This window comes from Ictidomys tridecemlineatus, chromosome 10 (genome assembly GCF_052094955.1).
Source record: "Ictidomys tridecemlineatus isolate mIctTri1 chromosome 10, mIctTri1.hap1, whole genome shotgun sequence".
NCBI lineage: Eukaryota > Metazoa > Chordata > Mammalia > Rodentia > Sciuridae > Ictidomys > Ictidomys tridecemlineatus.
Genome location: NC_135486.1, coordinates 119,189,874 through 119,261,646, shown reverse-complemented (window position 1 = coordinate 119,261,646; position 71,773 = coordinate 119,189,874). Strand labels below are relative to the sequence as shown.

At 50.3% G+C, this 71,773-nt stretch overlaps 1 long non-coding RNA gene across 1 annotated transcript; it reads left to right on the top strand.

The window, feature by feature from the left end:
- Nucleotides 1–43,776: 43,776 nt before the first annotated feature.
- LOC144367478 (uncharacterized) lies at nt 43,777–46,497 on the top strand. Its single transcript, XR_013426895.1, has 3 exons — nt 43,777–44,920; nt 45,671–45,868; nt 46,335–46,497. It is a non-coding gene; the product is annotated as an uncharacterized LOC144367478 (long non-coding RNA).
- The last annotated feature ends 25,276 nt before the right edge of the window (nt 46,498–71,773 follow it).

The following is a 71,773-nucleotide window of genomic DNA, read 5'->3' as shown; positions in this document are numbered from 1 at the left end:
GCAATAAAAGAAAGATTGAATTAATTTTAATAATCTGGTTTAAGTACAAGGTATCTCCCAAAAGTTCATGAGACAATTCAGGAAGATCCAGGAGTGAAATGACTAGATTATGAGACCCTTAACGTAATCGGTTGATTGGCACACTAATCTGGATTAATTGGATGGTAACTGCAGGTGGCTCAGGTGTGACTGGAGGAGGTGGATCACTAGGGGTGTGCCCTTTGGGTTTATATTTTGCCCCTGGTGAGCAGCGCTCTTTCTGCCTGTGCTTCCTGACTGTCATCAACAAAGCATCTTTCCCCCACCACACCCTTCCACCACGATGCTCTGCTTCACCCCCAGCCTAGAGCTATGGAGTTTGTTAACTTAAATGAACCTCTGAAACCATGAACCCAATAAACTTTCCTTCCTTTAAATTCCTTTTTTGGGAGTCTTTTGGTCACAGTAAAGAAAAGCTAGTCAAAACACCCAGTACATCTAAATCACTATAATTTCAACACATAACCAATATAAAACCTGTCAGCCATGTTTAGTGTACTTAGCTCATCCCAGAGCTTCAAAATCCGTGGCATTTTGCATCAATATCACATCTTAGTTTGGACTGGCCCCATTTCTAGTGCTCAACAGTCACAGGTAGGTCACAGCCGCCATATTAAGCAGGGCAAGTCTGGAGGAATGGAAGGAAGGTCACTTCGCATTCCATGGTAGGCAGAGTAACATGACCCCCTCCACCGTGTCCACCACCTCATCTTTGGAAGCTGTGAATATGTTAACATTACATGGCAAAGGAGAATTCAGGTAGCAGATGGAGCTGTTTGCTAATCACTGATCTTGAGAGAGGGGTGTTAAGCTGCCTGGTTCAACATAACAAAGAGAGCCCTTAAATGTGGAGGAGAGTCCTTAAATGTGGAGAAAAGTCAGCATCAGAATGATGTGATATGAGATCTCAAGACTCGACCAGCCATGGCTGACTTGTACAAAGCGGTTGTGGACCAAGGACTACAGGCATCCTCATCCTAAAAACAAATGGACTCCCCCCCCCCCAGCCTTCAGAGAGAACACCGCCCTGCTGACACCTGTATTTGGCCCATTAGGACCCATGTCAGGCTTCTCATCTCCAGATCTTCACCAAGACTTTGTCAATTTGCTAGTGCAGCAGGAGGAAAGCAGCACATAGGGAGCGCTCAGCCCTGGAGGGAGCCTTCTCCTCCCAGGAGCCCCAGGACTTCTGTCCTGCTCCCAGTGTTTAGTTCTCTGCCTGCGATAGAATCAGGGGGCCTGGGGTTCTCCACCGAGGAGAAGAGAGCTAAGAGAAAGTGAATCCCAGTTATGTGGCTTCTACTGGCTCCACCTCTGCTCTGGCCATTCTTCCCGGACACAGCTGGCCTCTGTTGAACCTCCAACAGCGTCCATTCCACCAAAGTCCGAAAGTTATATCTCGAAGACACAGACTGAAAATCATCTTTTTACATATAAAAACATGGGGAAAAATTTATTTACCAGATGTCTCTTAGGAAGATCCTATTTTTTTTTTGTTTAAATGGAAGGGATGCCTGAATGAGCCCACTCGGGGTAAAAGTTGGAGTCCCCAAAAGGACAGGGATGAAACATGGTCCCTAAACTTCATGCTGCACATGACAGCAGGAGAAATTTCTCTTTCCTGTGGCTTCACAGAGCTAAGAAGCAGTTAAAAGTCTGGATAGTAAACGATGAATCCTTTTATACCCAGTCCTCGATGTCCGTGGGTACTGCTTCCGGCCTCCCCATTCCACGGATGCCAGGATCCATGTGCTCAACCTCCTTGTGTGGAGTAGCGTCGTGTTGCATATAACCTGTGAGCATCCTCCTGTAGACTTTACAGCATCTCTAGATGACTCAGAATATGAAACACTGTGTAAATGCTACGTAAATAGTTATCATGCTGTGTTGTCTAGTGGGTCATAAGAAGAAATAAAGACTGTGTGTGTTCAGACATCATTTTCTATCTGCATGTTTTCTGTCCATGGCCAGTTGAATCTGGATGCTGAGTCTGCAGATGAAGAGGGGGCTAACTCCATTCAGAAACCCCCAGAAGGCGTGGAGGGTGTGGGTTTAGGACAGTAAAAGGAGACAGGGTCCAAGGAGACAGGTGAGACAGACTGACACGGTTCAGAACAGACCATCAGGAAGATGTTTCCCGGGAGTGACAGGGAGAAAGCGATTCAGAACTCTTCATCTGTGTGTGTACAAGCCGCGGGGGGGGGGGGGGGGGGAGGGTGGCGAGGGGGGGGGTGAGGGGGTGGTCGTGGGGTGGCCTCATAGATTATCTTAGGATGGTCCATCACGTCCCTGGGAAACTGACCTGCACCAGGACACAAACTTGTCCTTCCATTTCTTCTGCAGTCAGAGCCCCCTCCGTGCCCACTCTAGGTCCTGTCTCCCATCTCCCCGCTCTGCCCTCATCTTCTCCTCCCAGGATGGTTTTTCTTCGCTGTCTTTGTCTCTCAGTCCCTTGCAAACCCAAACTGCCTCCAGAAAGCCACCCGTCAGGACGCTGTTCAACGCACACAACGCCTTTTAGGTTCTTGGAGGAGATCACATGCAGGTAAGTACAGTATTAGGCCTACTCTTAGAAAAATAAAATATGCTCCCTGCAGAGCTGTGTGGGGCTGGCTGCAGAAGGATCCTTTGGAGAGTTTGCTAAATAAAATACACCAGGGCCCCACCCAGCGTATTCTGCCTGGAACCCAGGAATCCAGATTTTTAACAGGCTCTCCGCCATTTCTGGGACTCTGCCAGCTTTGGAAGTTCCTTTCCTCTCTCATGGGTTCATGGGTTCTAACGGAGAGACTAGCTTCTCCATGGAGAGGCCCCACCTCCTGGGTTTTTTTTTTTTTTTTTTTTTTTTTTATAAAGAGAGAGTGAGAGAGGAGAGAGAGAGTGAGAGAGAATTTTAATATTTATTTTTTAGTTCTCGGCGGACACAACATCTTTGTTGGTATGTGGTGCTGAGGATCGAACCCGGGCCGCACGCACGCCAGGCGAGCGCGCTACCGCTTGAGCCACATCCCCAGCCCCCACCTCCTGGGTTTGCTCTGGTCGTACCCTGTTAAATAAACCAAGTACCTTACAAACACCCAAGAGATTCTGGGGGTCTTCGGTCATGCCCCATCAGCAGGCTGTGACTTCATCCTCCCCTTCCTCCCTGATGGAGCCCCCTTTTGATTGGCACAGGAGCCGGTAGGTTCAAAGGTCAGGCTCCTCCGAGGACCAGAGCACCTCTAAACCAGGCAGGGATCTCTTTCATCACCACCTCTTTGGGAACAATTTTGTCAGCTGCCCTGCTCTCTGCCACAGTGTAGGTCCCCCATGGAAAGGTGTTTATTGACTTCTGGCTTCTAAAGCTGGGAGGGAGTGGGCCACGGAGCAGCCTTCTGGGAGGGTGGATCCCACTTCTGAGCTGGCTAATGAGCCTGGAGGAGACCAGATCTCTCAGCCGGGATCTTGCAGAACCTGCGAAGTAATTCACTCTCTTTAGGGGATCTCTCTGGCTTCAGAGGAAAGTGGGGTGTGACCCCCACACATCCACACTCCCACCTTTGGGCTATACCTCAATACTTGGTCTGGCGAGACTGAAAAATTACACATGGGTGAGACCAGCATCTTCCCCTTGTGCAGACCCCTGCCTTGGAATAGCCCACCGTCCCGCACAGACGGAGCAGGATATGGGGGTGCTGCTACACGGACCAGGCTTCACACCCCCAGAAAATGATGTTTGGATGAAGAAATGATCCAGAAATCAAGCAAGTGGAGACGCTCCAAGGTCCTAGATTTTGTCCATTTTTTAAACAGTTTGAAATGGTTGGCAGACCTGGGGCGGGAAGGCCGAGCGGCAGGCAAGCAGAGGGTCCAGTGTCTTGGGGCTGCTGGAGCCAAGCCCCACACGCTGCATGGCCCAGAGCAACAGAAAGTGTCCTCTTACCACCCTGGAGGCCAGAGATCTGAACGAGGCGGGGTCAGGGCCACGTCCTGCCAGAGCCCCGGGGAGACTCCTGCCGTCCTCCTCCAGCTCCCCCACCCTGATGATCTCTGCTGATGGCTGGCCACTCCAGTGGGGGGCCTGTCCTCACCTGGCATTCCTCCTGTGTGGCCTTCATCACAGCTTTCACTTCTCCAGGGTCACAATGGACCCGGGGGCTTGTCCTACTCCCGTGTGTCCTCATGTTAATGATTACATCTGCAGCCACACTGTTCCAAAGAGGCCACATTTTGAAGAGTGGGGTGGGGTGGGGGTCAGGTTTCAGTGTCTTTGCAGGGAACATGATTCAGGCCGTGGGGACTTATTTAGCTATATGAAGGGATTCACCATGAAAAGACCATTTTGACTTAGTCTGCTTAACTCCAGAGTAAGAACTGGGGCCCGTGGTGAGCAGGAGGACACCCTGTCTCCAGGAGTAGGCGTCGCCCCATGGGCTTGAGCTACACTCACCTGTTCCCTGGTAATCCTACCCCTTCTGCCCTTGGGGATAGAATGCTCCATGGAACCTCCCATGTGTGTGTTCCTTATATAAGAACAAAGAATCCCAGCGGCTGGCTCTCTTCCCCGGACACTTAAGGTCCCAGAGCCGTCTCTGGAGTATTGAAAAGGTACTTCTGTGGGGTTGTGTGCTTTCTTGTTCGTTTCCTTGAGTTATAGTCAGATTTTGTGAACCCACCATTAGGTCGCCCTAGGACAGATGGTGACACATGATCTCGTCACCTTTCAAGGTCCCATGCCCCAGTGCCATCACAGGGACAGTTAAATTGCAACACGAGTTCTGGAGGGGACATTCCAGCCGTAGCAAACATGGGAAGAGCTCCTAGATCAGGCTTCTCTGACCTGAGGAGGTGGCTGTGGGCAGAAACCAGCAGCGACCTGCACCCCGGGCCCCTCTGCAGGAGCTGAGCTCCCATGGGGACTGGACCAACTATGGAGACACAGAAAAAGGTCAGAATGGAGGGCGGGAGAGAGGGAGCCAAAATAAGGAAAGTGGCACAGGATGCCGCCTCCTTTCTAAATCTGATGAAATGAACCCGAGGAATGAAAAATAGAGGGGAAGGATCCTTTGACGGGAGGGTTAATAGGCAGCTGCAACCTCCTCTGGCCTCATTTTGCAAATCCCGTCCGCCAAATCTGAAACCTGGACCCCATCAGGAAGGCACAGAAATCACCCAGACAGGCTGTGTCTTCCACCCGCTAGCCTGGGGCTTGGAGGGTCTCTTCCACCATGGTCATAGACAGGAGTTGGGGGCCAGAGGAGCGGAGGGGCAGGGGAGGAAGAAGGCAATCAGCTGGGTCACTGCAGATCAGGGACTCAGAGAAGAGAACTCAGTGAAACCCTCAAAGGAAGCCCACAGGCTTCCAGTTCCCCCAGAGCCTGCTGGGCTCCTGTCACCCCTGGCCCCCCCCACCCTGACAGGATCCCTGGGAAGGCCGCAAAGCCCTGCCCAAGCTTGTGCTGCAGACAGTGCACCTGGAGAGGTGGCCGCGGCCCCAGCTCTCTGCGCAGAACCCTCCCAGCTCTCTGCGCAGAACCCTCCGCGTTTCCCCACTCCAAGAAGCGGAATGCACTTGGCGGGGCCCTGGACGTGCAGAAACACACGAATAAGAAGAAAGGTCCCATGAGCAATGGCAGGGGAGAGTTATTTCAGGGAAGAAGATGTTGCAGGCCCAGGCTCTGGACTTGGGTAGGAAGGATGAGAGCATGCATCTTCTGAGAAGGGAGGTTAAGTGCTGTTGGGCCTCTGCACCCACAGATTCCCCCTCCCTGGGGAAGAGGCAGGTGGCCAGCGGTGGGGTCTCCATTCATACTGAACAGGTGCAGCCTTTCAGGTGTAGATTTTTTTTTTCTTGTTATTATTCCCTGAGCAACACAGCCAACAACCTCAGGGCTTTTTTTGCTGTGGGGGTATTGCACACCACCTGGAGCTGATGCAGGAGCTGTCTCTTTTACATAAGAGACTTGAGCATCTTCCAATGTCAATGTCCTGGGGGTCCAGGAACTAATTCCCCAGAGACACCAAGGGACAACCGTTTTCTCACACTGAGCTGCAGGGCTGCTCTGCACGGGTGTCCCTGAGCTGGGTCAGGGAAATCCATAAAGGACATCCTCGGCATGCTGCCTGGCCCAGCCAGCCCCCATCCCTGGCGCTCTGTCACAGAGGTGCTGTCTTCCCAAGTGTGTGGGTGCCGTGGCTCCGACACCTGTCACCTGCACTGGGTTCTGATAGTTCACCTCTTGACGCATGTTATCTCTATGCGCCTCACTGGAACAGCTAGTGGGAGCTAACATCACAATCAGAATCTTCTGGATGAAGGAACTGAATCGGCAGAGAAGCACCTGGACTCAGTTACCAGCCAGCGTTGGTAGGAGGCGACTCCAGGTGTTTGGCTTTCTCTAACTGTAACAAATAATCCCAAACCTCAGTGGCATGGAGCAATGACAATCATCTGTGACTCTCTCTGGCCATTCTTGGATGGACCGGGCTCAGCTAGATGGTCCTCCCTGGGGTCTCTCCCCAGGTTGCAGGCAGATGGCTGCCAAGCTGAAGTCCAAAGTGCAGCTATTGGCCCGGTGGCTCTGAGGAGAAGGGCCCCAGGCTGCTGTCCTGCCTTTGGCTGCGTCCAGCCACCTCAGCCTTTGTTAGTCTGCATCTCCATCACTGGTCCCTGCCCGTGTCCTCACGTTGGCTGCTTCTTCACGTGCCCCTCTGTGTCCTCTTCTGTTCCTACAGGGACATCGGTCACGGGATCTAGGAGCACATGGAGGACCAGTAGGACACGTCCCAGCCATGACATCTGCAAAGAATCTCTGTACAAATAAGCCCAGGTTCTGAGGCTCTAGGCAGGCGAGAACTGGGGGCAGGGGCTCAGCTCTGCGGGATTTAGAAGTTAATATATGGTCACTGGGTTTTCAGATGAAATATTAATGTATGTACGTATGTACAGAAATATGTACACACGACATGTCACAACCTCTTGATCACTTCATTGCTTTGTCCCTGGTTACGCATTGTTTCCAAGTATGTAGGGATCTCCTTGGGCACACTGTGTGGCGCAGGTTTCAAAGACGCATTTAATGTCTGAATTTTTCCCTCCGTCCTTCCTTCTTGTCTTCCCTCCTTCACCCTCCCCTCTCTCCCTTCTCTCTCTCCCAACCTCCTCCTTTTCCCCTCCCTCTCTCCCTCCCTTCCTCCCTCCCTCCGTCTCCCCCTCCCTCCCTCCCCTCCTCTCTTTCTTTCTTCCTCTGTCTTTCTTTTGTCCATGAAGCCCACCTTCCTCAACATCCTATTCACAGATGTGATCCCAAGGCCTGCCTGGGGTTAAGGGAGGGGGACCTGGGCCCCTTCCTGGAGAGGAAGCTGTCCTGAATGGTCCCAGAGGATTTCCTCCCACCTGGTGTTTGACTGGGCAGCCGGGGCCTGCAGGGCCTCAAGGTGAGAGCAGAGAATGGAAGGGATACGGCAGAGGAGGCTTGGCTCAGCAGGAGATGGGGGCAGATGCTGCATCCAAGGGCTGGACTGTCAGGAGGGCCAGCGTCTACAGGCCCTGCTCCTGGACAGCCAGGTCGGGGCTGTGGCTCTGTTTTTATAGTCCAAAGAGACTGAAGGGTGAAGGTTTCAGCCGACACCTCCTTTACAAATCATCGGCGAGATCGATGCCGCTGGCGGCTTCCAAGTTCACGACTGTCTGTGGAACCGAGCTCTAAACACTTGGTTTATTTCTGGCAGTAAAGTGCTCATCAAGCCACCTTTTCTTTGCAATTGAGCTAATAATTTCACTCCTGTCCACTGGGTTGAGTCACACCCGCTGCAACCTGACCACTGCTGTCCCACAAATGCCCACGGACGTATCCATGCTGTGCAGGGAAGCCACCAAGTTTAGTGCAGGAAGATGGGTTCCCGCTCTGTCATCCACGTGCTGGTGTCTCCGAGAAATCCACTCACCCTCTCTGAACCTATCTTTACCTTACATCAAGTGAGGGAAATGCTTTCCTTGCAAGTTGATATGTTAAATGGGTATCACAGTGAAGAGAACCTATCTCAAGGGCTGGCACACAGGAAGTGATGGGTCAATGCAATCTGAATGTCATCTTATTGATTTTGTTCTAAGTCTGATGCAACACCGATGTATGAATGAGGCCATTCATATTTCTCCATTATTCATACACTAATAGAGAAAATTAAAGGGAGACTAAATGTTCAATGATCTTGCAATCTTCCTTGGTCACTCCTCATGTACTTACAGCATGCCTGCTTCTCTTGTGAGACTAAAGGAGTAATTACTCTCATTGTAAAATGTTAGCAAAACGCTAAACAGTGCAGAAAAGCCATTGAAAACCACAGCCACAGAACAACAGCCCCTCTTCAAATAGTTTGGTGTTTCCTTCTGAAGTGTATACGTGTGTGCAGGCACCTGTGAGTGTATGTGTATGCGAGTCTGTTCAGCTGCTATAACAAAACACCTGAGACAGGGGTCACTTATAGAAACAGAAATTCCTTGCTCATGGCTCTGGAGGCTAAGAAATCCCTTACCAAGGTGACAGCATATCTGGTTTCTGGAGGGGGCTCCCTTTATGCTTCCCAGATGGACAGCATCCTCACATGGCAGAGGGGCTAATTACGCGACCGGAGCCCTGGCCTCCTAATCATTTCCCAAAGGTACCACCTCTTAATACCCCTGCATGAGGAGTGGCTTTTCCACATGGGGAGTAGCATTTCCTTCGCTACTACGCGTCTTGCTGTATTTTAATGCAGGCATTTCCCCAGGTCAACGCGGACGCGTGACAGTCCTCTATGTGAGCACGCCTGGTCTTAGCCAGGCCCCCTCCCGTCGAACATTTAGTCTCCCTTTAATTTTCTCTGCTAGTGGATTAATAATGGAGCGATATGAACGGCCTGGCTCGTACATCTCTGTCTACCCCTCTGGTTATTTCCACAAGACAGATTCCCCAGCACTAAATCATGGTGCCAGGACATAAACAATTTAAAAGATCCTCACGCACATGGCCAGGAAGCTTTTCAGAATCGGTATCAATTTATATTCCCCTCCGCTGTTTGGAGAAGTCCAGTCTCACCATCGGAGCCTGGGACTCTCCCCAGCACTTCACCTCCTGGTGCACTCGATAGGAAAAAAGATGCCTCCTCTGTTGCTTTGATTTTTCACCTCTTTGTTCACTCTCATGAGCTTGGGGATTTTTAACAATTTGTTTTTTATTCGTCTACTTATGCCCTTTGAATGTGGCTCTATTGAGATCTTCTGTCTCTGATACATTCAAAAGTGCCTTTTAAATTAAGTGACGATGACAACCCTTCCCCTTAATATTCTTCTTGCCGTCATTCCTGATGTTTTGTATGAATACCAGGTTGGGATATTCATGATACAACCTATAGATTTGGATGATTATAGTTTTTTCCATAAAGCTATCAATTAACCGACGTGACTATATCATGAATCACTTTCTCTTTTGACACTTTAATCCACCTAGGGTTTATGTTGGAGCACAGAAATATGGAAAGGGCTTCGTGACCTTTTATTTCAAAGGAGTTAAAAGGTTTCCGGACCCGGCTGAGTCATGCAACCGGCTCTGGCCAGACAGAATGGACTGTCAGCAGCTTCAGAGCCGGCAGGGGGGTTTGCGGGCCGACCCACAGCAGCTCTGCTGACCAGTGTCTCACACAGAGGCCTGCAGAGGCTGCAGGTGCCTGTGACAGATGACCACGGCAGCAGAAGCAGGAGACCAGGAGCAGGGACAGAACAGGCCCCTCTAGGCCCAGTGCAGCAGGAGTCCCCAGGCTGTGTGAGCTCCGTCCCCAGGCTGTTGACAAGCTCGTACCCATGTAAGGGTGTGGAATGCACGTCCTGTAGAGTCAAACCAACCCCCGGCCTCAATGTGCCCAGCCTGCTTGTGTTTAACAGTAAAAGTTACAATTAGCTATGACAGCATTACCGTTCTTCTACGTGCTCACAGACACATCATGAAAGGATCTAATAGTTGAGATGGCTCGGGCACCTGGAATGTACCAACTAGACACGGCCAGTCACGTGGATTCATGCACTTAAACCCACTGGGGTCTTAGGAAAGGCTCACAGGCCAGATGTGATACCTCTTGGCGTCAATTAACCAGGCCTTGCGTTAGCGTCATTATAATCGCGGGTTGTCCTGGAATGTGGATCTCAGCACCCTGGGCCCTGGGGAGTCCCTCTGGCTAATCTTACCTTCGCCCACTGTGTTTAGGTCAGTGTGTGTGGTCTGTCCACCCTGGAACCCACATTCAAGTTTAGCCTGTATTATGGGATGTTAAGAGGCAGGACTAGCTGGGAGCTCTCGGACACTCTGCCGTCTCCAACAGACCAGCCCATTCATGCAACTAAGGGGTGAGAGGGAGGCTGAGCGATCCCACTGGCAGGTCTGCTGAGAAAGTCCGCTTGGCTAAGTCCCTCACAACCCCCGTCCTTTGCAGTGTGATGCCCTGCCCCACCTCTCGGTGCAGAGAGAAGGCCAGCAGCCCATGTGGCCCTCCAGCCTTGGACCACAACCTTGAGGCAGAGCAAACCTCTTTTCTTGATAACTCACACAGTCTGTGGCATAGTGCTATGAGCAACAGAAAATGCATGAGGATGAGGTCAAAAAATATCAATTCCCAGTAGCACAGCATGTGTTTGGGGTGGGGGCTCAGGGATCTGGGGGGCAAACATCAAGAACAAAGTAGCCTCCATTCCGCAGCCCACTCCCCGCCCCACCTTCACACACAGGTCCAGCCAAGTACCAAAGGCAGGGAGATTCCTGCCCAGGCTCCCCTTCCCTCCCTCCCTCCCTCCGCCCCAGAACCCTGTGGCCTGAGTGGGATGAGCATTGAGCCTCCCCACTGAACATCTGCGCCTGCGCTGGGGCAGGTCTCTCCCTCACTTCTCCTCAAACGCGCTCCCTAAGATTTGATTGGCATTGTTTCTCTGCTGGTATTTTTAAAATGGCCTATAATTATGATTCTGATTTCCTCTTAGGCTCAAAAACTTATTATAGTTTTTGTTTTAATTTCTAAGCAAGTGGGTATTTTAAGCATTTATAATCATTATTATGACTTTGCTTTGTGATCAGAAAATATGAACCCTACAATTTCTGCTTTGGGGAAATTTTATTAAGTTTTCCGCGAAGCCTGGTGCATGGCCAGCCCTTCCAGGGGTGCTCCGCAAGGAGGTGGATTCTGCAAAGGGAGGAAGCTTATGGCAGCGTGGAGATGGGAGAGAGACGGTACTGACGGGTCCAATCTCAGTTGTGCTGGTATTTGATTATTGCATCATTAAAGCACAGACTGTGTCTTCTCTCACGACTGCTTATTTCTCGGGTATTTTTTTTCTGTTCCTAATAGCTGTGATTTCTATACATTTTGTGGCCATGGAATATTATCACCAAAATGAACTATCTGTATTATTTAATGCATTTTTCCTTGAGAGACGCTGTTTCTTCCACCCTGAGCTCTGCTGTCTGAAAGAGTCCTCATTCTGGCTTATCCTGTGTCTTCCTCTGCCCCACTGTGCCCCATCTATCTTTGCTCCTCCTTTAAAAAATGGGGCCACAGGAAGCGCGGTGATAAAAACCCATCTTGTCGTCCCCTGTGAGATGGAAAACCCCGTTCTGGTGCGTCCCTTGTCTCCTAGCAGGCCTGCTCCCAGCCGCAGGGGTGACTGACATGTTCTTCGATATTTTATGGGAAGCAAGAATCGAGGGTCACACCGTCCCTTGAGACCTCACCCGACGTGGCCCAGAAGGCCTTTGGTTCTCATGCCAGCCGTGGGGACGGTTCTTCTGCTCCTGGTTAGGAAACACCATCTGGGCAGCCAGAAGGGAAGAGGCCTTGCCAGGTACCAGTGGACGAAGATGGGCTGTCTGATCCCGGTCCATCTTCAGTGGAGGTTTGAGGCCACTCCGAGCCCCAAATCTGCACTGACACGGAAGGAGAAACCCAGGCCTGGACTTGGCGTCGTCTTACCACCACATAATCAAGACCAAACAAGTGGCTGGGCACGGTGGCGCACGCCTGTAATCCCAGCAGCTCTGGAGGCTGGGGAAGGAGGATGGAGGGTTCAAAGCCAGCCTCAGCCATTTAGTGAGGCCTTAAGTAACTCAGCAAGACCCTGTCTCTAAATAAAACATTTTTTAAAAAGTAGCTAGGATGGAGGGATGTGGCTCAGGGGTTAAAACAGCCCTGGGTTCAATCACTGGTACCAAGGAGGAAAAAAGACAAAACAAATAGTAGAGTGGCTGTAATTTACACACAGGAAGAGGAACAATTTAGAACTCCTAGAAATGTAGCTATGGCAACAAATTAAGAAAGTTAGCTACAATTTGTCATTCCTTAAAGTCATGCATATTACATTATCCTAATAATTTACTCAGTAATTACTTAACAAGCCCAAATGAGAAGAGTAAGTAGCTGTGCGAGCCCAGGGCTGGATTGCGTGTGCTCCAAGACAGGACGGCCTCCTCCCTCACACTCAGCTCCGATACCCCAAGGCGTTACATGTGCCACACAATGACCTCTGCACTCACCAAGGTCAGCACTATGAAGGCAAAAACCATCTCTGCACAGGCGGAAGCTCAGCCTCGTGCTCTGCTGTCGCACGCACCTGGAGGGACGACCAGAGAGCGTCGGGGTTGAAAGTCACATCTCATGGCATCTCTGGTTCTGTTCTTTAATGGAATTATGTTCACCCCTCGGTACCTGCAGGTTCCAGGTCCAAAGATTCAACCAGACATAATCGAAAATCTTTAGAAAAAAATACCGCATCCGCACCAAACCCACGCCAGACAAGCCCTGCGCCAGGCTGAGCTCCAGCCCCAGACTCTCTCCTTTCTCCTTATTGTCAAGCAATTTGGCAAAACTCGATTTTCTGATGTTCCTCCCGAGGCGGGCACGTGATCTGGTCCGTGAGAAAGAGATATCGCTCCTGGCCATTGCAGGCCTGCGGGCACAGGTGACCACAAAGCAAAAGCCAAACACTCCTGGGGCCTAGTCCACTCCCAGAAGGGGTGGAGGAAACTCCCTTCTCCGCATCCGCCTCCCCCCCCCCATCCTCACCTCCAACTTCCTTCCCGCTTCCCTTCCTCCGTGTTTGAGCACGTGCCTCGGGGCACCATGAGCATGGAAATCCCAGAGGCCTGGGTCATCCCAGCTTGCACCCCGCTGGAGTTGACAGCCTCTGGAGAGGGCAATTGTGCCCCAGAGGGCCACTTGCAGTACTGTCTGCTTCACAAGACTTATTCTTATATGAATGTGCCTATTGAAGTCACTACCGTCCTGCCAGGTGCCACTGTCCCAGTGCTGTAGGGACCCTCTCTTTCGTCCTCAGGAAAAGAACTGCATCCTTGAGCCCAATCCCAATGTTGGTTCCAGCTCCTGCTTATCATTCTGTACCTGGAACAGTCAATCAAACTGAGGCCATCATCCTCCAGATCAGGATGGGTGGAGTGGTAGCAAACCCACCAGGTGAGTCTTCACTGCCCAGAACGAGGGCGCCAAGATCTTGGATCTGGTCACCAAGCAGGGCCAAGCCTCCTGCAGCCCAGGGGTTTGTTACTGCAGCACTGACTAGCTTGGGCTGACTAATGCTGTGCCGGGCAGTGGAAGGTGACAGCCCAGCACTACGTGCCCTTTCCTCCTTCTACCTGGCTGCCTCAGTCTCTCGGTCATTTACCCCTTCTGTCCTTCCCCAGCCACCGGCTCACCTCCTTTCCTAACGGCAGCTTTCATTTCTCCTTCTCCCCACAGACCTCACCACACCACATAGACTCGGGTCTAGGACCCCCACTTTTTTACTTCCCCTATGTTTTTGTTTGTTTGCTGCAATTATATTTCATAAAATATCTTGCAGAGGGCAGAAAAGTCTTTCTACAGACTCGCGTTTGCCGTCAGCACCTTGGCAAAATAAACAGCTGTAAGCATTTTTAGAGGGGGATAAATTAAATCTCGTTTTTAAAGACACCTAAGGGAATTTGTCATTTGAAATGATGACATGTTAACTCTTTTGCAAAATAAATAACTTCCTCTTTTTCCTTCTCGTTGCAACTGTGAGCCTGGGGTATCTGTTTGTGCGTTCCTGCACGCGCACACACACACACACCTGTGTGAGCTGGTGTGTCCCTGATTTAGCTGAACTCGGAGACATCTGTAAAGTGCTTAACAGAGCTCCGTGTGTGATTAGCTTCCATTTAAAGGGCTTTTTCTCTTCTACTGACGATGGCGAGAGGGCAAGGAAGATGATTAACAGGTTAGCAGCACACTGCGAGGAAAGACTAAAGGAATTATGGATATTTGCCTGGAGCCAGCGGGCTGATGTGCAGTTAATTACCGTCTTCAAGTTAATGAAGCCATATTTTATGGGTGATAGTGAGCAACGGTATTTTTTACTCTAAGAACAAGAGGACCTTATGTTACAACAAGACGGACAAGGTCTGAGGCGGGCGCTGTGGAGGTAGAAGTCTGCGGGGGAGCCAACCCGCGGGGAGAAGGTCACCGAGCTGCCCTCTGGGTCTTTGATACTGTGGAGCATCCCTCGTCCAAAATGCTTGGGACCAGAGATGCTCTGGGTTTGGGAGATTTTAAACGTCAGTTCAGACTGCTGGAAGTTCAAGACCAGTCGGGAGAGAAGCGGAGGGCTCCGAGGGATCTGCCTGCCTCTCTCCTGGCAGGGTGCATGTCTCCACTCTGCCTGGTCCCTGCTAATCATGGCCTCCGGTTCCTGGGGGCTCTGGGTCCTGCCATCATCATGGCACTTGTTTAGCCCAGTGCCTGGGATACAGGAAGGTCTCAGTGAATACTATCTATTAGTAAGTTATTAAAATCAGCAAGTTTGGAGCATTTAGCAGAAGTGTTCTGACAGGAGAGTGACCAACAGATGGGTGACCAAGGGAGCCGTGATAATGCACCGTCCTTCTTACCTGTGGTTTTGCCCTCTGGGGTTTCAGTTGTCCATGATCAGTGATCACCCAAAAATATTAAATGGAGAATTCCAGGAATAAATAACTCTTCGGTTTTGAACTGCACATGGTTCTGAGCAACAGGATGAGATCCTGCGGCACTCCACCCGCTCCTGTCCTGCAGATGAGTGATCCCTGTGTCCACTGCGTGCACACTGCAAAGCTGCTGACCAGTAGTCACATGAGCAGTGGCCATCTCAGTCACCAGCTGGGCCATCGGGGCACAGCAGTGCTGGGGTCCAAGGAGCCCTTCCTTGATAGTGGCCCAGAGCACCACGAGCGAGACGCTGGTGATCTGATCATAGCATATTGCCGCCGTCACTCCATTTTGTTAGTAATTCTTGCTGTCCGTCTCTTCCCATGCTTATGCATAGGAAAAGTGGGTTCTCCAGGGGAGGGACTACTTTATGCTAAGTGTTGCTGGTGGAACCTAGCCCATAGGTTCAGGGACAGTCGCTGGACGACCCCCACCCCCACTCAGCCTTGTGACTGTTTTACAGTGAAAATACTGCAGGGAGATCCACAGATACGTATTTCCCCTGCCTCCTCCAGACATTCAGGAGACTAAAATGCAGAACTTTTCTCAGCAACATTCCCAGCCTAGAATTAAAGAACCCCGGTGCGGCCCCATAACTTCTGCCGGACGGCAGGAGGCTTCCTGCACCGAGGACTTGACAGCTGAGAAGCGAAGGCAGGTGCTGAGGACAGCAGGGACCAGCGCGCAGAGTCTGCGACTGGGAACGTCATGAGTCTCAGCCCAAAGTGCCAACCTCCCTTCTCTGGTCCGTTCTTCTCCAGGGGAAAAACAGGGGCTCAATATTACTGCAACAGGTCTCGGGCATTGTAAGTGGCAATGACTGGAATTTAATTTGGAATATAAGACCAATTGCATGCACGGTGGCAAGAGCAGAAATTCTAGAGAAATAGAAGAAATTCTGGGTAAATCGAGGTTCCTACCAATGCAGCTCCAAGAGGCTGGCTTATCTCAGAGCCCCAGAGACAACCACCCTTGGCTGCCTGAAGATTCTGGTGCCCATGAAAACTGGCAAGATTCCCCAAAAGAACAGGTATAGCACCCACAGATCCATGACGTTCAAAGTGACACTGGGTGACATCTCATCCGTTCTCCTTTTGCAGGGAAGGAAAGGGAAGTTGGAGAAATCACTAGGGCAGGTGGAAGGGGTAAGGACTTGGGTTCCAAATTCACATCCGCGTGACCTGTTGGTGAAATGCCAACAGGTATGGGAGGGGCGCCTCGCCCTGTCCCCGTCTGAGGGCCATCGACCCCTCACACAGCATCTGTAAATGAACAGGATGTGATCCAGCTAGAACCCCACACTGGTGACACAGACCCAATTCAAGCCAGCTCCCCCAGGCCTGCACCCCCAGCCAGATGCCAGCCCCAAGTGCCTGGGGCTTGGCGACTCTCCATGGCCATGTCCTCCTGCGTGTCCCCCCACTCCAGCTCCAGCAGATGCCCCCGTCCGCCTGACCCGGGTCCACGGCTTCCTCATCCTCCCAGTCCCCATTCTTCCTGAGCAGCTTGTCTTTGAGATGCTGCCATCAATCTTGCCGACCCTACAATTGAGACCTTGTCATAGCCCCACTTAGATGGCTGTGGCTCACCACATCCCATTCCTCCAACTCGTGGGACAAAGGGTGACACAGAAGCTTCTGAGTCCTTAGGCCATCCCTGGTGTACCCAGGCAGCTCAGGGTATCCGTCGTTTCTTCTAGAAACACTTCTCTCACGTAGGCGGTCAGGGATCTCCCAGCTACGTCCTGCCCACCAAATCCCCATTATGGAAACTCCAGCCCTTCTTCCAACCCACAGCAAATTCAGCTCCGTCCTGGCAGGGATCGTCAGTGCGCAGAGCACCCCTTACCTTTGACCTTACATGACACGGAGTTTGGCCCTCGGTTATAGCTTTTCCCGTTTTTTTTTTTTTTTTTTTTTTGGTCTATTGTTTTTACATCTCAGCCTCCTGGCTAGATGAGAGTATTTCCAACGTTCAGGACAATCTGAGCCGTACTCGAGTCCGTATTCTGCACAAGCACTTTCTCCTTGTACCTGTTGAACCTCCCCCCAGAGAGGCAGGTGACACTGGGGACCTTCCACCGCTGAGCAAGACGGGATCAAGATAGACAGCCATCACTCCACATCTCTGAGGAATTAATTAGACTGCAATCCGTGCTAAGGGCTCTGGACTCCATGCAGATCTGCCTTCTCCAACTCTCTCCAAGACCACAAAGATAAAAACGGGTCGTGTTCGATGTTTCACCCACATTCATTAGCGCTGCTTTATTATATATCCATTAAAGGACCCTCTCTAACCCCATCCTCAAGCGTAGCTGTACGTTTTTGAAGTAGAAAGGCTCTTGAAGAGAGGTCAGCCCAGTAATGGTGACAAGATGACAGAGAAGCAATTGACGAGCAGTCGGTGAGCAAACACTGACCTCCTCGAGACGGATGCCAAAGTCAAGTGCGAGCGATTCCTCTTCTCCAGCAGAAGAGACCAATCCTGAGCCTGGGCGCATTGTGCAGGGGGGAGGACGCGGTGAGGGCACAACCCCGGGGTCACCAGGAAGCAGCTAGCTTGGAGGGAGGGGGGGGTCACTTTAATTCACTCAACTCACCAGCAGCTGTCTTCTTTCTCAGAGCGAGAAGAATCAGTCAGACAGGACGAGGAGGAGGACACAGAGGCCCCCAGGCAGCATGGTGAGATGACGCATCTCCTCACGCTGCCCGGGAGAGCCCTACCCAAGGTCAGTCACGTGGACAGTACCCAATGGCACTCTGGGGTACCCCCAGGAAGAGAAAGACACTGAGGACCTAAATCCACCTTGGCAACACTTGCTTTCTCCTGAGAGTACACAACCTGGGTCTGAACACTCACCCCACTGCATCAGAGGACGTCAGAACTTATTCTTCAAGTCTCATCACAACTTTCTACCAGTTGACCAACCTCTGGAGGTGCCCCATCCTTGCCCTCCCAAGTCTCTGGAATCCTCTGTTACCTTCTCCTCTTCTATTTAGACTCCATACCCAAGCAAGATCATACAGGGCTTGTCCTTCTGATTCATTCCACTCAATGTCCTTTCTTCCAGGTTCATGCATATTGTTGCAGATGGCAGAATCTCATCCCTTTTCACAGCTGAATAATATTCCACTGCATATATCCACCTTATTTTTATCCATTATCCACTGATGGACACTTAGATTGATTCCACATCTTGGCTACTGTGAATAGTGCTGTAATAACTGTAAGGTGCAGATATCTCTTTCACACACCAATTTCATCTCCTTCACATATGTACCCAATGGCAGGACTACTAGATCACGTGGCAGCTCTACTTCTAACTTTTTGGGAACCTCTGTAGTGTTTTCCATAATGGCTGTATGACGTTACAGTCCCATCAACAGTGTGCAAGGGACACTTTTCTCCACATCCTTACCACAGGGGGTTTTAAGCTAGATTAGGTGGATTGGTCCTCGGGTAAGTTTGGACCAATCTGTGTCTGAGCGTGATCTAGAGGCAGATGGCAACAGGAATGTCATCTGAATGACTCCATGAGGATGAGCTCTGACGTCATCGGGGGGTTGAAGATCCTTTTTGCATCACTCCAATGGAATCACTGTCCCATTCTGGGGGAAAAAATTTTGGTATTTAATATGGCTTTGGAGAATCCATTGTTCTTCCCACAACAAATCCTTTGAAGTTGTCCTGAAGTTACACTCCAGTGTGCTGCATTTGCATTCTGTCGATGAATTCACATGGGTTGTTCTTTCTAATCTCTACATCACAGCACAAATCCTTTTCATGCTCCATTTCCTGCACACTGCAGCCTCTTAGTTTGTAGATAATGTTCTTTTTTTTTCCACTATGATTACAAATGACTGGAAAAAAATACACAAATCCCAAGCAGCCCTGAGTAATCACCACCTTAGCACCACAATGGGGGCTGCTGTCGGCTCTTTGTTTATTTCACTCTTTTTCTCCACGTAAGACGGTCACGTGTCAAAGATGTTTACAATGGTGGAAGCTCCTCAGAAGATCAAGCTTGGGCTGAAGTGTGTGAGGGGATTATAGATGTGTTGATGGTAGTCTGGTTTGTATATGTTTCTACTTGTTCCTCCCAAACTGCCATTTTTCTCAATTTTATCGAAATAAGTTTTCTTTTCAACTTTTTACTAAAGCACAACATTATAGCAGGTAGCATTTTCTTCTTTAATTTCCCATGGCAATGTATCTGGCCCCATGTATTCTTTTGGACTTTACCGTTACCCACCCAGAGATGAAGTCTTGCTTTTTCCTCACCCTGAAATTAGCTGGGTGTTTGTGGCTGTCCTGATGAATATCCATTCAGGGCTGGGGACAATGCATACTCCGGAGGTGCAGTTATGAAAGGCAGTAGAGCTTGCGCCCAACTCCTGCCCTTGGAGGCAAGCCGCCATGTTGTGAGGAAGCGCAGGCCATGTGAGGAGGCCCCTGTGGGTGTTCCAGTGGGAGGCCAGGCCCTGATTCAGGGCAGTTTCTGCCAGCGTGGACTGCAAAGATTGGGAACAAGCAGGTCTCAGAGGATCTCCACCCAAATGACAGATGCATGGGAGGAAAAAAATAGTGTCATTGTTCCTTTATGCCACCACATTTTGGAATGATTTGCTACGTAGCACTAGATCACCAGAACAGACACACACAAAAGGCGCTTGTCATGACTGTTCAGTTGGTGTTTCTCCACAGGGGACACATGGCCTGGTGACCAGCAGGTCCAGAGATGGCTTTCAGAGCCTTTTCACTCTCATTGCTCATGCTTCACTAGTACAGCCACTGTCTTGGCGGCTTGGATGAATGTGGCTATTTCCATGCTGATCAAAGTTCTCACATGTGTGTTGTGACCCCGTTAGGGACAACTTGCCTAGGACATGAACTGACGTCCCAGGAACAAGGAACCCTTGCTACTGGGTGGGGTCTCTGAAGACTGTGACTGAATCTTTCCCTTTCCAGTTCATTGGTTGGAGCTCTCACCCCCCATGAGTCTGTGTTTGGCAAGAAGGATTTAAGGGAGGTGATTAAGGTTCAATGTAGGTAATAGGGATGAGCCCTAACCAATAACCCTGGGTCCTCACAGGAGGGGGAGAAGACACTAGAAGGCGAACCACAGAAAAGGCCACGTGAGGACACAGTGGGAAAGTGGCCATCAACAATCCCAGAGGAGAGCCCTCACCTGGAACCAGCTCTCCCCGACCTTATGCTGGGCCTGCTCCTCCAGAGCTGTGACAGCGACGCTCCCTGCCTAACCCCCCTCCTGTCGGCTCTGGGATGGCTGATACCCAGTCACGCTCTGTAGGCTGACAGTGGTCCAAATGTGAGACAATGGTCCCCAAAGATGACATCACCCAGTGTCACCAGAGCCTGCTTAGCTTGTACAATCGCTTTCGGCTGTTCACACCACGATAGAGTCACCCCATCACACACTTCAGAATGCATCCTCATCACTAAGTGACTCATGGCTGTACTTGGCTGCCACCAAGGACGACGTGCACTACCATCAAGAGCGTGGCCAGAAGCAGAACCGCTGAGTCCGAGTCCCCGCAGACAGGGCAGGTGTGGATGGTCTGGGCTCCATGGTGGGTAGATGTGTCTAGGTGCCTGTGCAGCTCGGGCCACGCAGTGGTGATTCTCCTTGCAGCCAGCGATCACGGAGAACCCCGAGAGTGTGTGGCTGTGGCAGCTGACCCAGCCGTCCCGGGTGCAATCCGGGACCAACACCCAGGGCTCCATCTCCCCAAACTTCCCTTGCCCTGGACAGGCCAGCAGCTCCTGGCCCTCTGTTCAAATCCCTTAGCATCATGGAAGAGCCATCTGTGCCGTCCCTCCTGGGCTGCCCTGGCCTTATTTTTACCTCTCCTTGCCCAGCTGATTGAGGACATCCTAAAAACCACCCAGCGGGGCCCCCTCAACTCTGTTGGATTGGACCCTGGGGACCCCACCTCTGAGGCCCAATATCTACGGAGACCCATTTTCCCACCTTGCACGGTCACTAACCAGCTTCATCAACTTAGGCAACCAAAAACCCTGGGCTTCCATTTTCCGCAAAAGAAAGTGAGAAAAATGGGCTTCTGCCTCTTCTCATCCCATCTAGCTGTCCATCTCCGTGGGCTCCATTTATATTCCGGCAAAGCTTCGAGCCACTTATAGAAGAAACCCCGAAACCCCAATGGCCGTCCTCTCAAAGTAGTGCCTAAACGAGGCTGTGATCGTCCATCTGTTTATTTGGGAGATCAGTCACGCTCCCCTCTGGAGCGCCGATCCTGCGCAGCACCGGCTCTCCCCGAGGAGGAGGCTGCCTGCCGTCCCTCCCCGGCTGGGCTTCTCTCGGCTGCAGCCGCCTGACGTTTGATCTCCGGCTCACATTTGTTCCTGCTCCTGTCACTCCTGGGAGGCTGTGTTACCCTCTCCTCCTGCCGTCAGAGGTCTTTAATGCCTCCCTTTCAACATACCGTGTGTCATCTTGTCGACAGGAGCTGGAGCGTTAGCTGAGCATTGCCCGGGGACATCCCAGACCCCGTGATTGACAACTGGGCCATGAACTGAATTTTCTCTCTTTTAACTGGTCTCGAAATAGAACTTCCAAATCACAGGGCCGTCTGCCCTTTTGGCTAAGGGATTCCTGAGTGTAATTTCTTCATCACCCCGTCCCTAGAACGCAGAGCTGGCAGACGGCGGAGAGAATACTAAGGGCAAGGGCAGCTGTGCTGTCCCAGCTCTGCCACTATCTCACCCTATTCTGTCCCATCAGCCCAGACAGGGGACATCTAAGAACAGTTAAACCGAGCAACAAATATGCTACTTATGATACCTTTGAATACTTGAATATTTATTATGTTCACAGAATTGAAAACTTGGGGTTTAATGGATGGTGAATATTAATATCCTCAACATCATGTGTTCTAGATCCCAAAGCCAAATCTTCCTAGCTTACGGTGCAGAGCCTGCACCTAAACTACACCTAAAAGGAACTGGGTGGACTAACTTCGTTCCATACTAGTCGAAGCTCTGAATGGATAAATGTGGTGAGACCCAAAGATCCCAGCCAGTGATTATTTAATTCTAAATCTCCAACCTTGGAACACTCTCAAAGTTTGAACCTTTGGAGAAGTGGATTTGCAAGTGTTCTTTGCTCAGCTGAAATAAAGCAAACTTAGAGAAAACAAATCCAAATTCCTTCCCATAGCAACCTGCCTCAGATGGTCACTGGGCAGTGGCTCTGGGGCTGGCAGTGGGCATAGTAAATGCCCAGCAGTCTCGTCCTCTTCTTAAACAGCTCTCAAGGGCCATGCTCCCTCTGGAGCTCCTGTAGGGTCCACCCAGCTCAGCTTCTCTCCTGACTCAGTCTGGCTTCTCAACAGCTGTTGATTCCAAAAGCCCGCCCAAGAAACTTCCTGCACACAAGTCGTGGGATCTCAGAATCTGCTTCCAGGAAAACCCGATGAGTCACATGTGGCCAAATGCACTTGGGATACACTGCCCAGTGCACCTCCCAGTGCACATATAATAATGGATAACTGTATTACACTGTCACGGGCCACATAGGGACATTTTATCAGCAGTGGGCTGCATATTCAAGGGTGGTCACATGACCCTATTGGCATGGAGGCCATCCTAGTTCCCCTAAGTACACTCTGTGATGTTCCTGCCAAGTCAGAACTGCCTAGCGACACGGGTCTCAGAATGTTTGCCTGTCAACCAGTAATGTGGATGGCATGTGCTCTACCCGTGGATGGGGGAGGGAGGATTCTAAGCATCCCAGGTGGCCTAGCAGAAGGCGGAGCCGAGTTTGGCTCTGGACTAGAGGTACAGACCTGGGTGATTTCCCCACATCTGCAAAGCTCTGTTTTCTCTCCTGAAACTCTGGCTCCTCCCAGCAGCCCCTGCTAGAGCGCCCTCGGTGCCAGGCCCTCGGCAGGACGCCTACCCTGCATTATTACCAGCTCCAAGGAGGTCTTCAGCAAAGCAACCCCGGGGGCTGTGTCTGAACAAGTGTGTTCTGAGCCATCAAGATCCCTGTGGGACACCCCGAGGTGCGGATTCAGATCACCTCCTGTGGGCAGTGGGGGGCTGGAGCCTGAGGCTCTCTCCTCTTGTCCACTTCTTGGCAGAAGGAGTGCTGACCCTCCCCTGGGCACTGGGATTGAGCAGTTGAGAGCCTGGCAGGGAAGCAGGGTGGGAAAGGCTGGCTGGCGGTTCAGAGTGTCCCTTGGGCCTGTCTTGTTGAGATGGTGGTGCCCTCTCCAGTTCTCCCTCTGAAAACTCTGGTTTCTGCACCTCAGAGGTGCGCAGAGTGGCCCTCCGTTTGAGCAGACGCGGGAGCCCCTCGCTCAGAAGACTTGGCAGGACCTGAGCCAGGCTCTGGGGCAAGTGGACATGGGGCTCAGGGCAGGAAGAAGGTTTAGACTTGTGACTTAGCTGAGGCCACGGTGTCCTCCTTCTGTCCCTCTTCCCAGGAGGACTCAGCACTTAGCTGCCCGAGCCCTGACAACCTGAGCCTGAGCGCAAGGGCACTTCCTTCCCTTGGCTGCTCTGCATGCTCCTGTGTGGCATCTGAACGTGAAAGGGACGTGGCCAAAACCAGGAGGAGGTCACTGCTGGTCAGTGGATAGAAGCCCAGGTGCAAAGCATCAGGCCATGTTTGGCAGAGTCTCATACCCCCCAAAAAACCCTCCCCCCCTAAATCAAAATAGCATCCCACTGATTTTTCTGACAGGAAAAGAATTAAAGAGGCCTCTTGGCCAGATCTGAGTTAGGCCAGCGAGCAGGAAGATCCAAAGAGCCAGCTAGCGCCACCTGCACGTCAGATCAGTGACCACACCACGGGGAATCTGCCGTGGGGGCTGGCTACGGCAGAGGACAACCAGGCTGGGCAGCAAGCTGGCCCAGAAGCCCAGGGTCTGAATGCCAGCCACCTCCACATCTCTGTCCATCAGGGAAAAGACCACTGCTGAGCCACATCGCACACCCCCAGCTTAGGTCCACGGGTGCTCCCCCCCAGCTTAGGTCCACGGGGGCTCCCCTTCTGTTGGCCCAAGCTGAAGGCACAGCCATGGAGATATTTAGAAGAAGCAACAATAGCTCCCATCAGGTTCCCAAAGCCATCGCCCAACTTTAAGTAGGACTGTAACTGTATACACCAACTGTATTCGCCAACTGTATACACCAATCAGTCTGTGAATCAGCTTCTGAGGGGCCTTCCTCGCTCACATCCTGACTGAACCAACCAGCCTACCCCCTTCCTTCCCTCCCTCCCTCCTTCCCTCCTCCCTCCCTCCCTGCCTCCTCCCCACTTCCTTCCCTCCTCCCTCACTCCCCCTTCCTAACCCTGAAGGCCCTCACAGTCCCCAGGCCCTCTCCCTCCAGCCCTGGTGCCTGAAGCTCTGGCCGGTGTGTCCCCGCTTCCCGCCTGTCCCCCTGCTCTGGGACACAGGTATTTCCCTGCAAAGTGGGTCGCGCTCGTCATTGATGGCACTTGGAGTTCAGAGTAATGACCGGGGCAGCCTCGCCCATCTGTTACTTCCATACGATTGGCGTTTTCTCAGTCGCTTTGGGGGATGACAAGACCCCTTTACAGAGGGTCCCTTCCTCTCTAAACGCTTAACGTCGAAGGTTTGGGCTGCGCTTTGTGGAGCCCCTGACGCGTCCTGACCGCAGCCCCGTCCCAGCTCTTGGTGATGACCACAGCTTGATTTTTCCAGCCAAGGCTCGTTCCCGGCAGGCCTTCCCAAGGGCCCACGTGTTCAGGGGACTCACGGCGGTCCCCTCCTTTAGTTCTGACTCTGGTGGGACAGCTGATTTCCCTCATTTGCCACCTCCCACAGGACGTCATCCTCATGAGAGCCCAGAACTGCCCTTCTAAGAGGTACAGAACAAATGGGAGGGACACCAGGCCTCTGTCCACTTGAACTCTGAGATCTGCAGCCATTCAGAAGCCATGCCCCCAGGAGGGAAGGGAGGGAGTGGAGGATGGAGCCGTGGGGAGCAGAAGAAAACAGCCAAGTGACAGGCTGGGGTCCAGGAGGGACATGGAGGGAGGGGACAGTACCATGATCACTGCTGTCATAACCACTCAAGTTTATGAAGCACCATCCCAACTCAAACACTGTTTTAAGTACTTTTCATGCACAAGGACATTTTAATCCCCATAATAATTCTATGGGTTATGTATTATATTTCCCATTTTCCAAATGAAGCATAGAGATGAATTCAGGGATTAAACCCAGGGACACTTACCAGCTGAGCCCCATCCATTTTTTATTTCAAGACAGGGTCTCACTGTGTTGCTTAGAGCCTTGCTAAGTCCCGATCCTCCTGTCTCAGCCTCCCAAGCTGCTGGGATTCGAGGCGTGCACCACTGCACGGGGCTGGCGTGTCTCCAGGGAACTGCCCAGTGAGCACAGGCTAGCCAAAGAGGTCTCAGGCACTGATAATGATCAAAGCGGCAAAGGTGAAGGATGGAAATTTGAAGCCCCATCCCAGGCCATGGTTGCGGATGAAGATTTAAGACTCTGAGATAAATGCAGAGAGGTGGGTGGTGGTTGAGGCTCCACACACAGATTGGCATGAAGCTGGTTTCTGAGGCATGATGATGAGTTTCCAGTCTCTGAGGCTTGGCCATGGGGACTTCAGTGGCGATCTGGGCACCAGGGAGATGGCAGCCAGCTCTGGGGACAGTGAGTGGGCAGGGCAGGGCAGGGAAGACACGGCTTGGGAGCCATAGGGCTCTAAATGCCCCAGAAGGGCTCCAAAGCCCTCTGCCTGCTTAGGAACCCCCGTGCACTGACCCGAGCTTGGGTTGCACCAGGGTGCCACCCGTGTGTGTGTGTGTGTGTGTGTGTGTGTGTGTGTGTGTGTGCGCGCGCAGTGGGCCAGAGGGTGGCCTGTGGACCCCCGTCTCTGGGAGTTCCTGCCACCCACTGGGTCTCTCTGCTGCGTATGGAGGTCAGATCCTCCTGCTAGCCCTTGGTGCGCACACTCTAGGCTTTCATCTCGCCTGGGTGACATCAAACTGTCATCTTAGCTGCCATGGGTGTAAGGGGGGTCCCAGGGCAGGTAATGCTGCTCCTTAGAAGGAACCTTGGAGGCCGAGATGCCTTCAGAGGCTAATGGAATGGAGGTCCAGACCAGAGCAGGTCCCCCGTGTCAAGACATGTCCCAAGAGGGTCCTGCTGGTCAGGGCATGGGCCTGCTTTCCTGGATGGGGGACCTGATATGAATGTTCAAAGGAAGATGAAGTGTCCACTTGCGGCCTGGCTGACATGGGCGGGAAGTGGGATCACTGGAGCTGATACAGGCTGCTGAGGCCGGGCCCCTTGTGCCCAGGCAGACACAGTCCTTCACTGCGTGGGAGGGAATCGTGAGTGACAGTCTGCTGTCCAGTCAGTCCTGGAACGTTCCAGAGCCTCTGTAACATCCCCCGTGTGTTCCTTATAACCTGTCTGGTTCTCGCGGAGACAGACGGTGGCCTGGGCCATTGGCTATTCTCAAGCGTGTGGCCATCAGGTTATGGCCCCCCCAGAGAGGCAGCAGTGCCCCCTTTCATCTCGTGACTCGGCACCTAGCGTGGATCTCATAGGAAGTTAAAGCTGGTTTAAAAAGGGGATGGACGAGGGAATAGATAAAGGGAGGCAGCCAAGCTTCCAATCCTGCGCAGATGTCAAGAAGGAGTGATTCCACTGTGACGTTTGAGTCTCGCAGAAATAGTACGTCACTGGGGCTCGTTGGGTTGGAACTGAGTGGGGATGTGGTTCAGTGAGGAACTTGGATGGAAGGAGGAGGAGGAATTGAGAATACCCGGGTCTCGGTGGTCCTGCACTCTTGTGTTAAACCCTATTTTCTAAAATGAAGGGAGGTGGCCAAGCCAGAGTCACCCTGGACCCTGAAACCCAAAGGTTCTGTGAAGGTTTGAGATGTAAGCAGTGGTGACGCGCACACAGGCAAAAGTCACTCACACGGTGCCGTTCACACAAAGCACAGAACTGAGCCACACCCGCCGCGGTCCTGTGTCGGTGAGTTCCTGAGGTTCCGGGGCTGTGGATCATCATCTTCCTGTCCAAACATTAGCTTGGCGCCTCTGAGCTCTCTTCTCATCCCCGCCTACCTTCCTTGGCCTGTCAGCCCAGAGCAGCAAGAATTCTGCCAAGGCAGTTCAGCAAGAGCCGCCCACCCTCGCCCCCGACCAAGGTCCTCTTAGGCATGCCTCATTGGCCGCCTCCCTTCCTCTGCGCTGGCTCTAAACTCCCAGCTGCTCCTGCTCCGATCAGAGTTGACCTCAATCTCTCTCCACTGTTGCCACGGCCCTCCGCAGAGCCTTTCTTGCTTGGTGGACACTTTTCGGGTTCGATTTTGCTTTGACACAACCCAGAGTGTCAGGGAGGACAGTAAGCAGGAAACTGCATGCTTCTGCTGTCAGTCTAGGGCCCTCCAGGAACTCATCAGGATGAAAAAAGTCCCTGGCTGCAAGTGGCACTGACCGGTCTTGCTTTCGATGAAGTGTGGCGTCTTAGCTAAGAGCCCAGAAGACCTACCGCCAAGGATCCGGTTCCCTCCTCTTTCTGTTACTGCTTTGAAGTTTCAGTCATGTTGGCTTAACCTCTCTGAGCTTGTTTTCTCACCTATAAGGTAGGGACAATGATAGAACCTCTCCCTATAAGGCCCCTTTATGAAGAAAGAAATAAGTTAATATTTTGGAAAATCACTTAGAACGTTTTCTCACACACATCAGAGCTCAAATCAGTCAGTTTTCACGTGACTAAAATGAAGTACCTGAGGCAATTCACTTTTAAAGAGAAAAGGTTTAGTTTGTCTCCCGGTTCTAAATATTTCAGTTCAGGATCAGACAGCCTCATTACTTTGGGCCTCTGCTGAGCGTAACACACGGCGGAGAAATCTGCTTCACATCCTGAGCTAAGAAGGAGAGAGAGAGACAGGTTAGAGCCAGGCCCCCACAAACCTCGAATGGGATGGAGGTGGGGGAAGGAGTAGATGATGCTCCTCAGTGTTATTTGGTTGAGACAAAGAATGTGGATAACTTTATAATTAGGAGGGAAGAAAGAAGGACGGAGAAAGGAAGGAAGGCAGGGAGAGAGGCTGGCCCTCGGCCCCTGCGCGGAGCTCTGAGCTGCCCTGGGAGACACTCACCGTCATTCTGCCCTTTTGACCAGATAGGAAGCGAGCTGCGTCTGAACGGACATTGCAGCCCTTAACTGAATTTGGTGAGGGTCTGACTCACTCGTAAATCAAAGCCAAGGCATAATTCTAACAGTGCATAAACAGAGAATATGAAAATTAATGTTTGCAGGAACCTTATTTAATTTTGCCGTAAACCGATTTCCAGGACAGTTATGCGGTGGTTTTGTGCGGTGGGGGTGTGTGCCTCTCCCCGGCTTCTTTTTTTTTTATTTTGTTTTCCATTTTCTTCTTCCTTTTGGCTCCGTTTCAATAAGGCTAGTTATCTGCACATTCATCTCGAAAATGACCTTCCTTCCTTGAAACGCGTGTCCTTCTGTTTGTAATAAAAGGTCGTAAACTTGTCGGGCCCATCAAAACCATTACTATGGCAATACACTGCCGGATTGCAATCATTAACCTCTGGATAAACAGGCGGCAGGGAAGATGGATGGAGAGGAGAAGGCTTGTGTTTATACACATTTATCTTTGGTAATTAGCCATCTGGGGGAAACCGCAAATACAGGCAACAGAAATTGATTTATCTTCAAATAATAAGTTTTGCTTTACAACAAGGTCTAAAAGTGGATCCTCTCAAGTGCTAATTTTGCATGTCACTTGCATGCTTTAAAGATGAAAGTAGTAATTACCAGGGCTTTCATATGCAAAGGGAAGGTGCTGAGAGGGGTCTGCCTTCGGGAGAAGAAAGGATGCCTTTCCTAGAGCCCCTCCAAGGTCCTAAAGGCGGTCCCCGGAGGGCTGTGTGCCCCTGGAGGTCCAGGGCCATCCAAAAGGGATCCCTGTGGACACCTGTGGTTGGACTGGGGCAGTCTGTGAGGGTCCCCAGGCCCTGGCTGGCTCTGCACCACTGCCAAGCTTCTCCACCAAGGAGCAGGGAGCCCCCAGCCATCAGACAAGAGGCTGCACCCAGGGATCCGGATGCGGGTTCCAGTGCTGGTTCAGTCCCTCGGGGAACATGTTAGGAGCTACCTTGGCAGACCGGCCAGAGGGCCACTCCTCTAGGAGGGGACAGAACAACCCAAGAGGGACGCGTCCTGGTGATCCCATCGCTCCTGTATAGTCAGCCCGTAGGGAAGCTTCTGCTTTTAATGAGCCGTGCTTCAAAACCACCCGCCCTCGCTCCCACGCGGCACCTCCACGTGTATCCAAAGACAAAGGAAAGCAGCGCGAGACCCTCTGGAGAGGCCCGCGGACTCCCATCTGCGCAGCTGAGCCTGCGCCCATCAAACCCTCCTCACCAGAGATGCTAGAGCTCGCCGTCTGTTGCCAAATGTTCTTTGAACTGCTTTTATTAATAACAAATTGGAATTAGTTAATGTCTGAGACATGCCCTGCCCTGCCACCTGGGAAGCTTTGTGGCAGGGAGTGCCACCAGCCTGCACCTGACACCTGTCCACATGCTGAACGTGGTGCCAAGTGCCAAGTGGGACCAGCTCCAAATCAGCCGGCCCTTAGAGGCCTTCTGAGCCCATCTTGGAGCCGATCCAAGGGGCGGCAGAGCAAATGGGTAAAAAAGGTGGAGCCCACCTGGTGCCAGGTACGATCTCACCGCTGCTCCAAACTGGCAGGTTACTTAATCTCTCTGATCCTTATGTAAAATGGAGATGGGAACAGCCCCTGCTCCGGAGGCTGCTGCAGGTGGTGCAGCTGGGTCCCTGGCTGAACTGCTTCATTCCCTCCCAGTAACAGCCTCTGGGCCCTCGAACTCTGCGATGTGCCCACATCCAAACAAGGATCCCATTACTGAGCCTCCTTTATAAGAAGAAGAATATGCTAATGAGAGATAAATAAAACCTTGACACAAAGTTCTCAGCTGGTGTCTTTCACATACGAGGCAATAACAAATGACAGTTTTTAGATTTTTTTCATTGGCTTCTATGCCCGTGACTTGTGCTGTAGACAGGTTTTGTGTCACTGTGGCCGAAAGACCTCACAGTAACAACTCAGAGGAGGGGGAGTTTATGAGGGTTCCTGGTTTCAGAGGCCCCAGTTCACGGCTGGCCGACTCTGCAGCTCTGGGCCCAACGGGAGGCAGAGCATCCTGGGGGAAGGATGAGGAGGAGCCAGGAAGCAGCCAGGAGGCAGCGAGACTCTGGTCACCAGGGCAAGACATCAACCCACAGGCACAGTCTCAATCACACCCTACAGGCCCACGCACCACCCAGGGAGTCCAGGTGAGTGGACTGACCCACCGATGAGGCCACGACTCTCATAATCCCATCATCTCACCTCTGAACACTTGCATTATCTCTCGCATGAGCTTCCGGGGGACACCTCACAGCTTAGCCATGACCACTGGCCAGTGCCTTCTCCTGTAGACAAAGCCATCGCTCCCAACGTATGAATGAACGCCTTCCCAAAGTCTTCCTGAATTTATTAGCTAGAATACATCCTGACCGAGATGGACAGAACTCAACCAGAACAGAGGTCAGCTGCCCACGCCCGCCATGTCCATTTTTCTTTTCTTCTTTTAGTAACAGAAACTTTACACCATAGTGAGACCCAGGGCAGCCACATTTCCCAACTTCCCTGGGGCTGTTTGTAAATTCTTAGGGGAAACGTAAGCCGAGGTGGACATCAGCACCTTACAATGCAAGCGTCCCTCAAAGGCCCTCTCCCCGTCCAGGGGATGGACCAGGAATCCTGGTTTGGTTATACTAGTGAGTACATTTGGGGGGACTCTGGGGGACAACTGTATACTGTATATACTGCTAGTTCCCACAGGATATGGGGGACAACTGTATACTGTATATACTGCTAGTTCCCACAGGATATGGGGGACAACTGTATACTGTATATACTGCTAGTTCCCACAGGATATGGGGGACAACTGTATACTGTATACATTGCTGGTTCCGACTCACACTGGGAGAGATCTTGGAAGACCTCAGGGTGAGACTTTTCAAATAGGACATCAGCGGCCACAGAGAGATGAAGACACGACCCTTGGTCACAGGACACGTTACAGAGGAGAGAACTGCCATTTAAAGTCTGGTCTATTGGACTTCCCGTCGAGTCCATGGGCTTGTGCGGTGCCTAAGTTCCAAGAAGCACAGAGGACGCCCGAGGCCTGGTCCTGTGCGGCGGCCACCCGCCCGTCTGAAGAACAGCTGTCCTGCGCAGGCTTACCAGGCCCCAGCTCTGCTCGTCAGGCCTCCTTGGCTCCAGCTGGCAACTCCCAGCCTCTCAGAGCGTCCACTCTGCTCTCCCCTTTCCGTCCCAGCCCCGTCTCTCCCGCCAGAGTGTGAATTCTTGAAAGCACCCTAGCCATCCGCAGCCTCAGCACAGCGCCCACGGAACAGGATGGATTCAATAAATACCTAGTGATGGGATTTAAATTCCCGAGGAATGGCTGGGAGTTGACCTTGGCTTCCGGGCCTTGCTTCACCTTGCTTCACCCTGCCTGTCCTCCTGGGGTCCGCCCTCTCTTCCCATGGAAGCCTGTGGGACCCCCACTTCCAGCCTCCTGTCAGGTCTGACAAGCCCCCCTTCCTCGACTTCTGCACCACTGTGGTCAGTGCTGCAGGACTCAGCTCCCCACTGGACACAGGCCAGAGTCCTGGACCACTGTCCTCATCACATGCAGCTAGACGCCACGCACAGACCACAGGCTGCTTCCCTTGGGAGCCATCTGTTCCGGAGCTGGAAAACCAGCATGACTTCCCAACTGCCCATGGTTGTGAGGGACCGTTTCCCTACTGCGGGGTCCCCACCCTCTCCTGCCCAAGACTGCGTCTCTGCCTGTGCAGAACATGCTCCAAGTAGTGGCCAAGGTGGCTGTCACCCATCACCTCTGCTGACAGAGCCGGCTGGGCCCTAATGCCTGGGTCCCACGGTGGTCTTCTCCATGGGGCCGTATTGGTAGCCAGAATCTCTGTTCTTTCCATTGACACTGTATTGCATATTCTCTCGGTTTGTACATCCCTGAAGTTCACATGGCAGTGTAGGGCTGTTCAGACGTTAGGTGACTAGGTTATAAGAGCTGTAGCCTCATTGATTGATCGATCTACTTGATGGATTAAGATCTGAATGGAGTACTGGGTGTCACCTGTAGGCAGATGGGATGTGGCTGGAGGGAGCAGGTCACTGGGGGTGTGCCCTTGGATTACATCTTGTCCCTGGATTCCCCCCCTTCTCTCTCCATCCCGGCTGCCACGAGCTGATCAGCCATCCTCTGCCACACCTTCTGCCACAAGGTTCTTGTCCCACTCAGACCCAGAGCAACGGACCAGTCAGCCGTGGACTGAACCTCTAAAACCCTGAGCCCAACATAATTTTTTCCTCCCTCGAAGTTGTTCTGATTGGGTATTTGAGTCACAGTAACAAAAAGCCGACGAACACACATATTATTAAAGAATGTCTCAGAGGCAGGTCTTCGTACCTTGGTGGATGCTCTTAGGACATTTTAAAGTGCAGCAGGAAAACGTCACCTCACAATCTGCTGTTTGACAAAAGGGTTATTTCAGATGAGAGCGACTGAGGGCAAGATGCAAGAAAAGCTCTTTGCCTCCCTCTGTTAGCCCAAGAGTAAGACATAAATCTGTTAAGATGCCATGTCCCTCCCATCTTCCTGGAAGGACAGGGACGAATCACCAAAGACCACCTCGACCCTGAGCAGCCCAGAGACACCACAGGGGGAAACCCTGGTTGGCATCTGTGTCCTCGTGTCGTCTTTCTTCCTGTTCCAGTGAGTGTCGGTCACCCCCCCGCTTCTTCACCCCAGTGGCCGCAGCGATAGAATCTGGCCATCAATATTTCCAACACTTGTGTCCTTAGCCCAACTCCCCCTGTGCCCCCACCAGGATGTCAGCACCAGACAGCACCCCCTTCCTCAGTGGGTGCAGGTCTCGCTCCCCAGGCTCCTCCCCAGCTTCTAGGTTGGAATGATCCCAACTGTGCGAGTGATGTCCCCTGAAGAAGCCACAACTGTGTCAAAGACCTGTGACTGCGGAACCTGGCTGTTAGAACATGGTGATTATGGAAAGAGGGGATGTTGGAGGCTGAGACGGAAACCATCTCGAGCTGCCTTAGTCCCTGTAATTGACTTTCAACCTCTGTTCTGATCCGACGTCTTCAAGACGCCTACATGGAATTCTGGGAGTGCATTGCCCAGCTTACGGACCCCCAGTGTCCACCCACCCTAAAGCTCGAGGTGCTACAAGACACAGCTGAAGCCCATAGAAAAGCCTGGCCCGCTTCACCCGAGCCTACCTACCCAGTGCCCAGGTGTCATGACCTCTGTTCTGTGGCTATAAAAGTTCAGACAACCTTTTCCACAAAAGAACTTGTCATTCAGGGTAACTGGATCCACCTTCCCAGGCCATAATCACTCATTTGGATTAGAACAGACAATTTTCCTATTTCTTTAATGCAGAATCATTACCTTACATCATTGCCCTTTCCTTTCTAGCCCTAGGAGGATCAATGTCCACCCGTCCATCCACCCACCCACACACTCATCCATCCACCCACCCACCCACCCATCCATCTATCCACCCACCTACCCACCCACCTACCCACGCATCCACCCACCCATCTACCCATCCACCCACCCATCTACCCATCCACCCACCCATCTACCCATCCACCCACCCATCTACCCATCCACCCACCCATCTGTCCATTCTCATTGCCACACCCCAGAACACTCTTCTCATCATTTTTGTGGCCTGGAAAGCGTCTCATATTCACTTCTCCCTGATCAAATGGCTGGTGTGCTCCTTTCTCCTGACCCCACCTGGCCCCAGGGCCACCCAGCTGAATGGGTGGACATGAGATGAGGCTGGAGGGGCCCGCCCCGAGTGGCATGGGTGGGTGTGACTGCAAGCCTGTGTTCCTGTTCTGCAGTAGACTGGCCTCCGTGTTACTCACGGCCTGCTCTCAGCTCTCCATAAACAGCTCTTCACCAGGTTAATGGAGTGGTGCGCAGGGCCCTGGGGTGGGCTGGTAACCCAGGGCAGGTGTGGAATCTCACAGGGGCCAGTGAGAGGACTCTTCCTCGCTGCAGGCACGGCCCAGTGACCTAGGTTGTTTGGTCTGTCTGTCTGTCTCTATCTCCCCTGTATTCCCATTTCTCTAACACACACACACACACACACACACACACACACACACTCACACTAGGCCGCCCCTCCTTCTCCCTCTGGCCGTACAGTCTCACACTAGGGTCCTTGTCAGCAAGACTTAACAGGGAGCCAGTTCCTGCAGCAGGAATGTATTTTGCAAGGACTTGTCCCCAAGTATCGCAATGCAGAGTGTCGAAGGGAAAGTTTGGAGATAAGAGCCAACTTAGCGTAGTTCCTTAGTGCCTGGCACACCTGGGAACCAGGGAGTAGCTCCTCTGTCTGGTTCCTGAGGCTTTCCTCAAAGTTCCTGGGGATGAAAAAACCCTGGGCAGGTTGTCTGCCCACAGGTAACACCAACAGTGAAAGCCAGAGACGCTCAACTTGACAAGCCCCAGAGATGGGCAGGGACTAGAAACAAGAGACCTGCACAACAGGGGACTGGACAGGCACCAAGGCCAACGTGCAAACGCAGGGCCTTCAGTGGGACGGGAGGCGGGGCCATTTGCTGCTGGCAAATAGACGCAGAAGGTGACTTAAGGCAGAAGATCTGAACAGCCATCTGCACTAAGGCTCAGATTGTCTCTTCTCTGGGCCTCGGATTCTTCTTCTGTCCAGTGAAGCTTTAGCCCAAATGATGAGCCCTTTACGGACCAACTCTCTACCACCTCCTCGCTCTGTCCTCTGCGCCTGGCTGGGGAGCACCTGGCAGGCCTGAGCATCTCCCTGAAGTTGGGTGCTCCCTCCAGGAGGATGTGAATATCAGGTGAAACCCCTCTATGTACAGCCATGCGACCAGGGGATGGCTCTCAGCAAGCCTGAACATGGTACTGAAGGGTAGAAAATGCAAGGAAATCAAGTAGATTCCTTTAAAGTTTGGAGGTTCCCAGAGATTTCAGGGCCTTTGAAGTGAAACTACACGACCTTTCAGGGAAGGAGGCCATCCGGGGTGTGGAAAGAGGGAGTCATATGGCTTTATTTGATAGTTTTGTCACAAATTCAGGAAGCTGACATCCACAGGGTGCCTCCCAGGAGCCTGGCAGGGGGAGGGGCGCTAGCAGGTCCCTGAGCCAATTCCCCTCACTCACTCAAAGCTACTTGCACTCCTGCCGTGTCCTGGGGCTGTGCCTCAGATCTAGAAGTCTCCCTGGGGTTCACGTGTCAGGCAATAGAGCGGGGTTCAGGGTGGAAGAGCGGGTCTCGAGGGCTCTGACCACGTTAGCAGATCAAGCTACTCGATGGATTAACAATCTCAGTGGACCACGGGGAGTTGGTGGAAACTCCAGCCAGGCGCTTCCTGACGGGAGGAAGTAGGTCACTGGGGGTGTGGCTTCAGAGACCATCTGTCCCCACCACCTTCCTGTGTGTGGAACCATGCAGCTCTGCTCTGCAAGACTCTTCTACCCTGGTGCTCTGCCTCACCACAGCCCTAGAGCAACGGAGCCCAGCTGACCATGGACAGAGCCAAAATCCAAAATAAACCTTTCCTCCTCTAAGTGGCTCTGGTCAGGTATTTTGGTCACAGCCATGAAAAGCTGACACACCTCAGAACACAATGACTTGGGCACAGAGGGCAGGCGGGCAGTGTGTCCATCCTCCTGGAGATGAGGGGGAGAGATGTGGAGCTCTTCCAAGGACATACACGCACAAGGACACCAATCCCAAGTGGAAAACACCAACCTGGTCCTAGGAAAACAAAGGGGAGGGAGGAAAGACACCTGGGGATAGGTGGAGGGCAGCCAGGAAGCGCCTCGCTGTGGAGGTGCCCCATAGTGTGCCGTCTGCCAGGCAGGGGGCTGAGACGGGTAAAAGGAGAAGGCGATCCCACAGCCAAGGGTCCAGAAGGTCAGCTAGCTGGACTGTTGGACATCCAAGAGGCCACTGCGGCCAGAGCAGGAAGAGAAGAGAGGGACAGAGATGAGTAAAGCTGGAGGGGGCCGGGCCGTCCTGCTCTGCCGGGGCCTATTAAGGAGCTCACGCAGGCTGCGGCGAGGCCCAGAGGGCAGAGGCAGAGATCAAGGAGGAGACTGTGGGCTTGGATACAATGGAGATGGAGTGGAATGGATGAATTAAAGACATCTTCTGACACAAGTAAACTTACATGGGCAGGGCGCGGGAAGAGAGGAATCGGAGTAGATTACTGGGTTCCCTGGAGGACACTGTTCAGGAAGTGCTATCCTCCCATAAGGTCATTAGGAGGAGATCTGTATTACGTCCTGGGTAGATTAGTGCATCATCTGTTTCCAACTGCATAGTGATGTGCTAAGTGCTGCGATTCACTAGACCCTGGGTATCCAAGAACCGTCTCCGGGGAGATGGTAGGAGATTTGCCCAGGACTCGATGAGGAGCAGAGCTGGAGTAATCAGGGAGGGGAGAGCAAGGTGTCCCGGGCATGAGCCAAAGCTCGAGGGCCACAGATGGCAAGCAGATGGGCTGCCAGGATGGCAGAGGGGGAGGGAGAGGAAATGGGAGGATCTTCCATGTCATCTCAGCGGAGGGTACAGCTCTCTCCACTCAGTGACGTCCAGATACCAGGTCTGGGGCTGCTCCCCCAGCACTGTCTGTGGGGGCTGCCCTACTCTCGGGCAAGGAGAGGGCAGCTTAGAGTACAGCCAAGGACTAGCGGTCACTTAAGTGGGAGGCATCATCTGGGCTGCCCAGTGCTCCGGACATTTGCACCCTCCTTGCATAGAGGCCATCTCTCCTGGTGGGTCTCCTCCTCCAGTGCAGGTGTTGGGTGTCTGGTCTCCTCTCCATCTTCTAAAGCAGGGAATGGGAGACCAATCCTGTCCACCCTGTGTTTTGTATGGTCCACAAATTAAGAAGGTCTTTATATTTTCAAACAGTTGAAATTATCAAAAGCATAATATTTCATGATACAAGAAAATTATATGCAATTCAAATTTCAGTGTCCATAAGTAAAGTTCTGTTGGACCACGGCCACACTTGTTTGTGAATAGTCGATGGTTGTTTTCACTTTACAGTCATACAGTTGAGTACTTAGGACAGTGTCCACATGACTGAGAAAGCCTAAGATATTTATTATTAGCTCCTAACAGAAAGAGTTTCCCAGTCCCTATTTTAAGACAATATACAGCCCTGACTGAATAGAGGGGTGGTATAAGAAATTGCAAAAAGAGAAGTACACCAATTAATATTTTAAATATTTTCTACATGCAAATGGAAGACTTTGCAAACCATGGTAAGAAGTTTGGATTTGATTTTATATTTATTAAGGATCTTAACAAAACTTTGAGTTGTTGAAAGGCATCATCAAATTGTACTTTAAGGGTGCTAATTTAAGTTCATGCACAATTTATTTAACATAGAACCAGAAAGAGGAAAATTTAAGCCATCTATTAGAACCAGAGGGACACATTTAAGATAATAATGATTATTAAAAATAAATATGCAGAATAGGGATTATCCCTGGAAACAGAAAAATTGACTGGGAAGAGGCAGGAAGAAACATTCTGGGTGTTGGAGGGATTCTACATTGTTATCTGGAGGGTGATTACACTGGTGTCATTGTGGATTAAAGATGCCTACTCCTATTCCTCCCATTGAAAGGCTGGTCTTAGTGACCTGTCCATTCAATAGACTGGATGGACTTGACTTTCTGGTCTTTTGAGACCTTGCAACTTCAACCTGGGTTTCCTGGAGTGTTTGTTCTGGAGAAAACTAATGCCCAAAGTAAAGTGTGGCTATTCTGAGACAGGCTAAACGAGGAAGGCTAAGGTGGCGGCATGGAGAACTCAGAAGGAAATAGAGAGGCATAGCAACCTCAATTTTTTCTTGCCACCCCCACCCAGACACTAGATATCTGAAGACAGAGATCTTGATGACTGTAGCCCCAGCCCCAGGTGGATTGTAAATGAGTGAGAAATCACAGGACAGCATCCTTTGGCTTTCTCCAGTCAACCCACAGGAACTTGAGAGAAAATAAGAAACTGATTTAAGCCACTAAGTCTAGAGGTAGTTTGTTACTTTGCTATAGATAATCAAATAACCACAACAGGTACATACACATGTTCATTAGGCACTTTCTAAATATGTGTTGTATTTCAATTAAAAATAAGATGAGGGGCTGGGGCTGGGGCGCGGTGGTAACTGGGGCTCAGTGGTATATGTGAGGCACTGGGTTCAATCCTCAGCACCACATAAAAATATATAAATAAATGTATTATGTCCATCTACAACTAAAAAAGTATTTTTTTATTATTTTTTTAATTGTTGGTTGTTCAAAACATTACATAGTTCTTGATATATCATATTTCACATTTTGATTCAAGTGGGTTATGAACTCCCATTTTACCCCGTATACAGCTTGCAGAATCACATCAGTTACACTTCCATTGATTTACATATTGATATACTCATGTCTGTTGTATTTTGCTGCCTTTCCTATCCTCTACTATCCCCCCTCCCCTCCCCTCCCCTCTTCTCTCTCTACCCCCACTACTGTAATTCATTCCTCCCCCTTGTATTATTTTTCCCTTTCCCCTCACTTCCTCTTGTATGTAATTTTGTATAACCCTGAGGGTCTCCTTCCATTTCCATGCAATTTCCCTTCTCTCTCCCTTTCCCTCCCACCTCTCCTCCTTGTTTAATGTTGGTCTTCTTCTCGTGCTCTTCTTCCCTAGTCTGTTCTTAGTTACTCTCCTTATATCAAAGAAGACATTTGGCATTTGTTTTTTAGGGCTTGGCTAGCTTCGCTTAGCATAATCTGTTCTAATGCCATCCATTTCCCTCCAAATTCTATGATTTTGTCATTTTTTAATGCAGAGTAATACTCCATTGTGTATAAATGCCACATTTTTTTTATCCATTCGTCTATTGAAGGGCATCTAGGTTGGTTCCACAGTCTTGCTATTGTGAATTGTGCTGCTATGAACATCGATGTAGCAGTGTCCCTGTAGCATGCTCTTTTTAGGTCTTTAGGGAATAGACCGAGAAGGGGGATAGCTGGGTCAAATGGTGGTTCCATTCCCAGCTTTCCAAGAAATCTCCATACTGCTTTCCAAATTGGCTGCACCAATTTGCAGTCCCACCAACAATGTACAAGTGTACCCTTTTCTCCATATCCTCGCCAGCACTTATTGTTGTTTGACTTCATAATGGCTGCCAATCTTACTGGAGTGAGATAGTATCTTAGGGTGGTTTTGATTTGCATTTTCTGACTGCTAGAGATGGGGAGCATTTTTTCATGTACTTGTTGATTGATTGTATGTCCTCCTCTGAGAAGTGTCTGTTCAAGTCCTTGGCCCATTTGTTGATGGGGTTATTATCTTATTGTCTAATTTTCTGAGTTCTTTACATACTCTGGACATTAGGGCTCTATCTGAAGTGTGAGGAGTAAAGATTTGTTCCCATGATGTAGGCTCCCTATTTATCTCTCTTATTGTTTCTTTTGCTGAGAAAAACCTTTTTAGTTTGAGTAAGTCCCATTTGTTGATTCTAGATGTTAACTCTTGTGCTATGGGTGTCCTATTGAGGAATTTGGAGCCCGACCCCACAGCATGTAGGTTGTAGCCAACTTTCTCTTCTATCAGATGCCGTATCTCTGATTTGATATCAAGCTCCTTGATCCATTTTGAGTTAACTTTTGTGCATGGCGAGAGAAAGGGATTCAGTTTCATTTTGTTGCATATGGATTTCCAGTTTTCCCAGCACCATTTGTTGAAGATGCTATCCTTCCTCCATTGCATGCTTTTAGCCCCTTTATCAAATATAAGAAAAGTTGTAGTTTTGTGGGTTGGTTTCTGTGTCCTCTATTCTGTACCATTGGTCCACCCGCCTGTTTTGGTACCAGTACCATGCTGTTTTTGTTACTATTGCTCTGTAGTATAGTTTGAAATCTGGAATCGCTATACCACCTGATTCACACTTCCTGCTTAGTATTGTTTTTGCTATTCTGGGTCTTTTATTCTTCCATATGAATTTCATGATTGCTTTCTCTATTTCTACAAGAAACGCCGTTGGGATTTTGATTGGCATTGCATTAAACCTATAGAGAACTTTTGGTAATATCGCCATTTTGATGAAGCATTCGACAAAGTACAGCATCCCTTTATGTTCAAAACTCTCGAAAAACTAGGGATAACAGGAACATACCTCAACATTGTAAAAGCAATTTATGCTAAGCCTCAGGCTAGCATCATTCTGAATGGAGAAAAATTGAAGGCATTCCCTCTAAAATCTGGAACAAGACAGGGATGCCCTCTCTCACCACTTCTGTTCAACATAGTTCTCGAAACACTGGCCAGAGCAATTAGATAGGCGAAAGAAATTAGAGGCATAAAAATAGGAAAAGAAGAACTTAAATTATCACTATTTGCAGATGACATGATTCTATACCTAGCAGACCCAAAAGGGTCTACAAAGAAACTATTAGAGCTAATAAATGAATTCAGCAAAGTGGCAGGTTATAAAATCAACACGCATAAATCAAAGGCATTCCTGTATATCAGCGACAAATCCTCTGAAATGGAAACGAGGACAACCACTCCGTTCACAATATCCTCAAAAAGAATAAAATACTTGGGAATCAACCTAACAAAAGAGGTGAAAGACTTATACAATGAAAACTACAGAACCCTAAAGAGAGAAATTGAAGAAGACCTTAGAAGATGGAAAAATATACCCTGTTCATGGATTTAAAAAGTATTTTGAAAAAATAAGATGATAAACACAGACAACACAAGTACAGAGATGCACAGTTCCTATAGTCTTTATTTTGCTGTAACTGAGAACTTACTGAATGATTAGCAAGTGGTATACATTTTTCTAAAGGGAAGAAGATAAATGAGCAGGCACTGAACACTTGGTACCTATGATGACTCTTTGTTTTCATGAGAGACCAGTGCAATGGGTATTACTATTTTCTTTGAAAAAATAAAGAAATTAAGCTAATCTGAGTTAAAGGATTTTTTTGCCAAGGTCACATAATTGAAAAGTGACAAAATTCAAATTTGAACCTAAGTTTCTGTGGATCTGTGTGGTACCATGGGCCATCTATGAATTTCCCTGAGATTTAGCAAGACTGTTTTTTATTGTTTTAAATGGTTCTTGTTTCTAAATAAACCAAAATGTAAATTAAACCACAGTCCAATAACCCGTTTCTGGGACAGGTTGAATTTAAGATGTTACAAAAGGAAAATGAGTTTAATCTTTCCTCCAGTCACTAGCTGCTTGCATCATCCTGGGCTCTCCTTTCCAAGCTACAGTCAAGATGGCAGATGGATGTCACCACTTCCAGTCATCCAGGCATGAAAATCCCAGTTCCCCCTTTTTAAAACTCCCACCTCATACTGGACACTAAGCATCTCACCTCCCAGAGCTCAGGCTTCGTCTTTAAGCTGCCCAGCTCCTTCTCTCATCCCCGGCACCTTCTTCCTCCACCTTCAGGTCCTTTATGGTTTGGATGGGATTGAAGGTGAGGTAGGTGAAAAACGCGTTGGAAAAGAGCAAATCCATTGTCACTTGACTCCAGCTCTTATTTGTCTCCTCCTGAGGAGCTTGTGAAGCTGTCTATGAAACTTTGTTCTACCGTTGGCTTTCTCAGAGTGCCTAGGTATGGCTTCATTGGAAGGCTCCCTGTGGTCCCAAGGTGAAGTCCCCAGTGTTGATGAAATGCTCCCTGCAGGACACCTCGTCACTCCACCTTGGGTCATCTCTTTCTCTCTGTTTATCCTGTCCTTTCATCTGCTGAGGTATATCTGTTCCCTCCTGGTTTGGATACACCATGGTCCCTACAGTAGCCTTGGGCTGGGCCCAAATGTCTCTTTATACTGAAGAAAATCCCTCCAGCATTGCCATTAAAGAGAACCAGGAAACCTGAGAGGCAGCATATTGTGGTGAGTAAACCAGCACCAAGAAGCCTAGCATAGGCCCCAGGGCTACCCTGTACCTGTACCTGAGGAGGGAGGTGTATTGAAGGCCTCGAAGCTGCTCCTTGGGGAAGGATGGAAGTGACAAGAATCTGCATGGGAAGAGCACTAGGGGACTTAGAGTGTGAGCAAGTGAGTCATCCAAGTCCTAAACTGTCGATGGAGAAGGAATTCCAAAATGGGAGGAAACTATTCACAAGGCAGAAACTTCAAGAACTGTGTCCCTAGAACACCCATGTGACATTTCTCTCTCTCTCTCTCTGCTCTTAATCAGCTTCCCACATCCCTTGGACTACCTGTGATGGCCTGGAGCCCAGCACCGCAGGTGGTACAGTAGATGTAGTCAATTGTGGCACTTGGGTGTCAGGAACACTTCTGGTTTCTCACCTCCTCACGTGGTATGCCCTACTTCCCTCTGCTCATGGCACCTCCTGGGGTTTCTCTGATCATATGTAAACTTTTCCCTGACTCAGGAAGCAGTCCCAGACTGAGTCCCACCACAAACCTGGCCCCTCCATTAAGATCTCCATTGAAAAAGTTGTAGTCTGACCCAAAGAAGGGAAGGAGGAAGACAGAAAGGAACAAAAGGAGGGAGGAAGGGAAGGAGGAAAGAAGGGAAGGAGAAAGGGAAGGAGGGAGACAGGAAGTAATGAAGGATGGGAGGAAGGAAAGGAGACAGGGAGGAAAGAAGGGAAGGAGGGAGGAAGGAAGGGAGACAGGAAGGAACAAAAGAGGGGAAAGAGGGAGGAAGGAAGAAAAGAAGATGGAGGGAGGAAGAGAGGCAGGAAGTAAATAAGGACAGTAGGGAGAGAGACAGGAAGTAATGAAGGGAGGGTTACAGGAAGTAATGAAGGGAGGGATACAGGAAGTAATGAAGGAAGGAAAGGAGACAGGAAGTAATTGCCACAGTCTGACTGGGCACGAATAACCGAGCCGCCACAAAGCCTTGTAGGTTCAAACAGCAACTACTTTATTTCAATTCTCACCGGCATTGCACCACTTTTCCACCAACGCCACCCACGCGGTCTTCTCCAAGGACACACCCCACACCAACCAGAAATCCCTCCTCCGGAAATCCCTCCTCCGGCACTTCCCCAACCAATGGGAACTTTCTGGGAATCCGCAGGAGAACTCCAAAGAAGCAGGCGCCCAAGGCAGCAAGAGCCACCCCATTGCCCGACAGAAAGGTCAAATATACAATACAATCAATCCAGCATCACAGCGATTATATATAGCTTAACTCAAATCATCATCTCAATGGTTCGCTGGCATCACCTTTCAAACATTCCCTCTGGCAAATGCCAGGCGTCATTCTGACCAGCCCGTGGCTCTCAACAAGTTATGAAGGAAGGGAGGGAGGGAGGCAGGAAGTAATGAAGGGAGGAAAGGAGACAGGAAGTAGAGAAGGACAGCAGGGAGGGATACAGGAAGTAATAAAGGAAGGGATACAGGAAGTAATGAAGGGAGGGAGACAGGAAATAATGAAGGGAGGGAGACAGGAAGTAATGAAGGGAGAGAGACAGGAAGTAATGAAGGGAGGAAAGGAGACAGGAAGTAGAGAAGGACAGCAGGAAGGGATACAGGAAGTAATGAAGGGAGGGAGACAGGAAATAATGAAGGGAGGGAGACAGGAAGTAATGAAGGAAGGAAAGGAGACAGGAAGTAAAGAAGACAGAAGGGAGGGAGACAGGAAGAAATGAAGGGAGGAAGGGAAGGAAAGAAGAGGGAAGGAGAGAGAGTTGGAGGAAAAAGTAGAATTGCCACCGGCAAGCTCCGCTGGAGAAGGCAGGAAGGCATGTAGCACATCCTGAGATCAGTACTTACAGTGCTTTTTAAACCTCTTTCCACAGCCACCTGAGTAAAGGGGGTGTCTCTGGGGTGGGGGGAGTGGCCACAGGCACTTTGACAGTGTGAAGTCCTCGGCTTTGTTCGTGTAGAGGACATGTGTCTTCTCTGGGCATCTCTGCTGAGCTTACCCCAAGTGAATGACTTCATTTGCAACTAAAAATTGTAAAATCTTACAGTCAAGAAGGCCTCTCTCTGTAGCAAAACTCACACTCCATTAAGGATATTCCTGCGCTCCCTCTGGGGACCCTCCAGAATCTTCAGCAGCCTTCTCTGATTGCTAGCAAATACTTATTAACCAGACTTTTTCATTAAGGGCCATTCTTGGGTATGATTCTCTCCAATTATTTTTGGAAGAGTATTAGATTTGCCTAACTCTCAGTATTTTCTCCCTGAGTGGAGATTAGGAACTGTATTGGGAAATAATATTGATTTATCCAAATAGATTTATTTTGCAAGGTGAAAATAACCCTGTACTATCACAGTGTGGTTGTGGATGGGCGACTGACCGTATAATTAGCTGCCCACTTTTCACGCTGCATCTAGTTTGTTCCTTGGTGCATCCCCAGCAAATCCTCCTCACAGCTCAGTGCACCGTCTGGGGGCCGATGCAGCGGCAGGACGTTCCTTTACAATCTCCTCCAGAATCAGGAAGATACGAGGAGACAAAGGTGACAGAGGAGGACATTGCTACATCCCAGGAGCCAGGTCACCTCTGTACTGTCCTTCAGACCAAGGGGTCACTTCCGTCCCTCCAAGGCACTTCAGCGACTTCTGACTACGACTCTCCTGCTTCCCCGTGTGTCCAATCCAATCATCCTCTGGACACTTCAGCAACAGACCAGCAGACCTCAGACAGACCTGAGGACCCAGGATGAGGACCCAGGGTGAGGGGAAATGACACAGCAGAAATGTCGTGTGCTTTGAAGTCAGATCTGAATTTCAACCTCACACGAGTACATGTTAGCTCTGTGACCTTGGGCAGGCATAGGTGTCCCCCAGCCCCCAACGACAGGTGAGTTCCCTCGTAGCTCCTTGGCCCCTTGTCCCACTGATGAAGTCAGCCGTTCCTTTACTGATGATGCTAACTTGAAGCACTGGTTTGAGGTGGTTTCCATAAGGTTTTCCCACTGACTGTAAATTTAGTTACTTCTCCATTTTAATGACTTCGTATTTGTGAAGAGGTACCTGGAGAGCTCAGCCACCCCTCGGTACCCACAGGAGGTCGGTTCCAGGACCCTAGGGTTTCCCAGATCTGCAAACTGTCAGGTCCCTGGTATAAACAGTGTAGGCTTTGCCTTTGACCCACACACCCTCCTGTCACTTTAGGTCCTGCCTGGGTCATTCTAGATGCCATATGTAACGTGCCTGCTGCCTCCACAGGTGTGATTCTGTGTGGCATATGCAGTAATGGCAATGGAAAAACTGTCGAGAGTTGTGACTTTTTTTCAGGTGTTTTTGACCTGCCGTTGGCTGAATCCAAGCCCACGGAGCCCGTAGGTGCAGAGGGCTGCTGACACGCAAGTGTCTTCCTCCTCCCCAGGCGCCCAGCCTGCTTCTAGCATCCATTATTTATTTTTAACAGCTCAGTTATTACTCTGATTCTCTACCTCTTTCACCCTTTCTTTCTTTATTAGAATTTCTGCTCCAAGGAGAAGCTCCATCGTGTCTGTGGGTTAATCATCACTGTGGATTCGCGGACTCCGATTTTAACCAATTGGGGGCTCAAATGTTCCAGATTTGGCCAGTGGGAATGTCCTGAAACCAGCACCTGAGTCTTTTCACGTGTCCCCTGGCTTCTGGTGAACGTTGGTTCCTGTGCATCTCACAATGTGGTGAGCGTTCTCCACTCTGCTAACCCCAGCCCTGACGGGAGGGCACGTCTCCCTGGGTCTCTGTGTGTTAATGGGGCCAAGCAAGGGGGTGGGCGGACGCTCCACCATTCACCTGCCTCCAGCCCAGCCCTGGGAGTCCCTTCTCTATGGGAGCTCCCTCCTCCTGAGCCCGGGCTGCCCTGGTGGCCCCTGTCCAGGAACGCAGAGGAACGCAGCCATCTGTGGACCTGGAAGCTCGGGTTCCCTGAGCACAGCCACTCCCTAGCAAGTCCCCGGCCTTCCTTGTCCAAAAGTGAGACTTGCTTCATGGTGCTGCCAAAGGGTACAGAGAGAGAAGCTCTGGGACCACCGCCCTCCCCTGGTGAGGGGGCTCTGACGATGTGGTACTCTGGTCTTGAAGGCAGGACGCCAGGAAGCCAGTCTGCACGGTGTGTCTATGGATTTGAATGACAGTTCTTTCTCACAGTCACTCTGTTACCCCCGGGAGGCAACAGGAGAGGCTCGATCTGTGGACTCCGAGAGCCATGTCAAATCGGCAGGAAAGATGGGTTCATTCGGAGCCGGCTTCGAAAGATGATCCAGGCAATTTTTTTATTTCAAATCACCATCTTCAGAAAACTCAAGGGCCAGGAAAGCTTTTATAAGAGAAGAGGGGACAGAGAGGGCCAAGAGGCGGGAAAGGGACAAATGCAGCATCCTCTGAGTGTGCTACACGGAGGCTGTGTCCAGGCCCCCGTCAGCAGGCGCTGTCCACCCCAGTGTGAGGACCCATTAGGAGCCTTGACTCTCCGATCCAGGAAGTTGCCCTTAATGTCCAGGGGGTCAGTTTCGGTCCAGCCCGTGAAGACGTGTTTTCCTGATACTTTCAAGGTCCACTCACCACACAAGGCATTGCTCCCCCTGAGGTGTGCCCAAGATGGCCCACGGGTCAGTGACGGTGCTGGCTCTCTGTCCCCTTCTCTGCTGTCTGGTGCTACAGAGGAGAAGCTAAGCCCTGGGCGAGACCCAGCTTCCCTCCCCGGGACTCCGTGTGCCGACCACCCCAGTACCCTCCAGTCCCCACAAGAGAACGGCCGTGACAAGTTTTAAAAACGTCAACCAGAAGACCAATACCCACAGCAAGTGCCAGGCCGGGCCTTGCTCATCCTCTATCATTTCATCTGTGTTATCGGCTAGAGTTGAAGTACATATTTTTCTCCAGAAAATGAAACTGGAGCTTAGACTAGAGATTTTTTTTCCAAAGCACCCATTTAGTAAGTGGCAAAACCAAGATTTAAACAGTTTCTGACGACGCCTTAGGAAGAGTTTTCATGGGTCTTTATAAAATATATTTATCATTTTCACATTATATAAATATTTTCCTTTAGAAAAATCTTGAAGTCTCAGTCACCATGCCTTTCTTTTTTCACTTTTAGCTTTTCCGTATTTGTTGAAAACATAACCCTCCGCGCAGCCCCTGCTTAGAACCCGCAGGATCAATCGGGACGCAGAGGTCTTCCTCCTCCGGGCTGCTCGGACATCACAGTCCTCCAGCTGCCTACGTCTGTGAGGGGCCAAGCAGCTCCATCAGTCCCTCCACGGAAGCACCGAGGGTTGCCAGAGGGAGAGAGCAAGTCTGACCCCCTCCCAGCCCTTCCCTGCCCCTAGATCTGGTGTGGCAAGGTGCTTGCTTCGGGTGTTGTTGCTGTCGGTGTTTTGCACGTGTTTGCCGACTGCTGGGGACAGAGTGACGTTGTGTCTGCACGAGGTACGTCTGCGGTCGAGATCCCTAGCCGCACGCTCAGGGTACGGGCGCCCACCCATAGCTCTCCCCACTGGAGGCTCTCCCCACCCATGGCTCTGCTCACCCGCGCCACAGGCTGTCCCTGCTGCCCTAGACACGCCCGATTCCAGCGAGTCCCAGACCGGCTTCCCACTCTCCACCCACGTGCCTCTGTCCAACATTCCGGTCGCTGCCACCGGAGCTGTCCTGACCTCAGAGTTTTAGGGACCTGCTTAGCCTCCCCTTCCTGACTTCTGAGCCCACTAGACCCTCAACGGCTGAGCATTTCCTGAAGACAGACCCTGAAGCTGCAGGTAAGGGGGAGAGGTGCTCCCAGCCCTGGTCCCCAGGGCCTGCTGTGGACTTGGACCAGGCCAGTGGGGGCCTGATGTGAGGACAGGACAGGAGGACACGGCCCACCACGGGCTGGGAGTGGGAGTCACCCTTCTTGTCTTTCAGAGAGAATCCGAGGTGCCTCCAGAACAGGACCGTCCCTGGGGTCTGCTGCCAGCTGGGGGGGGACAAGGACCAAGAGATTGGTGAAGGTCAGTGAGAGGTGGGCGAAAGGCTTGGGGTGGGTGTGCTCCTGCGGGGAGTGTGGTCCTCGGTGTGGCCACAAGAGGTGACAGGGCCTTTACAAAGTGGGGCCTCATGGAAGGCAGCTGGGTCACAGGGGACACTTCTCATGGGACCCTGTGGGTCCTCGTGAGAAACTGGGCTGGGGGCTGGGGGCCAGAAGTAGAGTGCTTGTCTAGCGTGTGTGAGGCCCTGCATTCCATCCCCAGCTCCAAGAAGGAAGGGAGGAAGGAGTGACTCAGTCTCTGGCTTCCCGTCTTATCACGTGATCTCTCTCTCCTGAACATGCTGCCACTGTGATGCCCTCTGCCATGATGGGTAACCGTCAAGGGGCCCTCACTAGACTGGACCCAAGCTGTTTGGACTTTCACTCCGAAAACTGTGAGTTCAGTGAACTTTTCTTTTTACGTCACCCAGCCTCTGGCACTTTGTTACAGTCAGGCAAAACAAGAATGTCAGAGCATCAAGGAGACCAAGTCCCAGTCCTTCAGAGAAAAGCAGTGTCAGAGAAATAAATGGCACAGCAATAGTCTGCAGACTCTGAACTCTGGCAGGGTCATCTTAGCAGCCTTTAACTGGTGGACAGTAGATGGTAAAGGAGAAGATGTTGGGCAGGAACACCTGCTTTCTTTTAAATCATGGGAAGGTAGGTTCTCTATCAGCTCTTTAGCTGGGTGCCATCTGCTTCACTTAATCTCTAAACAACACTTAATTATTGAACGAGCAGACTGTCTGATAATTTTCTGTAGCTATGTTTAGCAGCCTGGCCCATTTGCAGTTTGCGTCTCTTGAAATGTTCTTCAGAAACCCTTTTTTCCACAAGCTGTGTACACAGCAAACACATGGCATCCATTATCCCGGGTCCTGCATTCTGCAATCCTTTGTTCAAGGAGCTTGCTCACATTCTTCAGTGTAATGGCCCCTGTTGGCTGGTTCAAAACACACTGTACAGGTGCAGGGCATTTTGAGGAAATATATCTGTTCAGAGACTTCGTTTCAAGAAAATTGCTAAACTCGATTCTTGTTTTGTTTGTTTTCCAGAACATGCCTTAGTGTCACACCCATGAATGAGGGGTCCCCAGGAGAAGCCACAGGCCCTCGGCCTCCCTGGCCCTCACCTGCCCTGAGATTCATTTTCAGAGTGAGGGAGGACCTCTGTGCTCCAGGCACCGCGGGCGGCAGGGACCAGCTCTCCTGACAGTCACGGAGCCCTCGGGGGAGGGGTGTGGGAAGGGCTGCGTGGAGCCCGCAGAGGCAGGCGGACCTCGAGTCCCCCTCACCAGGGGTGGGCTCCCGAGTCAGTCCCTGGTCCCCGTGGGCCTCCTTGAGATTCCTGATCTATGTTTGGATTATCCACCTCCTGAGGTGGATCTCAGGGTTAGAATCAAGGCCAAGGACTTGGCACAGAGTAACCCGCTTTCCACCCTTCACACCCAGGCCCCGTCCTCCCGGTGGAGTGAGTCTCCTCCAGGGACCACTTAGTTCCATCTTGGATTTTTTGATCCATTCAGCATTTCCACATCTTTTAAGTGAGGAATTCCATCCATCTGCATTCCAGGTGATTGTTCCTGCCACTGTGCCGGCCGCTTTCTGCTTGTTTTAGAGATGTTGGTTACTTTCTTCCTCTTTTATTTGTGTGTACAATTACCATGTGTCAATTTTAATTTAATTTCAGAAAGAAAGGAAGCGTCTGCGTTTTAATCCGCGTATTCAACACGGTGTTGTCTCCATAAGTGAAAGGAGCAGCCGGCTTCTAGAGGGGCGGAACACAGAGTCTGTGGTTCTAGAACGCAGCTAACCCCGGTATTCTGCTGAAGGATCCAGGCCAGACGGAGGAGACCCTCTCCTTTTCGCCCCGAAGCCCTCGGGAGGCACCGGTGGTCCCTGCCCTCCTGCCTCCTCACCTGGGGAACTTCCCATCCAGGTGTTCTTGAGCTGGCTTGGAAAAAGCGTAATAAAATAATTCTTCCAGACAAGTTTAGAGAGACATTTTCCCAGAAGACGGGATCCTGGCTGTGAGTCACATCGAGTGTGTGCTTTGTCAATAACCTGGAGAGCAAAGGCGTGAACGGATTCTATTCCATTGGACAAGCTGTTCCGAATACAGATAAGGCCAGGCAAGCGGCTTGACTCTTAAATAAATGTTTTAGCAGTATCTAGAAGGAAAGACCGCAATTGATTCCAATCTTTTCTGACAGAAAATCAGTTCTTTTAAAACTCCCGGGGCAACCGACAGTAACACAAAGGTCCTGTTTCTAATAAAGGTTGTAAAGGGCCACAAAATAAAAACCTTGTCACCGGAAGCGACGGGCCACAATTAACATGCACGTAATTCCTCAAGGTGCCTCCCTGCTCTGTCCCTTGTGCTTAAAAATAAAACAAAGGAAGAAAGGCGTAAACTGCGATCTGTGAGTTTATGAGATGGTGTTTTCTGACTTTACCTAGCGGCCTTCAACATTCCTGAAGACTTGGGAAGAGGTACTTTAAAGCCACACCAGGCGGGGCTGGACTGCAAAGATGGTACCACCGCTCAGTTTGTCCAGATGGGAAGGGGTTTCATTTTATTTAAAGAAGCTTAATGCTGGTCCAGACTCCTGTGTGCTCAACATCTGTTGGACCTGCAGAGGTCCTGCGGCACCGAGCCTCTCAAACTCAAGCCAGTGTGGGCAGCAGCCATGGAGAACTTGCTCAACCACAGAAGACGGGGCCCCCAGCCCCAGAGTCCCCGAGTCAGCCAGTGTGGATGGGGCCTGGGGGTCTGTACGGCTTACCTGTCCAGGTGAGGCTGAGGCTGTTGGTGCAGGGACCCCACTTTGAGAACCACTCCTCCAGCCTTCAGAATCGCAGACCAGTTCCACTGACGGGGCAAGAACTGACCACCAGTGATGACAACATAGAAGCCAGGAGGATGGGCTCTGGGTCTTCAGCCTCTGTCCTGGATGACCCTTTCCTCCCTCTAGGATGGAGTTTGGCTACCTCAGAGAACGTGTTAAAATTCTAACTGTCCCTCGGCCTGGTCACGACACCTTTAGTCCCCCGGGATATGTAGCTCTTTCTCCCAGCTCTGCCCATGCCCCAGCCCTGCCCAGACACCCCCAGAGGCTGGAAATTACGTGCAGAATAAAAGGTCCGAGACTCCTGAGGGGCCACCTGTCTTTCCAGGCTGGCTCCCTCCAGCTCTGACCAGTTCTCCTTCCCACACTCACCATTGCCCTGCCTTTGCCAGACCCGGGGCAAGTGTCACAGAGCAAGTACTTGACCTCTCCCAGCCTCTGTGGCAGAGAAACAGCAGGAAGGCCAAGAGCCGCCCTGGGGACAGCTGAGTAGTAAAGGGGAATGAGGCGGCAACCCAGCCACATTCATGAGAAAGCATCCCGCCCGCTCACAGAGCAAACAACCCACCAGACAAACCAAGATAAGCCCATTGTGACCCACCCAACCTTGCACCCGGGATACCTGCTCATTGGCACCGATGCTTTCCAAAATAAGGCCCAGACAAGCTGCTGTAGCCGTGGGTCCCTAGGACTCCCGTGACCTGAAGCTGAGCCGCTGGCTGCTCCCCTTCCTCAGCACCCCTCGTTCATGAGACGGCTCGCAGTCCCCCGGGGCACACTGGCTCCCTCGCTGTGTCAAGTCATGGACAAAGCTTCGCTCACTATAAGGACATTCCTGGTGGCCTTTGGCTATTGTCCAGAGACCATGGGTAGGACAACTTTTGTGCAGATTAAATAAAAGAATCAGAGGGATGATCGTCACAGTGGCATCACGGCGTGGGTCCTGAAATCAGGTTGACACGGGAATAGACCAAACGTCACTTTGGTGGCCAAGGCACAGAAATGCACAGGATGGGCAGAGCGCTCCCACGTGGAAGGAGTGTCCACCCCCCGAGCATCTCCATGGGAAGCCAGACCTGCAGACCATGCCCCACCTCAGGGGAGGGTTCCCTGGGGGAGAGACTTCCTGTACTTTGGCAAATGGGTTTAGACCATCCTGAGTCCTTCCCACCTGGCCACCTGGCTCCAGCTGTGTACCTCTCAGCGTACCTGTCCAACCTGGGCAGGTAACTGATGCACGCACTCCCACCCATTCCCAAGCACACAGATGCTCCAAACCTGGGGTCCACCAACCCCGCATCAAAAGTACCCAGGAAGAAGATTGCATCTGTAACAAACAGGCACAGACCTTTTTCTTGTCCTTATTCCCTAAACAGTTCAACAGGCCAGCTGTTTACACAACACGGACACTCTCTCAGGGGTCCCAAGTCACCTAGATGATTTAAAGTACGGGGGAGGTGTGCAGGCTAATGCCATTCTGTGTAAAGGACCTGACCATTTGCCGATTTGGGTGTAGACAGGGTCCTGGAACCTCTGCTCCATGATACCAAGGGATGATGTGATTATTGTCAGGAGGAGAGAAGGAGAAGGGCACTCCCCAGGCACAGCCTCCCTCAGCAAGGCCCAGCCTCAGACCTACCGAGGGTCCCCCTATAATACACCAAATCCTCAATGCTGGTGGACAACGGGCACTCAGCACATGACAGCCACCCCTCCTTTGCACACCCACTCATCCTGAAGTGGCACCTCCTTTCTCCACAGAAAAGCCCTCCTCACTATGGCTGATTTTAGGACTGTCAGCAAAAGAGTCCATTGTAGATAAACTTCCTATTTTCGTGTCACCCTGTTTACTTGGCCACTGGCCAAGAAGATACCAGCACTCCAGGTGCTGGGCACCCCCTGACTAGTTTTTCACAAACGTATCCAGTATGGTACTTTGAAGAAATGTGCAAACAAGGCCTCTGGCCTGGAGCTGGGGCTTCACAGAGATGTCTACATTTTTAAGATAAGTTACAACTGGGCTCCATGGTAGCAGCTGGCAGGGAGAGGATAGAAACAAGCTCCCCCCTTCTCAGGTGTTGTCCGTGAAGAGTTAACATGTCCAGAACAGTGAAAGAAAAAGCTGCCTTTATGTGAACTTGTGCAGACTTCTGAGCCCCTCCCCTTACCTGCTGGGTCTAAAACTCTGAAACTCCCTGAACTCGAGGTTCAGGGGATTGAGTGATGACAGCAAAGGCTGTACCCGCTGAACCTGGCTGCAGCCAAATAAAACTGTTTCCTGCTCTCTGGGGTGCCTCGCCTCGTCTGTCCCTACAACAATCCTAAATCGCACCTGTCCTTTAACAACCACTCCACTGTGACTCCACCAGTGCCAACTCAGCACCTACCCCGGAGGCTCGCAGGAAGTTCTCCCTTTGGAGACCTCCACTGTTCAGAGTGGACGGCTCCCAGGACCAGGCATCTCTCTGTGGACGAGGGCCCCCTGCGTTGCTGAGCTCTGGAGCTCGAGCCCCTGGGCTGCCCACCTCTGCCCATCGTGGACCACGCATCTCACAGGGGCTGGCCTCCTGATGATGAAGAGCATCGTTAAGGTCAGAGCCGAGATTCAACACCCTGGACACACGTGTCCCGTTGGTGGGAAGCTGGTGGCCCACTTTATTCTAAACAGCATCCAGTAGAACGGACCTTGGCAGATTTCACGGAGTCAACACTGGAGCTGACGCTCCTCCTTTTCTCAACAGGCTTCTCAAACACCACCGCAAGAGCTTTTTCTATTTTCTAGTTCCTGAGTAGAAATAAAGCCCTGGGCTCCTCAAGCCTCAAAAATAAATGACCTGAATACTTAAATCCACGAGCCCTGATAGACTTCCTCTTCCTAAGGAATTATTTCCATGGTGGAAATGATGGCTGAGAGCCCCGTGATTCACTTTTGTAGTAGGGCTGGGAGATGGCGCCACGTGATATTTCCACCTTTTACCGTCTTCGTCATAAGGTCACAGAAAGGTTTGGGTTTCTCCCACGACTGGGGTGCCTAACTCGCAGTCGGCTCTCGCGGCCTGTGGGGATTTTAAAGCAGCACTCACGACTCCAACAAGACGCAGGTATCCATGTCCTTGAAGACCCCGCCTTTCACTTTCCACCACCTGGACTTGATGATGGAAGAATACACTGGGCCCTGGGTCTCGGGACGTGGCTGTGACCTGCAGTGAGCACCTGGGCCAGGGGCTTATTTCTCTGCATCTAAAAAACAAGATGCTCGTCGGTCCCTAACCTGGCTTTGTGAGGAAGTAACCGCCCTGAGGATGCTTAGCAACCTCTGAAGCTTGTCACCAAGGTGAGTGACAGGTCAGTGCATCCATAGGGACACCAGAAGTCAGAGCAGGAAGGTGCTCCGTGGTCACCTCATCCCAGCCCAGAGTACACAGGAGGACACTGAGCCCAGAGGGGCAGTTATTGCTAACGGCCAGAAGGGCCAAATGGCGGGTCCTCTTTGTGTATTAGAATAGCCCAAAGCTGACCTTCCAGAAGCCACACGTTCATTTCTGACCTAGAACAGTGTTGGGGTAGAGCTGCAGCACCTCAGAGAAACCGGGCTGAGTTCCCCATCTCTAGCATCTCAGACTGAGACCTTATTGGTAATAGGATCTTTACGAAAAAGAACCTCATTATACCAAGGTCATTAGGGAGGACCCCAATCCAATATGATGGTGTCCTGTGAAAAGAAAAACATGGGTGGAGAGAGAGACTCACAGGGGAACACCAGGTAAAGGTGAAGACAGAGCGGGGGACGCATTGTAAGCCAAGGAAGACCAGGTCGCTAACAGGCCACCAGAAGCCAGGACAGGCACGGACCAGGTTGTCTGCCCTCAGAAGAGCCCACTGGGCTGATCCCTTCACCTCACAATCCCAGTCTCCCAAAACTATGGACAGTTAATTTCTGTTGTTTAACACATCCTTCCTCTGGTCATGTCTTACAGTACCCCTTGCAAACCAATACGAACACATGTTCTTTAGCTCATGAACTTGACACAAATATTTTTGCATTTGGAGGCTTTTCAAGTGGAAGTTTATCTCCAAAGCAATTTGTCTTGGCCTGTTGGTAACAAAACACCATAAACTATGGTGTTTATAAAGAACAGAAATGTCTTTCTTACTTCCTGGAGGCTGGGAAGGTCAAGAACAAGGTGCCAACTGATTCGGAGCCTAGTGAGGGTCCCCTTCCTGTTTGTGGGTGGTCATCTTCTCCTGGTGACCTCCCATGACAGACGAGGGCAAGGCAGTTCTCTGAAGTCTCTTGGTAAGGACGCTGATCCTGCTCTCCACCCACTTAGTGACTTACTCACCACCACGTACCCACTTCCAAACACATCGCCCTGCAGTTTAGGGTTCATCATGTGAATTTGGGGTTGGAGTGTGAGATTCTGACCTCAGCCACTCAATGTAGGTCCTTCTCATATGCAATGTTTATTTTTTCTATCCCAATAGCCCCCAAAATCTTAAATCACACCAGCATCCACTTTAAAGTCTAACGCTCAAGTCTTATCTAAATGTCCTCTGAATGGAACATGGCAAATAGGGTGACCCTCAAGCGAAGGCCAGCCCTGAGGCCTGTCCCTCCCCAGCTGTGAATCTGTAAAACCAAACACAGTGATGTGCTTCCACGTACAGGGGTGGGTCAGACTCGAGGCACATTCCCTTCCCAGAGGGAGAAATCAGGAAGGAAGGGATGGCAGCCCCAGGGAACCCACACTCCACCGGAAACCAACCCCCCTTTGACAGCACACAGCCTTCCAGGCCCACTGGTGTGGGGGTCCCACCTCCTGGACACACTGAGGCAGAGGCCCTGCCCCGCAGCACAGCACAGCAGAACTGTACACCCCGGGACCTGCTGGGCAGCTCTGCCTCCACGGCTCTGGGACCTCTAGTGGGGCAGAGGTCACCTGGCCTGTGAAAGCTAGATAACGGTCACCTTTCTGGAAACCAAGGGGGCAGCCTGATGATCTCTATTCTTCCTGGATCCTCCTTCCTTGTCCCTGGAGAAGGGGGCAGCCACATCTTGACAAACTGAGGCTGGACAGGCTCTTCCTGCTGTTCATCTGACGGGTGTCCTGCTGGGTGGCCAGCTCCACACCACAGAAGGCCGATGCCACAGCACCGTGGTGGACTCTCCTGAGCAGGCTTCTCCTGGGTCAGGTTGCACAGGCCGAGGATCGTGGAGACGCTCAAGTTCTACGTCCAGTGCAGGGCCACTGGGTCTCCAGGCCGTTGCTGTTTCACTCTGAGCAGTCAGAGGAGTCGGGCTGCTGCTCCAGGACCTCGCTCAGGGACTTCCTCAGCCAAATATCCAATGCTATCGCTCCCAAGCCCCCTTCCCCATAGCACAGAAACAAACATGATGAAACTGATTTCTGGCTGCTCTGTCACAGGCGTGCCTGAGTTGCCGAGGCCACCATAGGTCTGTCGGAGGTGCATCAGCTCGCTGGTTCTCGTCTTCCTCCCAACACCCTGTAGGGTGGCTTAGGTGCTGCCCGGGGTGAGAGAGGCTTTTTAAAAAATTCTGGGCTGTCACCAGAATCGTCCCCATGATGCATTTAAGGCAGGGTACACTTTCTTTCAGAACCCCCCAGCTCCTGGTCACCACCCAGCTCCAAAGCCACTTCCACATTTTTGGTAATTTTTTGTGGCCGTACCCTTACCTCTGAGCTCCGATATTTCATTTAGTCTGTTCAGGTGGATGGGGCAGAGTATCACAAGCCGAGTGGCTGATGAACAGAAATCTATTTCTCACCTCTCTGGAGGCCAGGAAGCTCAGGGTCAAGGTGCTGGCCAGTTCTGTGTCCAGTAAGGGCCCATTCTCCCTTCACAGGCAGCCACCTGCTCGTTGTGTCCACACACCACAGGAGCGGGGAGGGTCTGGGACCTCGTCCATAAAGGCCTGAATCCCACTCAGGAGGGCTCCACGCTCACGTCCTGGTTACCGCCCACGGGCACCACCTGATGCCATCACATTGGGGATCACGTCTACTTGCAAGAGAGACTTCAGGTGACTCCGTTTCTTTATCGTTGCACAGAGTAAGTCTTAAGTCAAATAGTAAATAAACATTTTTATGAAAGGAATGGGGCAGGATATAGACAAACCACGAGGACAGATCCGCAGTCTAAGGACCATTTCCAGGACTGATCACCACCCAGAGTTTAAGCTGCCTGGCAGTTAAGGCCAGAAGGAAAGCACAATTTAACATAATAACTATGATTCGAAGCAGTGGTTTAGCAGATCTGAATTATCTCATTTTCTTCTTGTAAAAGCAACTGTGCTGTTATGTTATTATCATTCCATTTTGCAGGTAAGGAAACTGAATGCCCAATGACATGACGCACATAAGATCACAGGACCAGGATGTGGTGGCTCCAGGTTGGCACAGGCCATCCGACCCGGGCACTGGTGTCCAGCTGCCCCCAAAGTCCATGTTGTGCTCCTCCCTTGACTGTGAGTCACATCTGCCCCATTTTCTTACGTAAAGAACACCAAATGGGATCAAGAAGAATGTCAATCACAATTTTACCTCAACTGCCCGGACACTTTACTCTAAAACCTCTGCAGCAAACATTCCCCAAGTGCTTCGGCATCTGGCACAGAGCAGACCTCAGTACAAAGTGTCCCATGCAAATCAGAAACACCCTAGAGTGACAAGCCCTCTTCCTGACAGAGGCAGGGAGAAGGACAGGCAGGGGAGTGGCCAAGAGTTCTAATAAACGTGTGCTAAGGACCACAGAGACGATGATCCCTCCCAGCCACCAGAGACAGCAAGCGCTGGAAAGGGCCACAGGTGTTCAGCCATAGCTCCCAGCAGGCTGCTCAGCCCAGGAAGCGGGGCAGCAGGAGAGAGGCCCGGAGGAGGCAGAGCTCAGTGTTCAGTGACCCCGAACAGCAGGCAGGGTCCACCCAGGAGGGCTACGACATAGACGTGCAGTTCTTAGGGTGACGTTCCTTGACAACCATGTGCACAGCCACGTGCCCCCTGCCATGAGGTATGTTCTGGGCAACGCGCCCTTAGACAGTTTAACTGCGTGCACCTCACAGAACACCCTTGCACAGACCTAGTGGTGCAGCCTGCTGCCACCTGGGCCACAGGGGACCCCCGTCGCACACTCAGTCCCTCACTGACTGAAGCAGCGCTCTGGGGTGCAGGACCACAGTTGGAATTTGCAGGAAGCAGAAGCTAAGCGTTCTCCTCCCCCACAACACACAGTAACTATCCAAGGTGGAAATGTCAAGTAGCTTATTGATGGTGGCCGCCTCACAATGTGTATATATCTCAAAGCTTCATATTGTTCACCTTGAGTACTGTCACGTCCACAGCCGCTTGTGCCAGGACAGTGGGACTGCTGGCCGAGAGACCAAAGAGAGCACCCAGAGACGGAGTATGGGGCACAGGATTCATGGAGAAATGCTGGTGGGAGGAGAGCCCCTCTGCTCCTCGTCACTTGGCGAGGCAGGGCCTCCCTCCCTCCCGCTCGGTGCTCTGCCCAGTGGTGCTGGCTGGAGGAGGGACAGTTGTCCTTTCCACAGGCCCTCAGCTCTGCCTCAGTCACCTTGCACGTGAGGCTGCTGCAGAGGCATCAACAGCATCTGCATCCACTCTTAGCCGGACCAAGTGACCAGAGTCCAAAGAGCAGACATGTGAGAAGGGGCTCTCTACAGACACCACTGCCCTGCCCTGCCCTGGCCCTGGCCCGGCCCCAGTGTCCCTCGGGGTAATGAGCAGCTGGACGCTCAGGCTTGCTCTCACCCCTAATGGGGCTGCGTTTGGGGGAACAGAGGGGGGCATGGAGGTGTGTGGAGTTTACTGTTCCCCTTTTCTTTAAGGACAATACAAACACGTACCATCTTTATTTTTCAATCTCAGTAAAGGTGAAAAAAGAGGATTTTCCTTAAATTCTCTGGGAAGTGTTCAGGAAGCAGCACCATTCAGGTGTCCTGCTGATCCACTTCCTATTGCTCTTAGAGAAAGTGACGGCAGACACAGCAGTTAAAACAGTGCAGATCATCACCCTGCCATTCTGAAAATCAGAAATCCGCAGCAACCTCACTGGGCTGCAACCAAGGAGGCAGCAGACGCAGCCTTTTCTGGGGAGAATCTGTTTCCTGGGCTTTTGGGGTTTCGAGTCCTACCGCCCTCCTTGGCTTATGCCTTCCTATGTTTGTACCTCCAAAGCTCAGGGTGAAATTCAATCCCCAAAGTGGGGCGTTAATGGAATCGGGAGGCGAGGCCTTTGGAAGGTAATTCAGATCAGATGAGGTCATCAAGGGGGACCCCCATAGTCATGTTAGTTTATAAAAAGGGAAACACCCAAGTGACCAAACTTTCTGTTTCACCAGGTGATGCCCTGTGCCTTGGGACTCTGCATACAGTCCCCAGCAGCAAGAAGGCCCTCATCAGGTGCCGGGACCATGCTGGTAGACTTTCCAGCCTCCAGAAGAACTGTGAGCTACATAAACCTCTAGTCTTTATAAATTACCTTGTCTGCAGCATATAGTTATAGCAACAGAAAACCAACTAAGACAGGATCATTCGTCCATCTTCAAAGCAAGCACCATCAGGCCAGGTCCTTTGCATATCTTCACCTCTTTGTTTCTGTCACTCTGCTTCCTTTTTCACTTCTATGGCCCCTCATGATTATGTGGGGCCCACCCAGATAATCCAGGCTAAGATCTGCCCCTCAAGGTCAGCAGAATAGCAACCTTAATTCCATCTGCAACTTTTGCCACAGACCCTAACCCATTCACAGCTTCTGGGGATCAGCATGTGGATTTGGGGGCCATTATTCTGTACCTGACACCTGGCACGTCTTAGCTGTGCTTCACTCCTGCCACGTCTTTCTAGAGCATGTCCCAGAGAGCTCGCGTTTTCAGGGGAATCAGACCCTCTGCGTTGTTTCTATGGACTCCAGTGACTAACACGCCGCATGCTCCGGGGAAGAAGGCTTAAACCGTCTTAGGCAGCAACTTTCACATGTAATAAACCATAGCCGGGCTCGCCTGTTCTGATGAGTGAACGCTTTGGTCTGATGTTTAAAGCCAGCTTGAAGGACGGACGGTGACCCCAAAGAGAAGCAGCTCATGGGATCTGAATTCTGATTTGTTTGCCAAGGTCAGTGTGTTTTCTGGCCAAGGTAGAATACATAAAAATGACCTCCCAGAGATTCTTGCTGATCCGCAGAGGTCTCCGTTTCTAACCCAAGACAAGCCTGCATTTCTCTCTCGGGTGATTTCCTCTTTGAACTTTGGAATCGATTCACTTTCGAGGCCTCAGTGCCTTCTGGAAGAAAACTTGGTCATCTAACGATAAAGATCCCAGAAAATACGGCAGCGATGCGGACGGGGAATGAGAAACTGGGATTCCTGTTTCCTCTCCTGCGGGGTTGGTGTTGATTGACTGGCAGTTGACAAACAGGTGTCCCAACTCAGGTGTGGAAACTTGGTAAAGAAGAGGGACAGCCTTCAGATTGGGAAAGGAATCCCACACTCTTGGGGCAAAGGGCAAGTCTTTGGGCACAGAGATCTCGTGATGGGGTGGAAATAAATGATGGTGACTTCTAACTGCAGTCCCCTCTCCGTGTCCACAGGGGTGATTCCCCAGGAACTCCCCACAGATACCCAAATCTGTGGGTGTTCTCTATCCTTATAGGAAGTGGTACAGCATTTGCATATAATATGCCTACTCTTCTATATACTTTAATTCATCTCCAGATAATCTATAGTTCCTAAAACCATGCAAATGCTACAGGTGTCACACTGTAGATTTAGGGGCGGGGGTGACAGGGCAAAGGGACTCAATGTACTCAGCCCAGATGCCAATTTTTTTGGATCAACAGTTGGTTGAATCCATAGACGTGGGGAACCGAGGGTACCTTGAATTCAGCCTTAATTAAAACTGAATTTAAAATTAGAAGTTATGGGAATTTGGGGGCAAGCAGTTCAAGTGAAACTCAAAAAAAAAAAAGATTTAGATGTGAGCACCTCTGAAATACTAAAAGCATTGAGCTAATAACTTTTATATCGTTATCTTAGCAGTTTGGTGTACACTGACATTAAAATCAGCCTAAATCTCTCCTTCTTCCCTACCTTGTTAGGGTGAAGGAGGATCTAAATCTGTTGACTAACAGAACCAGAGTTTTCCTGTTCTATTAAAGTAAATGTTTAACAAACATTTCTGATGTCTTCTGACTTCTAACCTCTATTAGGTTATGATGTTTGTTATAGGAAACTCCCTTCGTCAAGATGATTGTTCGCTCTCTCCACGTGGGAAAGTGTGCTTTCCAGGAGGGTCAGCTTCCTCACCAACCGTGTGTTAGTTAATTTGCCAAGCCTCACCTCTCTGAACCGACTCTCATTCACTCACTGGGACCAAAGGATGGTGCAGAGTCTCTAAAACGTCGTCCTAAATGCCATCCTCCTCATAAATAATTACTTTACAAGTAAAAGTAATCTACAGCAGCGATACTCAAACTTGGCTACATATTCAAATCATTTGGGGAGCATTTAAGAATCTCAATGTCCAGGTCGTACCTCAGAGCAAATTAATCAGGCTCTCTAGGGAGAGTGGGCCTAGCAAACAGTATTTTTTTTTAAATTATTGATTTTTTAATTGGCCCATAATGATTGCATATATTTATGGGGTACAGTGTGATATTTCAACACAGATCAGAATAACCGACGTAACTATAACCTCCAACACTTATCATTTCTTTGTGTTGGGAAAATTCAAAATCAGTTATTTTGAAATGTGCAGTTAAATGGTGCTGACCCCAGCTGCCCTATTGTGCTACAGAACCCTAGAAGTTACTTTCCCCACCAGGGCAGCTCTGTCCCCAGGAACCGTTCCCGGTCACTGTCTCCCTTCCCAGCCTCTGGGAACACTTTTAGATCCCACGTGGAAGTGAGAGGTCTCATGCTTTTCTTTCTACATCTGGCTTCTTTCTTAATGTAATGTCCTCCATGGTCATCTATGTTGCTACAAATAGCAGGATTTCACTCATGTTTTACGTCTTCAGGATGGTCCACCGTGTTCCATTACTTTTCCATTCCTTTTCCATTCATCGATGGTACGTTAGACAGCTTTGCATCACGATGATAGAAAACCTGACAAGAGCCACGGAGATAGTGGAAAGTTCATTCTGGCTCAGGTTTCAGAGGTTCAGTTCACAGTCAGCCAACTCCATGGCTCTGGGCCTGAGACCATGGCAGAGCACCATGGCGGGAGGGTGTGACCAAGGAGAGACAGCCAGGAAGCTAGAGAGCTAAAGAGACAGGTCTCATTCACCAGAACAAATTAGAAACCCTAAAGGCACTTCCCCTGCAATCTATTTCCTCTAGCCACACCCTACTTGCCTGCAGTTGCTTCCTAGTTAATCCCAACCAGTGGATTCATCCAGTGATTGGGTTGCAACTCTCATCACCTAATAATTTGACCTCTGAACATTCTTGCAGAAATGTCTCACATGAGCTTTCAGGGGACACCATAGATCCAAACCAGAGCAGATGGACACCAAGGAATCAGTATTTTTAAAGCTGCTGGGGTGATTCCAATGTGCACCCAAGTTCATATCTGTGAGCCATTAGCATCGGTCTAGGGGTGGGTTAGAAAGGCAGATCCCAGGAACATCTTAATCATACCCATCAGGATCTGGTTTTAATCAGATCCCCCACATAATCCCTAACCACACTGAAGTCTGAAGAACACTGCTTTATGCTCCAAAACAGAATTCCAATTTCATGCAAACTGACACATGAAACCTAGCAATGAGCATGGCCTTACTCCATGATGCAACTTTGGCCAATTCATTTATCTTCCTGGAGGCTCAGCTCCCAACTTGTTACATGAAGAGACTGGGCAGGGTCTCATCCCATCTCTTTTCTATCCCTGAATTTCTGTTAAATTGCCGGTCTGTTTTGTATCCTGTGCACGTCAGGACCGTTTCTCCTTCTTGAGATTCAGAACACCGAGGTGCACCAGAGTCGGCAGAGGGGGTAATGAATCGACACCCTTGCTAGTTAGCGGGCATTTCCTCTGAATCTTGCCTTTACTTTCCCTGGAGTCACAGGTTATGTTTTGGAACAGGATCACAGAAATTCCCAGCATCGTACGTTCTCCTTGCAGGCACAATTTCCAATAAAAGTGATAATGTTCAAATATTATGGCTTGATGAAGGGCAAATTGCCCCCACAGAACGTATTTATGCAGTTGTTCTCGCTTCCTCTCATTTGAACCCGGCCATGACAAACAGCGCCTCCTGGAAGCATCCAGAATGTCATCCCTGAGGACATGATCTGCCTTCAGTAGACGGAGGAGAAGAGGCCCTCCATGAGCGCCTGCCTTCCCCAGGGGCCACAGGCAATAAAAACCACCAGTAATGAGACCCGAGGGAGCCGGGCTCTTGCTGCCGTTGCTCAGGCACGTACCTCGAGGAGCTGGGTGATAATGTTGGCGCCTGTCTCTCCCGCTACAACGAGAAGACCAAACTAGCTGGAAACGCTTTGCAATGCGTTGGCTCTATTTTTTTGGTCACCATGTACAGCACACATATATCGAATTCTTTATGATTCCTGTTTTCAGAATTAGGAAAGGACCAAGTTGGTTTTCTAGGAAGATTTATGACACCTTGGTTGCAGCCTGTGTTTTGCAAAACCTCCCTTTGACCTTCAAAATCGGACTCAGGTTAATTTAAGCAGAAAGGGAAAACTTATTTGAAAGCCTTTTAGTGTTTATATAACGAGTGCTCCCAAAGCCATAAATGGGGGTGGGGCAGGGAGCCGCTCTCCTAGGAGTGTGCGCCACTGGCTCATGCAGCCTGCAGTGCCATAGGACCTGCTTACACTCGTCCCCTAAACACTACAAGGCGATGCTTATGGTTACTCAGGGCAACTGGTACCAGATGGTGCTGCCTACAGCTTCCACTGTCAGTCAAGGAGCACAGGGAAAATTATTTCTCCCTCATTTTCTGGCTGGTATGAGTCGGACGTGTCTCCTGAACACATCACCACCATGACCTGGGCCCTTTTCATCCTGTGATGCACCTACATTGAGATTCTTCCCTTCCAGCTCCACACACAGTAGAAATACACGTGGGAAATGCTGCACCCCGAGTATTATTGCACACATCACTCCCATCTATTGCACGGCTCCTTCCAAACTGAAAAGGTTTTCAGGTGTCTTCCTGATGCTCATACAGGATCCATGGGACTGGAAAGTGCCTTGGAGTCTTGTTATCCTCGGCAGAGCCAATTTATGGGTAAGTGGATTAGCTATTCCCCAGCTTGTAATGGGCCGTGGAGGTAAAATGACTACTTGAAGCTTCAAGGGCAAGCATTGAGTGTCCAGTTAGGAACCATTCACCATTCTCAGTCTGGAGGGAGGGAGAAGTAGCTGAGTGCTAGAGCAACAGCCTAGCATGCACTAGGCCCTAGGTGCATCCCCATCGCTGCCAATAAAAATGGGTATCAGGTTCCAACGTATGAATTGGGGGAAAAGATGACACTGAGACTACATCACTAAAGTGGTGAGTATTCTCCTTCCCCACGAGAAGTCAAGTGCTGCTGATCCTACACAGGCTGGACTCTCCCCCAACTTCCCTCTTCCCTACTGTCACCAAGAAGATCATTTTAATTGCAGCAGAATCTTCTTAATCATCATGGCTACAAAGATAGGCTAGATCTCATCCCTTCCTCCCAGAATATTTTAGCTTCTTCTTCTACATGATCCTGAGTCATTTCTGGCATCTTAGTTGTCTAGGGAGGAGCAAAGCTAGGTTTTAGATGGGCAAAGCACAAGGTTTACGTCCAGCCGCTCTAGTTGGTGCAATGACTATAGACTCCGACCTGCACATTTATAAACCGAGTTCAGTTAACAATCATGGTCCTGCCTTGACTGATTCGCCCTTGAATGCATGTACATCCCAAATTTTTACCATGTTTAATTAGCAATGTTCTATTTTCTGTGTAATGTTCTAATTTCTGTTTTTTGTTTGTTTGTTTTGTTTTGTTTTTTACTTTTTTCATGGTTGTATGAGGAATTAATGTAGTTTTCATTTTAAAATATTTAATGGACAAAAATTCAATAAATTCAAGGTGCTCAAAATGTTGATCTGTCACACGCATGTCTGTGTGTGTGTCGTGATCCCCATGGGTTCTGACTTTGTCGTGGACCCCTGGAGGCTGTCCGGAGCCCAGGATAAAGGAACATGGCCTTTGTCTAAAGAGCCGTCGGGGGAGATGCGTCCTGACCCTGGAGTCTGCCACCTGGCAGCCCTGATGGTGAGGGACTGAGTGTGGTTTTTCTGATTCTCCAACCTCATGACTGAAAGAGACAAGAGACTGTTTAGTGTGGTAACCACAGGAACCAGGCTTGCAACCGGCAAGTTGCACTGAGAATGTGGGGAAGCTGAGATTGTCATTGTTTCCCTAAATGATTCTGTGGAGTGAGAAGCAGCTCCAGGGCTCTGAGGCCTTTGTATTCCTCACTTTCTCTACAGCATCCCCCAGGGTGGGAGACCAACCTTGCACGTGACTGAGTCACACTCCCCAGCTGGGTGCTGAGGCGCTCAGTCACAGAAATGTGGCAGAGCTTTCCCCACCCTGCTTGGGTTCGAGGGTCAGTGTGTCTTGCTACAGCCCCATGGATGAAGCTATGCTCTCCTGTTCCTTTGTAATATAACCCCTTGCCCTGTTTAGGATAGAATCTTCCATGGAAGTGCCTTGGGTGTGTCCCCCTCTCTTACTGTGTCTTTGGGTGTGGCCTACCCAGGTGTCAGTCAACCTGCTGACAGTGGACATCATGAAGCTAGACTCAGCCCCCTGAAACCTGACTCCTTGCCTCATTTGAATAGCTTCTCCTCAATAAAAGGGGTCAGCGCGTGCTCTCGTTCTCTCTCTTTCTGGGGACCCTTAAGGTTAGAGGAGCCGTCACAGCGACCCCAAAGAAAAAGGTATTTGTGTCTCTTGTGTGGTTATTTTGCACAGCCCAGTCAGCCCAGTTCAACTGGAGTGACCCCCTGAGCCTTTTAGTCACGAGAACAGAAACCTAGTACCCCAGCCCTGGCACAGCACTGCCCTCAGAACCCTGACCTTGATGGACACTTGGTCCCAGGCAGCCACACACGGGAATGCTTATCAGCTCCCTTGCGGCATAATTGACCTATGGCAAATTGTACATGTCCAAAGTACATGATTTGGCATTTTGATCCATAAATACACCCATGAAACCGTCACCACATCCATATAATGTATGTGTCCATTATCGCAACTTTCCACCTCTTGATTCGTTATGGTTTACCCAAGTCTTTCCCCCCAGCAACCGCCAACTTCATTTACTATGGATCATTTTGCATTTCCTAGCCTGAGTTCTTTTTGTCTGGTTTCTCTCCTTCAGCTTAATTTTGAAATCTATCCATTTTGCTGCATGTTCGTTCATTTTTTCTTGCCGGGCAGCATTCCACTATATGGATGTAATTCAGCTCCTGGGTCCTCTGGCTGGCTAACAGCTATTTGTGGCATTTCCATTTTATGGCAATGGCATAATGCTGTTGTCAACACTTGTGTACAGTCTCCAGAGGTGAGGAGAGACCAAGGGAAGAAGAATGGAGAGGTTGGTCAATAGGAAGAATAAGTTCTGGAATTCTATTGCACAGTGGGCTAAATACAGTCCATAGTAATGACCTATGCACTTTAAAATAGTTGGAAGAGAGGCTTTGAACATTTCTCTACAAAGAAACAGATACATATTTGAGGTGATGGATATGTTCCATGCCCTGATTTGATCATCATGCAATGTAATACATGAATGGAAACTTCACATTGTACCATGTCAGTGTGTGCAATTACTAGATGTCAATCAAAAATAAAATGGAGCTCAGGCTTTGCAGGAACATAGCCTTCTACTTCTCTTGGGTAAATAACCAGGAATGGATGGCTGGACCACATGAGAGGAAGGGTTAAATTTTTCAGGAAGTGCTGAACTGCTTTTTCCAAAGTGGTTGCTTCATTTTCTGTTCCTCCAGCAGAGTCTGAGTTCCAAGTTCTCCATGTCCTCATCAACACATAAAGAGTTCTAGAGAGTTCCATAAATCACAACCTGACACAGACAACTTGAGATTAATACAGTGCTAGAGCTGCACCCAAAGATCAGGGCGCATGAGTCCCTGGCCATCCAGCACAGCCACGGAGTGTCACAAATGGAAAACCGACCGGCTCAAAGCAGGGCACAGACAAGGTCGTTTATGGAAAAGGGAAAGGACTGAGCGAACATCCTGTTCTGCCCCCCCCCCCCCCCCCCCCGTCTATGACTGTTTTCTGGAGCCCACACTCTGTGAATCCCCAACAGGACAAAGATCTCCCTTTAAGAAATTCATTATCACACTATGCTTTTTTGGCATTTTCCTTTTTGTTGCTAGTGCATTATACTTTCACATAACAGTGGGGCTCATCTGGACACACTCATAGATGCAGATGACCATTTCCTCCCTTTCAATCCCCAGTACCACTCTCTTCTCCCCCTCTTCCCTCCCCCTCGGGCCCCCCCCATTTCTCTACTGATCTCTACTTTGGCAAGATCTCTCTCTCTCTTTTTTTTTTTTACCCCCCATAGCTTCTGCACATGACAGAAAATATTTGACCCTTGACTTCCTGAGTGGCTTATTTACTTAGCGCGAGTTCTCCAGTTTCGCCCATTTACTAGCAAATGACATACCATTCTTCTTCGTGGCCAAGTAGGACTTCACTGTGTGTATATACCACATTTTCTCTACCCCCTCACCTACTGATGGACATCTCAGCTGATTTCATAACCTGAGCACCAGGATCGCGCTGCCGTCAACGCTGAAATGCATGCTGATTTTAGCTCTTTTGAATAAGGATCAGGAGTGGAACAGCTGGGTCTTATGGGCTACGCCGTATTTTGACACACCTGGGAATAGAATCCTTATATTTATCGTCTTCCAAGTCTGACAGTGGCTTTTAATACACCCCAGGCTTCTTTTCCTTATCGTGCGTACTTAAGTACATGACACGGTGTTTTGACACACGAACGCACAGCGAAATGGTTACCGCAGTCAGGAAAAGCAACACGCCTGTCACCTCACGTAGTCACCGTTTTATTTTTGTGTCACAAGCACCTGAAACCTCCTCTTGAGCAGAGGTCCCCGACACCCCCCATATTCCTAACTGTGGTCCTCACGGGGGTGGGGGCTCTCAGGGCGTAGCCCCCAGACACACCTTGAAGGCTAGCTTAAATGCTGGCATGCGCAGCCTCGTCCCCAAAGCAACGAGAACAGCTTTCTCTTCAGGATTTACATCCAAAACCATCTGATGCCAATCTGTTCTCTAAGAGCCGAGAGGCTTCTGAGCATCTCGGGACTGAAATCAGCACAGCCTTTGTCTAGTGGTTTCTAATGAGCAGGGTTTTTCCGTCCTGGGTTACATTAGCCATTGTCAGTGCCTCTTGATACGGAATTGCCTGGGATAAATAACCTGCCTCATAAATAACAGAGCATAAAGGTCTTACTCTGTTCCCAGATTTTTTTTTTCCTGACTACAGAATCCCTCTCCCTGGAACCTTTAATTTAAACTGAACTTGATCTGTCTGATGTCTGCACCACTGGGGGCCCAGGAAATGCCATCTCTCTTTCTTTGGTAGCCTTAAGGAAAAGAAGATGGGGGAAAAAAAGAACATTCCAGGTTTCAAGTACCATTTCTTTGTATTGCAAAAATGAGGATTTTTCCCCCATCTGCTCTCCATCAACTTTTAAGGCTCAGCTTAGCCTCCAACATTTAAACATGCTTTTACAATTAGTCCCCGCCTCTGAGGTCCATAGGATGAGTGTGGTTAAGGAATCCAAGGGCCTCTCTTCTCTGCCTCTGCTTCCTTTCGTGGATGGTTTCACGTGTGTGTTTTTAAATTAACCTACACGAAAACTGGTATTTTTTTAAGAGAAAGGTGTAAACATTTTCAATGAATTAGGTTTGTGTCTCCAGAGCCTCACAGGAGGGACAGGACAGTTCTGATGACCCCTAGTCTACACCACTGCCCTGGGTACCCTCCTCCACCATGACCATCACCCTGGGGGATCCACACTCTGTGGAGCTAGTTTGCCTCCGCCAGAATGTGGCGTGAACCCGCTCACACCTCATGTGGCATTTGAGACCAGCCCAGTACCTTGGAGGGTTCCCTCTGCCCTTGCCCGTAACCTAGCCCCTAACTGTCTATTATAGGAATATATCATCATTTGTTTCATCCACAAACCACGGAAGCTTTGGGAGGATTTTTTTCTACTTTTGGCAATTATTATAATGATTGCTATAAACCCCAAGATATAGGTTTTCGTGTGAGCATACATTTTTATTTCTCCAGGATGAGTACCTAGAAGTGGGGCTGCTGGGTCACTTGGGAAGTTGTGTCCCTATGTATTCACATCCTCTTTGTTTCACTGATAGAAGCCTCGTAGTTTTCAACAGATCTAATTACTTAGTGTTTAGAGCTATTTGAATATCTTTATGCTTTCGTTCCAATCATTGCTAGGATATAGAAATGTGATGAGTTCTGTGTCTTCTGTGACGCTAAACTCATTAGTTGTAGGAGCTTTTGTTGATGTTTTGTAGATTCCTCAAGAGATTCTACCCAATCATATCAACTGCTCATGGGGACCATTTCATCTCTTCCTTTCCATTTTAAGTGCATTTCCCTTGCTTTGTCACACTAGCTTGACCTCCCAGTATTATGTCCAATGTGATGAACAGCATCATACTGTTTACAAAACTTAAGATAAAAGGGTTCAGGCTTTTCCCACTAAATGTAATCTTAGCTAAAAGGTTTTGTATAAATGCCCTTTAAGAAGTTGAAGTTTCCTTCTAAACTCTAGTTGCTTAAAATCTTTATAATGGACATCAAATATTTCTAATGTTTTTCCTGAACCTGTGGATAAGATGGTGTGTGTGTGTGTGTGTGTGTGTGTGTGTGTTTATTTAGACTGTTAATAATGGTGGATTAGACAGATCGGCTTTCTAACATTACTTTCACAGGATAAAACCCACTTGATTGCAATATATTTTTCTTCTTACATATGCCTAGATGTCTTCCTCCATTTGATGCTGCTATGACAAAATTCCCAAGTCTGGCTACTTTATAAAGAAAAGAGTTTTATTGAGCTCACCATCCTGGAGGTCCAAGAGCAGGTGCCAACATCTTCTTGGCTCCTGGTGAGGGCCTTGTGAGGCATCATAACATGGTGGAGAAGTTGATTGCAGAAGTAGGTGAGGGAGGAAAAATCATGTTAGCAACAGAGGCCAAGTTCTTAAGAACTAATCCATTCCCTGAAGAAATAACTCAGACTCTTGAGAATGATACGCATCCATTCAGGAGGGCAGAGGGCTCCGTGACCCGCTCACCTCTGAGGCCCTGCCACCTCTCAACACTCTCACGCTGGGAACAGAGCCCCAACATGAGTTTTGGTGGGGACAAACCATGTTCAAATGGCAGTGCCTTATTTGATGGAATTTTTGTTTATTTCTATGTTTGTAAACATATGAATCTCTGGTTTTCCTCGAGCATTCGTGTCTGGTTTTGTACCAGAGTAATGCTGGATTTGGGAATTTCTCGTACCTCATCTCCTTTTGGAAGCAATCATATACAAAACTGGAGTTATTTCTTTAAATGTCTGGCAGAATTCCCATGCCCAGCAGTATTTCAAGACCAGGGGATGCCGTAGTCCAGATTTCTTTCTGAAAGGCTTGTTATTTTATTAAGGGTCCAATCTCCTTAATAGATGTAAGAAAAATCAGGAAACATCGTCCTTTTTGAGCCAGCATCTATAGTTTGTGGCTTTCAAGTAATTTTGCACACTGTCAAAGCTGTGCGCGTGGACTGTTGTAGAGTCCCCGTTACCTTCCTAAGGTCTCTAGGGTACAGCTCAAGTGTGTCTCCTCTTCTGTTGCTGATATTGCTAATTTGCGTTTTCTCTGCTTTTCTCTTTGTCAGCCCGGCGAGAAGGATCAATGTTATTGATCTTTTCAACAATAAGCTCCTGGTTTCATTGAGTCCAATCAGGACCCGAGAAGGATGCTCACTTGAGCCCTCTGATTCTCTTAGAAACCATCGCGCTTGCCTTTCCAATTCTCTGGTTAACAGCGTGGCTTCTGTGGCCTCCCTTGGACATCCACCTCCTGCAATTATGTCTCTATCTGGAACCAAGCAGCATCAGGACAAAAGAGAACAGCAGTGGAGACGTGGGCTTCCTCTGGGGACTGGACAGGACTGTACTGAACTGCCTGGGGGCAGAAGCGTTTTCTTCTCGGAAGGTCTCTACGTGGTCCCTCTTCAGTCCTTTACTACAGCCACTGCTGACGGATCACCTGGGCTGCAGCCGTGGAGAGTCAAGACAGAAAGAAAGAAAAGCAGAGAATCCTCAGGCACCGTCCTTTGGACCCTGGGACTGGACAGAGAGGGCAGGCGCTCTTCTGAGAGTGAAGCTGCCTTGGAGGCCTGTCTCCGTGGTCCTCTCCTGTGCCCTTCACTGCTCAGAGCCTCCTGATAACCACTCAGCAGGTTCTGTCCAGGTCTGTGTTTGTGTCCAGTGGGAGGAACCGGTGGAACGTGTGCTCTTGGTCTTGCCTGGAATTGGAATTCTTGATGTTTTTCTTACCAACAAGTATCTAGAATTTTCTGGAGGGGGTCTACACTGTGG